We start from the raw sequence: 72,089 nt of genomic DNA, 5'->3' as shown, positions 1-72,089 counted from the left end.
TTTGCATATGCAAAGTTTTCATTTTACCATACTTTTGTAAAAATTCTTAACCCCATGGTAGTAGACATTCCATTTAATTTTGAATTCAAATTTTATTTAGAATTAAACTTTTTTTTATTATTAAAGCGCTCAAATTTCAAATACTATATAAAGTGTTTGACGATTCCATATTTAGGTTACATTTATTTAAATCTCACATTAGTTTTATAACTAAAGTTTAATAAACTCAATTTACTATATATTTGTTAGTATTTTTTACTATAAACAACATAAAATTTCCTTCGTGTGTGCAATTGTCAGCTGATCGCACGACGCTTTCTCCGGCGCTGGGCAATGGCCGCGCGTTGTCCATTCCGTACGCGACATCGCGCAGCCTAGCCTCACTGATTTATATTTAAGGACCGTTGCATGCGAAATTTATTGTCACCGTATACTGGGCCAGTTAAGTTTGGTAGCTACAGTACAAGAATACCAAGTACTAATATTATACTAGTGTCAACTGCATTCTTATCACCAAGATTGTTATTTTTTTTTCGGTGTTTACATTTGTAGTATTGATATCACGAAAATCTAGTTAATATTATGAAGATGAAAGATGTTTTTAATGTTTCTGATGAGTAAACTACTGAAGCTGTTTTCAAAAAATATACTTCCTTAATCATATAGTTTCCGTTAGAGTTTTTTTTAAGACCTATTGGTCATTTTCCTTAACCAATCTATAATAACATACTTACTTGGCGACAGAATATAAACTTGATATTGAACTAGAATTGACGTTGTCAATGTAGATGTGTGGACGGGCGCGTCACGTCAGCGATGAGAGAAAGCCGCCGCCGCCGCCGCGACGGAGCCTGACTTTTGCGAGCACAGCGTTCTCGGAATCCGCAGATGTACTCACACTGATTTACTATCGTTATAATGTGAAGTATTCAATATAATTATAATATACAAATTTAATGCTGCCTAAAACTTGTGAACGACAGGAATAATTGTGTTTTAACATGTATTTAATTGTTCCGCCCGTTTTATTTTTGCATAAAATTGTGGTGAACTCGTTGATGTCTAATACAAGTCGCGACAAATCAAGTCTTCCAACTAAGAAGCATTTAGATAGCAAGAAGTTACGTACATACATACATACATTCGTGTACATTTATTTCTTAAGATAGTAAGTTATGGTTAAAACTATCTATTTAACGTATTAAATAAAATTCGGCAATGTATTTGTTATAAGTAATAATTACATATCTTGGTTTGTACGCGCAGTTCCCACAGGAACACATGTTCCTTTTTTGTTCCATGTTCTACCTGACGTCCCGAATTCGAATTCAAATATTGACTGATTGAAGGGTTGCCGGGACATCTGTCGTAGCCTTTTATACTGAGGAGAAAGCCTCACGCGATGGGAAAGTCTCCCGAAGGCAGGACTTTTGGGGACCATGTGTGGTATTGTCTGCACACACATGTGATGTTGACGTAACGTAGTTTTCATAAAAGTAATATTTAAAACAAACCAATTAAAGAAATAATAAAGAGTCAATGTGATAGTATATTTTTGGAGCAATTTAAAGTATCATGGGCAAGAAAAAGCTCGTTATGCAATTTTGATTTTCTTTATAGCGTAGATTTAGTTAAGGTTTAGCCCAAGCCCACGGATAGATGTTTGTTTTGCTTCTATGTTTAAGAAGGAATGCTTAGTTGCATACTCTCGAGTGATCTTTTAGAATTCCTTTAAATAATAACACGTTGTGTAATAAATCGAAGCATAGTAAATCTCCCATGCCGTGGAAAAGTCAAGATCGTTTTTTTTTCTAAAATCATATTAACTTTATCCGAATCCAATGAAACCCATTAACCCACTAAGGGAAGCAAAGTGTCGAATAACTCCACTGGTTATCATATCCGTTTATATGAACAATATCCGGTCCTTTCCGGATTTTAGGGCGATGTAAATAAAGGGTTGTTTACCTTTAACATTGTTAAAGGAAAAAAAATAATGATGTGAGTCCAAACAGGCTGCTGTATTCATTTTTTATGTCTACCCACTTAATTTATGGCCTATATATTTCTTCTACTCTATCATGATATCTTTAAGCTAATATTTTAAATTATATTGATTATTATTTGAATTAAAATGTTTTGTGTATTTATAACAATTATTTTTCCATTTTAACAAAGTAACTTGTTTTCTTATTTTTTTTTAAAGATTCAAATAAACAAATAATTTGGTAGATTTTTTTCTTGGTGAATGAGATTGGTCATTATTTTTATTAATATTATTGGAGTTTTAAATTGTTTTTACGAGCGAGGATGCTTGAAAGAGTGGCTTTAAAAATATTCAAAGCCGGATTAACTATAAATAAAAACATCGGTGTTAATCTTTCTTCTTAAGGCTTAACATTCGGCTTGTAGAAATAGGACAGCGATATAGGGTAGAGGGAGACAGGACGAGGGCAACGTCCTGGTTTGTCAATAAACTTGACCCACATTTCATTGAGAGCGAGTGTGCCGGGAATCTTAGATAAGGCTGCGTACACACTGACCTTAAATGATGCTTTATTGGTCAAATAAATAACTAACAATATTATTAATAAATTCCAGCTTGATACCTTCACGCGTTTTTGAGAAAAAGGGTCTTGACAAACGGACGGACGGACAACAAAGTGATCCTATAAGGGTTCCGTTTTTTCCCATTAGGTACGGAACTCTAAAAAAATTTTCTGTCTACTTGGTAAAGACATTGTAATAGTTTCTAACTTGTTCTAGACTTGACACAAAATGTTTGTGACAGTTGATAAATTAAACATGTTCAAATACAAATAATTTGAACAGAAGTTAGTAAACTATTTTTACTATGCAAAATATTATGTTTCTTTTATAATTATATGTTTCTTGTAAAATGTCAAACAGATAAAAAGTCATCATTGTGGAAACATGTTTACTCAGAGGTCCTTGTCCGGGCGATGTCGAAGCGGCCACCTCATAGTATGAACGAACTCACATAAAGTTTTCGTATTAGAAACATTATTGTAATCATTCTTGTTTACAAATTAGCTAATCTATGTTAATAAAATTAATATTAGTGCTATGATTAAACGTGTTTCTAAAATATTGTTTGTTTAAACCCTTGTCGAATACACCTTAGGATTTTAATAATATAACGCTTAAAATGTCTAACATATATTCACCAAGCGGAAGGCAGAAGTGTAAGCTTTCCTTTGGTTGATCCAGCCTAGATCTTCGGCTGCCGACGCTCTTGTAGATAGCAATGAAAGGAACAATATATTATATCTAAAAAGCTTATAGCTGCCCTTGTTGTGCTATAAATGAAGTCGAGGATCAGACTTTTGAAATACGAGCTACTTTGGCGATATATACAAGCGATAAATAACTTTAACATATTTAAATGCAACGCTACAAGTTGACACCTGAAATATGCGACTATAATTCAGTTATACAAAGCATCTTACGTAATTAAAACGCCATCCTTTTATGCGATATAACTGTCTTCAACATTAATTGACAGCACATTAATCTATTCTAAAAGCAACCTTCACAGTTAACATTTACAGTAGCGTTTCGAACGCATGTAGCATTAAGATAAGCTTTTTTAGAATCGCTTATCACTACTTCGTGACTATAAAAAGAATATTTAATCTTATCATTAGTATAGTAAGTTGTACTTTCCAATCAAGGTTCATTACTACGGTACGCTATGATGTTGTTAATGAAAATACAACTTTGTGACGTATGTCTTGTAGTACAAATTTGAATGTATATGTAGTTAATAATTTACAACACTACAATGGAAATATGTTAATTTAAATGCAGCTCTATGCGCTATATGTTATAGTATAATTTGGCGTGTGTTTTGTGTGGATTTGTTTCTTTGTGTGTTGTACGCATGGCTGGACACGTGGTATACAGTTAGCGTACGGGCCAGGTGACGTCACTCGCAAGGCCGTTTGACGCCCGCTACGACGCGGCCGCGCCTACGGTCGCCCAGCTCGGACGTGTGCCGACTGATAATGTGCGGTGTATGCTTAGGATTAGTTTAACGATTGATTGACTGCTTAATTAGAACTCATTTAAAAGGGTAACTGATGATGTAACTTTTGTCTAACTCCTTAGTTAATGAACTTAACTTCATTTTTTACAATGGACTGTAACGAAAAAAATAATAATGGTAGAACTAAGCCTAAAATATATTCTCAACCAAATCTTTTTTAGTAGCACAGTTTAGCAAGTGGCTTAAAAAAAGAAACGGTGTGCAAGTCGAATCAACGCCGCGCTTTCGTCGTAATTGTTCTGACCACACGCCGCCCTCCCCGCGCCCCGCCGCCCCCGTCGTCGTCAGCCGTCTGTCTACGCTCTATTAAACATTGATTTTGAGAAAATAGTCGCAATTCTTATTAAAATGTAAAAACTACTCCATTGACCATTTTGTAACACACATTCGCTGCTAAAGTGTGCCGCAAAAATGTCACAATTGATCACGAAAACTGGTTCAATGTAATAGGAAATGTGTTTTAGAGCTAATGTAGTGTGAAATTAAGAAATTTTTTGATTGGAGTAAGAAAATAGATTGATTTTGATGGTGTAAGATAACTAGAGTTTATATGTGTGTGTGAGCTTGTATTTGTGAGTGCAATATGTATCTGTGTAGACATGAATGTTATTAATGTTATTTATAGTACGTAGAGAATTTGTTTACTTATGAAAGTAATTATATGCGCCTTTTCTTTTTCTTATAGTAGTTCACGAAACCATCACAGAAATGTCGATAACTAATTGAAACAAATCGATTCAATCGGAATGTCGTTTAAAAATTTGCGTCGTTCGTTTCTCTAATTTATACATTTTATTCCGGAGAAAGTTGTTGTAGATTGTCTGAATTATTTTATGCTACCTTAGTAAAGTAGAAGAAAGGAATTTATAATACGGTACAATGCCTTAATGTACAACCCTGAAATGTTTGCTATATTGCAACTTGTTAAAAATATACTTATAATCCCTCAAAAGCCTTCAGTGATGAGAGCTAAGCACAAACAAATCCGTTACTGGTTGCAACTGGTCGGCATGAATCAGTCGCAAACAGTTAGAGAGACTTTTCACTTTTTGAGACTCCCCCTCACCGCCCGCCCCACCGCGCCCCCGTGACCGCGAAACCTTCTTTCAAAGTCAAGAACAAACTCCAACAAACGTTTGGACAGGCTTATACATCACTTAACACAGATAACTAGTTACCCTCCGCGCTGCGTCACAAACACCGAAATTCATTACAATTTTATATTTATTTTATTACAAAAAGTAATATCAAACCGTGAAATGGCCTCTATACTCTATGGCTGCCAAGATTTATGACGTGTGAAATTAATTGGCTTTCAAAAAAGCTTTATAAAATTTTATCTCCGTATCAAAAATAAACGACGTTCTCACGTTTTTAGGCTAACTTTATCCGCATTCACCCAATTTACAATATCAAATATACTGTACAATGGAAACTCATCAAAACATCGCAAACTTACTAATATATGTGTAGAAAACTGAGGACAATACAAATACAACAACTTTTTTTATTAATACTAAGAATGAAAAGGGTGAACGTAACACAATATACGTAGTTCAAATGCATTTAAAATAACATTAAAGTCAATAAGAAATATTGCAAAAGCTCGTCGAACGATTGACAAATGAAATGAGTTGTAAGGTTTGTGTTGCGATACTAAAATTTAGCAACTACGAGTAATAACAAAGAATAGTAACGCCCGAGCACTGGACAGACATAATTATTTTATAATTTGTTAATATCAAAGCTACCTGTTTATCTATAAAAACTTTATTTGTTATAGAAATATATCTAGTACCCGATTGACGACATGGTTTTTCGCGCCTATGTAATTTTTTTTAAGTTTATGTGTTTGTAAGTTGGTAAGTTCCATTGCGAGCGTCACGTTTGGACAGATTTTGACGAGTCAATTGTCATTCGATTAATCTTCTTCCATGGAGTGTGTTAGAAAAAAAACACCGAATTAGTGAAAAATTTAATTGTATCTCCCACTTCATATTTTATTTGCTAAATCATTTTTCTATAGAATGTTTTTTATCCATTACAGAGTCTATTAGTTGGGTTTCATTACTTTTAATTATTAGACCACAGTGCGACTAATTTATTTATTTATCGTAACACTAATCATTATCGTTACATCTTCAACTTTTAAATAATATGAGATTAACTAAAATTCATGTTTTTCGTTATCATATCATCCTAAACATGATATCATCGTATAGCTAAAAATTTAGTCTGTTCTTGATTTACTTTCATCGTTGCGTCACGAGTCGCGTCGCATCCGCGTCGAACAGGATGCTGCCGTCGAAATGAGGTCGCGATCAAATTCCGTCCTCCTCCGCCACTCTACAGGGAAACCCTTCAAATATTAACTTCAGACATATTGGACTCCTTCTAGAAACTTATGTTCATTTTATTTTTATTACGTACGTCACTGCGATAATATTCATCATATTAAGCGCATCATAGTAAGATATTTTCTTTCTATAAAGTTTTAGAAAAAAGTGAACATCTCTAAAATGACATATTTATTTTATGTATGTCAATTAATACTGATTTTCAAAAATTATACTTTTAAAAACTAAAAATGTCGTAGTCATTTTAAAACTCAAAATATTTCAAAACTAAAATCTGATTTACATTTGGTTTCTCCAATTTACAGTATAATTTGGCAGTACCATTTACATTTATACAAATTGTTTAAAAAAAACCGGTTCTTAACTAAATTAAAACCAAAAATTAACCATCTTCTATTTTCCAACTTTAACTTTCTTATAATATCTTTCTAGTTCCTTAATTAATGAAGATCTCATTAATATTATAGTCGGCTTTACTCTTTGATGGACGATTAATCTCTATTGATTATAATCAATCTCTATTGATTTGTCGATACGTAATTTAGCACCGTTCGATACCGCGCCGTTAAATAAATTTATTATAAATGCGAACATATGAATACGGTAATTAAAATATTTAACAAAGGAGTGTCTGAAGTCATCTTTATGTTTAACGGATCTTTAATCGTTTCCTTCAGATCTTTATTTTTTTTTCAATAGATAAGAGAATTGATGTTCAATTCTTTTACGAAAATTTTGTATTTACTTGAATGTAACTGTAAACTACTTGATAAATGTAATGGAAATAAAATTATTAAGATTCTTTTATTAATATAGTAATGCTTTGTTACAAAGAATATTATAAACTTTGGTATAATTCTATAAACCCTCAGCTCAGCCATCACTTGAAAAAACTCAAACTTATTTGACTATGCGTCTATCAAGATTCTCTATATGGATAGTTCTTTATAAATAAATAAAAATAATAACGTCGCCCTGAAATCATCTCATGGGTAATATACGTGTAACAACATTAGCACGATCACTTAGCAACACGTATGCATAAGAATTCCAGTAAACACGATTCCAGTACGACGTCTTTGTAAAAAAGGAGAGATTTGACCGCCACATCTCTGGCCGCCGGCCGCTGCTCACCCGGCTGTCATGTTTATATTAGGTAATCGCTATCCTTAAATTATTAATATAATTATAACTATTACCTACTTAACTCTTTACTTGTTATTCATATTTTCTGGGATAAAACTTAACTTTATTTTGGTTACCTTGACATCGGTTGATAAATTAAGGCTTCAAATGAAACAAATTAAAGAAATATCTTTTAAATAGAACTGTTATTTTACGTGCGTGTTTTGGTCTAATAATGTACGTAAAATCTTCTAAGTACTTAGGTCCTGCGCGTAAAGAGATGGGTATAAGATATTATAATTGTCCGCGGCGATGCCTTGCCGGCCACTTGGGGTCCAAAAAGTCGATTGGGGTCAGCGGTCGGGTCCCGTTACCCCGGGAGTCAAACCTGTTCCGGCCAGCTATTTCGGCAGGACCCGCCTCATCGAAGATGGCGTCTACAATTATCTTGCTTCTTTAATATTTCATTTATGGTTAAAATTTTAAACACATGTGTTTTTTCATTTACTTGTCTGCGACTAACAGTTGAGAAATACTAAATTGCATTATAGGAAACATGTGGCTCTTCTAAATTATAAGAACTTATAGCTTTAAAATTAGCTTAAAAAGTTATCTATTCTTAAAAGTGCTCACTCAATTTGCATTACGTTCTTGTACGTCCAAAATTATAACCACACTACCATTCGTTCAGAATCATTATAAACTATGTATTTATATCTATTTATTAACTTTATGTTTGGTTTCAGGTAGAATACGTTGGCTAAACAACTTAGATGTAAGTAGTTTTAAGTGTTAAGCAAATTAAGTGTTTATCATTGAATTAAATTGATATTATATCAAACATTAGTATTAATTGTAAGAGAATTGGTAGATTTTGTAGTTAATTTGGTTTATATTAAGTATGAATTAATGACATGGAAAAAAGTTAAGTAAGAAGAGGAGGGTTTTCGGACTAAAATAATATCTTTATCCTTTAAAGTCGTATAACTTTCTTTGTGAAACAATGAATTACACTAAAATGTAATCACCATAGAATTAAACAGACAATATCTTTGATTATTTTAACAATTTCAATGATATGAAAGTAGTAACGGTAATAAAATAATGGAACATGATCAAAACTTTACATTTGTTCATATCGCATAATGAAATACGAAGCTATTGTGTACACCGTTACTTTGACTGAGCGTGACTGTACACAAATAAAATCTCAATAATAGCCAAATAAAATAATCAAAAGATTGACCCCCTTACTAATGTCGGATGTGTCTGTGAGCTCGGCTTAATCATCTAAATCACTTGAATAAATTAACAGTCTGTCGACTTATTAATTTATTGGTTATCGTTAATAAGAGTTAGCTTTTTTACACTTGGTTACCATTGTAATGGAAAAAAATATTTAGCACCACTGCCAAATTATGCCAACAAAGATAAATTTTAGTTTAAAGTTTAAACTAGCCAGTTCTACAAAAAGACAAACATTACGTAGACGCGCTGTAGACATACCTGATTCTACGGCAAAGTGTTACATTGCCCAAGTTTTATAAAATAACTGAAACAAAATACAATCAATCATGAGAAAACAAAACACTATCATCTTAACATTTGCATCACAAATATTTATGTTTAAAACAAAAGTGTATCGTGTTGTGCACGTGACGTCCACCACGGAACCCGCAAGTGCCTCTCATAAACCTACTTCTCGTGTCCGCGCAGCGATGGGGGGCGTCCTAAAGTAGACCAACTGAATGCCACTGACACTAAATTTTCCACTCATTATAATTCTTAAAAGCATTTTATACTTCGAGGTAGCTTTAAAGGATAACCTTTATGGAAGTGATAATTTAATTAATATTCGTCAACCAATTCAGATGAATAGCTGGATATTGTTTCTTGAGTGTGAAAGCAAGACATAATTGACTTCCCTTTTAGTTATCTAACATTATGACCATGTAAAATTGCACGGACATCAATACACTTACTTTTCTTTTCATAAATCTTTGCTACAAAAACTTTTATTCAACTTTAACCTTATGTGAACTAAAATTTCATTAGTTAGCATTTAATTTCGATGAAATTAGGCGCAGTCTACCTTTTTTATTCGTCTTAGGTCTTATTTAAAATATGACATATAAGTAAACAAACATTGAGATGTTTCTTATGATGTCAACATAAATGTTATTCTAGAAGTATTGTGTATACGTGCATCATCACACGAGCGTTGCAAACGTTTATGGAATTCCTTGAAGTCGTCGCGAGTTGAAAATGGTCTAATCTGTCGCAGAGATCCCGCGGACAATTTGACGTAACTAGTTGATACTTATAGTGAATTAAATTGCTTGCACTTACGTATTGTATTCTCAGGACAATTACATTGAGGGAAGTATTTTTTAGAATTCTATGTCGAATTATATCACGTACACACTTCTTATTTGTTTTTATTAAAAACTCATGTTATTGTGATCTCGAAAAAGCAAAGATACAGACATGGAGAATTGACAATTTGACGTTATAATTTTTTTTATGGTAACACTATAATATAAATTTCAATAAAATAAAAGCTTTTATAGAAGCCAGCATCTTTTTAATCGGAATAAATGTAAATAAAGTTTTTATCCAAATGCTTTCGGCATAATAATAATATTTATTCACAAAGCAATAGTCTCAATTACATTTATATCGGATCCGTTACACGTTCAAATTAGAGGTTCATAAAAACGTCTGTCAGTCGTCTTGTTGCTGTTCTAATGAATGACTCGGTAACGATACAAGTTGCAGATAACGCTAAATGCCCAAACGGTCATAATACCTGTTGTTTTTATATATACAATTTGTCTGTTTGTCTCAGCGGGAGATTTGGTTACTGAATAATATTTTTGATCCAACATGTTTACAGTTAGATGCATTTTATTGCTCTATATTTACGGTTGTATTTTATATTTTATAGCAAATAATTCTCAGGTTTTATAACATTTTATTTAGTTATGTAAATAAAAATATATATATATTATATATCAAATAATATTAAAATGATTCTCACTCTTGGAAAAAGTCGCAATAGATATTATAAAGAATAAAGATTGGCTTGTTTGAATTGAATAGGCTCCGAAACTAATGAACCGATTTAAAAAATTATTTTATTGTTGAGTAGCTACACTATCCCTGGATGATATTGCCTGTATTTATTACTAGATTCGAAGTTCGTGCAACTGCTAATATCAAATAAATTATAAAGCAATGAATATTACAATCCGAGCTCCTTAAAAGTTCTTATTCATTTCACTGACTAATACAAAAGTAATTAACCTCTTATAACAGTAAAATAGTTTGTTAACAAAAGAATGGTGTTAATTGTGCGTGACGTGGCATTCGCGAATTGTTAGCGTAGGGTCCATGAACTGGCATTTGCTGGCCCACAGACGACCACATCTGCATAACGGTGACCACTATAATGATCCACCTGATTCCTAGTAACTAGTAGCCGACATTTTGCTCTGAAACCGTTACATTATTCTTTTTATCACTGCTTAATTATTTTCAATTCACGCTTCTGTTTTCTATATATTTTTGTATCTTTCTCGTAATTATTGTAAAATAAATTAATTGTTAAGGATATGTTTTTGTTGGGACAAAATCTGTTTCAACAATAGTAAAAAGGTAAAAAAACGGTTTTATTAATAGTTTACTGTCATATTTTTATTCCGAAAAAAAATGCGGTTAATTTTTTTATTAATATAAAGAATAAAATGTCTCATATAACACATATCGAATTAAAGTTTTATGGAAATGTACCGCATGTATAATAACGCAACATATTCCAACAGAAAGCGGCGAAATAGATTTGCCGTTATATTTTATTTACATACCCGTATGAAGTTATTAAACAGAATGACTATGAAATTCAGTCCTTTCTCATTTTATGCTACTTTCTTATCGATTGTACCAATTTAATGAAAACGAGCGATCGTTTATCATTGAAAGTCCCCGTCACTGAGCTAATAAATATCCAAATATATTTGTCGTGACCTGAATGAACATGTCAAATATGATGTCTCTTAAATATTGAGGCAAACTGAATTGATTTATATTTTTAATTTTATTTTTAAATCACTAAAGTTATCAAATGATCGAGATTAATTTGCGTAGCTAAAGGTATTTATTAAAATTAAATATAATATAAAATACATACAGAGCGTCGGTGGCTCAGGGGTCAAGCACTTGACTTGGAATCTGCAGGTCCTGGGTTCGAATCCCGCCATATACCAATGTGTTTTTCGATTTCCGATTCACATATGTACATTTATCCGGCGTTCTTACGGTGAAGGTAAACATCGTGATGCAACCTGCACATATCTGAGAAGAAATTCAAAGATATGTGTGAAGTCAACCAACCCGCATTTGACCAGCGTGGTTGTCTATGGCCTAATCACCCTTAACTTAGGGCAGGCTCCGAGCCCCTCGGTAGGGACGTATAGTGAGCTGATGATGATGATGATGATAAAATACATTAGTAGGGGTTCATCAGTTAAATTCTGACACTTTATAAGAATATGTGTAAGCTAACTGTATGATAAAAAGGGTCGTGTGACTGTATTGTCTGAAATAGACAATCGTTACAATTTATTCCTAAATACATTAAAATAGAAATGTTTGTTATAACACCGCGTATGTCGATACTTATCGGCAGCCGCATCACCAACAGGCAGCACTTATAATTACGATTGTCGAGCGGATCTCAGCCGGCGTTTGCTGTCGGAGGCGAGCAGAGTTTAAACGTTTCATTTTAACATTTGTAGTTATCGATTGAAAATTATAGAACTAATCACGTGATATTTCGAAGATTATTGTCACTTGTTGATTATACACTTCCCTCTAGTTAATTAAACAGAACACACTTACGCGCCCTTCAGAATCTCAGCGCTCGTCGGACAGTGTAACACGCGTTTATGTCTTTTCTACCAAGATACATATTATATGAAGCAAGTGTAATAATATCGACAAGGAAAATTGTGATATATTTTACTTTAAAAGTAAATAAATGTAAAAGATAACTCACAGCAGAATATTTACAAAGACTGTAGATAGCAGTGCAGATTTCTTGTCTGATTATAATAAGTCCACAGTCAAATATGACGTTAAACTTTATATAAGGAAGGTTTATTGTGGTCCAAAAGTATTGTACATACATAGTATTCGTGTTAAGTTGGCAGCTGAAATTAACAAATTAATTTGTTTATCTTTTATTTTAAATGGCAATATAAAGCACGTTTATCACATATAGCATTTTAAACTTTTAATTGGCAGGAACATTAATGAAACTTTTTAAATGCAGTATTGAATTGATCGCTTAATCGAATAAAATAGATATTTCAACTCGATTATAAACGTATTTTAAATTACAACTTTCAGAGTTTGGCTTATCTATGAGCTTCTGCGATAGTATTTGAATACAAAAACTGCGCAAAAAGCGAGCAATAGAAAACCGTATTAGCGCCCACGTGCAATAATAAAAAGCTGTCAATTGCCCGGCAACTTCTGCAGGTGGTATCTAACAAAATACATTTTGTACCTTATTGTAATAGAAATAAGGTTGACTATTCAAGGGCTATATGATGTTTTCTATTTGTTAAGTAAAAGTTTTTGTTACATTTCTAACAAATTTGCTTGCTGATCTCTTTACATCGTTTTTAACGCTTTGCTGACAGAGAAACTTGTCAACCTGTCGTTGGGCTGTGTTAGGCTGTTATTACATATGTAACTCTTATTGCACCTATACAGGAATATAAACAAGGACAAATAGATATAATATTAATTTGGTTACCATCTCTTATTTCGTGACATATGATACATGATGAACCGTCATGAATGTCACCTTTCTTTGATTAAAGGTCAAAGAAAGGCCACATTCAACATTCAATAGAGTAAACTGATAATGGACCAGTTGATCACAATTCTCAGTATTTCTACGTATATTGGATAAAGTAATATATTTTCTTCATTGTAACAACTGTCTTCAAACATGCCCATATAAACTTTACATCCAATAGTCCCCTTATGTATTTTCCCCTAGAGTTGTCTAGCTTCTTTGTTTGGTACTGACTTTCTTCGATAGGTTTTTTTATTAATTAATTTATTCCATCGCACCGTCTAGCGCTTCGCAACACCTGCGAAATAACGCAAGCCTTTTTAATACGAAATGGAACGAAAACTAATAATAATGAACGAGCGGTGTTTGACCCGACTCACGTGTACAGAATGATCTTAATACTTAATACTGAATCTTATAAAATATTTAATACTGAACACACATATTTGACCTGACTCTCTTTGATAGTTTAACAACTGTTTGAGTAGGATTTTATTAACACCTACTATGCAGATTTTATTCAAATTCTAAAATATTATCTTTACTTAAGCGAGTAGCGGTATCAATTTTTATCACCTGTATATTTTGGTATGTCACCTAAACATGTTTGTTTAAGAAGAACCAGCTTCTAAATGGCCTTGTATAGAATTTATAGCTTGATCAATCAAATATGTATTTCTTTTAAAAACATTTTTTAAATAAATAACGGAGGATTGCTATAATTAAGTATGCATATTTTTTATTGTAGATTTGAGCTACCAAGCTTCCTATCCCTTCTCTATTTAATGAAGCTTCAAGAAACGAACATAAAGTTCCTCAGTAGTTGTGAATGTCCTTGAGAGTCTGTGATCTTTATAGTCAGGGTCTCTGTTCATTTGCCGCATTATAAAAAACAATCTAATTATGTAATAGAAAACATGATACTAAAAGTTTGAACACCCTGTAAATAGGTCGGCACTGTGTCACGCGGCGTCTAGCAGGAGAGGCGTGTGCGTCACACATAAAGCAAAAAGACAATCTACCACGTGCTTGTTATTGTTTCTTAATTGTAAGCTTTATTTAACTTTAACGTGTTATTAAAATTGATAGCAATTACCACCGCACTCACAGTAATTAAGTGATCACCTTAGTGTAGATTTAGCTTGCGAAAGCACACTGGTGACCTTTATATTATAATGTCCAATTATGTTATAATCGAATATATTTACATAAGGAATATTAAAACTAAAAATAATTCTAAACACACACATGTGTACTTTGATAAAATTTATTTCAGTTTGTGAATAAAATGACTTAATACAGATGCTAAATTATTCAATTAACTCACGTCGATCGTAAATATCTATATAGAAATAAATTGTCCGCAAGCGCGGCGCGTGCGGTTTCAGCTGAGTATTCGCGTTCGCCGCGAGGCCTCCCTTATTCAATGTCGTATGTTACCAGGTGATAATGAAAACCACTATTTATGTTATAAAATGAACAAAAAATTTCTTTAAATACTTTGTTAAAGTTAAAAAATATTTTATCTGGATCAGAAATATTTATCGAATTTATCACGACATACGTAAAGAGTTGAATTATTGCAACATTTAATTTTATTTGCAATTCAATTGTTAAAGTAAGTTGTTCCAAATGTTCATTCAACCCATTGACAATAAAGATAATCTATTGATTAAAAGCATTAGTTCAGTCAGGAATAGTGTAATCTCTGATTCCGGATACGTTAAGTAGAAGAGGAGATACATAACAAAAGCGCATCGCCACACGCGTTGTTCATTGGTATTCTGTTTGGGGCGGCCAAGGACGCGCAGTCCCGGCGCTGCCCCGGCCTACGACCCCGGACCACTAACTGTACACTCCCGGGCTATCCCGGGGTAAAAAAAACATCGGCCGATGACCGGGAAACGGACTCTATTACCTTTTTTTGGGCGAAGGATGTTTATGATGTCTTTTATTTTTAAGAATGCGCGCTTTGTATGTTTTTTTTAGGTTAGATTTTTTTTGAAAATAGAACGCCGTTATTTTTTAAACACTAATTACCAGCGCAGCGCAGTATTAATGAGATTAATTACAGTAACAGTAATATATCATTAAGAATTATAAAACCGTCGGTGCATTGAGCGTATGATAGACGTGTATACTGTTTTAGATAAAAAAAGCAAGAAAACTAAACTGCGCATTATATTTTATACGGTAACAAGCACAATTTGTTTTTGATCTTAGAGTTACATTAAAAAGTATTTAATAAAAACGTTAGATTTTGTTTCTTGATAATGACAAGTCCTTTTAATGTGTTTATTTTAAAATTACTCTTTATAAATATAGCGATGTAAAGTTTTAATTCCAATCCAGCGTCATCATACAATTATCCGAGTGCTCGCGCGCTCAATGTTTGTGTTTTAAGTTCACACCGCACAGAATAACTTCATTAAGAACTTTGAGACTATGTTTACTTACCAAATGGAAAATGTCGACTATGAAAAATATCCAGTATGATAAAGGACTTTAAAAGTTTATACATAGTATGGCAACTAAATACATATTGTTTTACATTCGAGCTTGAAGGTGAAAATAAAGTAACACAAGCTTAAACTATTAGTAGCCTTAACACAGCTATATGTTAAAGATTTGAACAAGAGAATACATGAAATCAGTGTCTTATTCTTTAATGTAACTTTTATTATATCAACGTGTCCATTGCGCGATGATATAGCAGATGCTATAGCACTTGACCTGTCAGGCCAGCGACGGTCCATCATTGGCGAAGTTGTAACAAATACTGATTGGTATAACGGTAAAATGTATCAATTAATAGGGCTGCTATAGTTCATTGTACCACTGTTGGCTTTATATATCAATGTAAACACTCTGCTAATTTACAATGAAATTATAACTCAATAAATCTATACATCAATCCATACATAGATGTAAAAATATCTGTATATACTTCTCACAGTAACATTCCAAAGCATAGCAACGTCGAACAATAAGGATCTAATAGTTAACGTCTAAAAGGCACGATTCCATTTCCACGAGCTGCGCGGGCGCACTCTAACTACACTCCCAAAAAAAACCCGTTGCCGGAGTAACGGTACCGGCTCACTGCCTTGACAAACGGACGGACGGACGCTTTATATTAGGCAATTAGGATCAAGGCTCGCCGACAACCTGGAGGTTTATTGCTATCCTATCGCTTTATGCAAAACACTTTTTGAAAATTACGATTGCCAATGAACCGTTTTTGGGTCGGTTTAGGTAGACCACCGCACTCTGCCTCATGTACTCACTCTAACAACTAGTCTGCGGTGATCGTGCTTACATATTTGTGTTTGTTTTAAAGTATCTTAGATAAAATCTAGGCGATAAATCGTAATCGTAGAAAACACAAGTGTTAATTTCGTATACAGTGAAAAGTGAAAAAGGTGACACATTCGTGAAAGTATTGTTGTTGGAAAAACTGTAAAGGAAACATTGTTAGCTGAATGAAATGTAAGTTTTAATACTGAAGTCATTTACCAATTAACCAGTAAATGCAAATAGGTATTTTATCACCGATGTGACACAACTAAGGCTGTAACTGGTTCCATTATCAACTTTATACTAGTGAACGATGTTGTATAAGATGCAATCATGTTTGTGCGTTTGTTGTTTGATCAATTTCATTCAAAGGTTTATCTTTTACGAATCTACGATCCACGCCGAGTCCGCTTGCAATGGCCGGCGCGGCAAGCTCCAACCGCGGCGACCCATTGACCGACATGCCCGAAGCATCGGCCAAAGCGGATTCACGAGAAAAAAAATCGTATCACAAAATTAATTTTTAGGCCAGCCCACACTCGGCGCCCGCATTGAAAAATTTGTCGCCCGGAGAGAGGGACAGAGCATGCGGCCGCGGTGAGAGTGAAAGAGGGAGCCGCCGGCGAAAGAGGGCCGGCTAACGGTACCCGCGCGGAAGTGTGTCAGTAGCGTAAGCCGAGCTCGGGCGCCGGTAAGTCGTAAGCGACGGCGCGCGCCGGCGGAATTACAACCTTGACCTAGAGCCTTAAGGTGTAAATTCGGTTGACCGTTACCGGATTTTCGTTTTCCACGGTGGTGATTCACTACAATAGCGATGTCCGCCTCTGCCGCTGCGGTGCTCTGTGCGCGGCGGATAACCTACCTCAAGGCTGGGCAGTGTTTTGCTATCGAAGCCTAATCACTTACATCAACACTTTCCGAAAACGCGCGAGAGTACTGTATGCATGCCGGTCTAGTCCAAATGTGCATTGCCGAGATAATGCTACAAACTCTGTTCAAACGTTCATGATCTTAAATTTTATTGTTTAACAATTTTAGTAAAATTAAAAAGATAATTACAATAATGAGATTGTGCCACTCTATATTGCGTAGTTCTTTCGTTAATTCCTTACGTTAACTTACCGTAGTATTCTAACCATAATCCCGAACGTCCAGATTTATTGGACTTTAAAGTAATCTTATCTTTGGTATAAATTCTGATTATATTTATATTGGTATAAATGGATCAACTAAAAAAATTAAAACTATTAAAGATTTTTAAAGCTTGTAAGTAAAAAATCTTAAGTTGATTGTAATGCATGATGAGATGCGCCGTGCACGTTACGATGCGCGCGCGCATGTCAAGTCGAGAGCCACTTAGCTGACTTAGATCTCGTATCTCGACGTGGTTTTAAGTTACAAACTTAACGGATTTCTTGGCACAAATTTTTGATAAGTAAACTAAGCAATTCCGCGTTTCGTGTGACGAGTGTGGTGCTAGAGGCCTAATTTTAGTCCCCTTTCCTTTCCCACCCTTTTCTTATAAGGAGAGGATAAATAGGGTATTTGATACAGCAGGGATGGCATAGGAATGGGCAAATATTTTCTTTCCGTTCGTTCTCTTATCCGTTGATTAAAGGTAGGCATGTCCATGGGCAGCAATAGCTTCGCTATTTCGGTGAATTCAGATGACCGCCGATTTGTTTGGTTTCCAATGTAAAAAAATGCTCTATAAAGTTGTTTTTCGTTAAACCGAGGCGTAGTTCTATGTTTAAAATAAATAGTAACAGTGTACGTATAGACAGGTGCGGCGGTATACAAACGCGCAGTCAACCCCTAACAACCCCCCGCCGATTCATTGCGACGATAAATAGACACTATTAATTGAAATAATTTAATTCGCTACAGGTGTTGTAGAAAGTGGGGAATAACATAGTAATACATCGATTGTTCCTTGTACGGTTGATCTTTGGAATTTTCTCAAGTCATTGACCTATGTTTGAGACTAAAAAAAATTAAAGGTTTAAACTGAACTAATTTACTATTGTGTAAGTAGTATCGGCGACCAAATAACTAATATTAAAAACTATTGTTTTCATTCCACTATCCCCTACTATCTTACATGGCCATTATAGAAAAACAAAACTAATTTTTACTTTAAATCTTTAAGCATTGCAATTATCCGCGTTTTAATGCTGTGCAGCCAATATTGCACAATTTACGATTCCAATAAAATCAATCAACGCAGAGCACCAAAAAAAATATCTATTATTTTTTTTTAATTACAAATTAACAAGCGTAATAATTTACCTAAATGTCTAATATTAAGTTGTCAATAATTAAATGTTTTTTTCTTTATTATTATTTGAAAGCGCTCGCTCTAAGTCACGTTCGACGGCAATACGTTGTAATATTTTTTCACGGCGCTTGCGCGATCGGTTTCGGGTCAACGACCTGCGCAATACTTATTTATCGAACATTTTGCGAAAAATCACCACCAAGGCCGCGCTCTTGGTAGCCGAGACAATTTTATACCTTAATAGTGACCATTTTTTCACCAAATAGATCTTGCAATCGCTTGCGTGCCGACACCATATTGACTAACGGCGTGCGTGTTGTCATTTCTATGAAATATTTTGTCTACGTTTGACGAATTGAAAATTTACAAATAATCAATGTCCATTACACAAATGCAATACACGACCGCATTGATTTGCCACTGAGCGCGTTAACTTTATAGATTTCAGCAAGTGTGTCGTTACAACGTGTCATGTGAAAAAGCAATTGCCACTTTGTAATAAATAATGTTAGGAGTAAAATTAACTTTCTTCACATCTGCTTAAAGTTCTAAATACTGATCGCAGATAAAGCCTAGAGAAAAAAAGGAGTAAACCCAGTTGGAAACTTATAAAAACATTTCGACTAGTTATGACATATGTTTAGCGAACATTGTAGTAAGTACAGATATATGCTTCTGAAAAATTAAGTGTGCAACAGCGCAACTAATACACTGCAAAATGGTAAGGAAATCAGTGGGACATTGTTTTCCTCGTATATAAATATCTATTACGAAATTAATATAGATACTGCTGCAGATGTTCAACATTTATAAAAGAATACTAAAACTATAGCATATGATATGATTATTGAATATAACAGTTTGATTTTGCAAGAAAAGAAAAAAATAGTGCAGGCATCGTATCGAAGTGGCAGCTCCGAACGGATCCGAGCGGCGCGCTATCGGCGCGACACCGATGTCCGGCGGCGCGTGGCGGCCGGCGCCCGCGCGCTGCACTACAAATTATTGTTTCAATTCCACAGCCACTGTCTTGATTTCGTACTCCATCTAAATTACAACACAACCGTTTCATGGACGCGGTGACAATTCTGTCTCGGCGGGCAGTCCATTATTAACTAACACCCTGAAAAAATTGTGCACAGAAAACTGATAAATTGCTCGCAAACAATAAAGAAATAAATTACTTAACCTGAAAAAAGTAAACCGTTTTATTCTAATATTGATAAGATACGAAACGGGTTTTGGGTATCATTTAGGTCAGAGAACAGGTTACTTTGTCGTGGCGTTCTCGTACGCGCACATGACCGGTGGTAGAATCGTAAAATGCGTGTAAAGTACACAATAAAATACGTTGTTCATTGGTTACATTAAGTAAGATTGCTTGCACATTTCTTACGAAGGTGTTCGTAGTGGTGAGTTAGAATTTTCCCTTGCATCGGAACTAATATTGTTGTGCTTTGTTTGCAGATAGTGCGGCAGGGTGGCGGCGTCCAAGTATGGCGCCGGCGGGGTGTCCGTGGGCGCGGGGCTGAGCGTGCGGCGCGAAGTGCGCGGCATGAAGTGCTCGCAAGGCGGCGCGGCCGGCGACGAGCTGCTGCTCGGCGCCTGCTGGCTGGAGCCCAAGCTAGACGCGCCCTCCCCGCCGCCCGCCTGCCACGACCTGCTCGACTCGCTACTGGCCCCACCGCCGCTCGCCGAGCTCAAGCCGCTGCCGCCCTTTACCGGTTACACCGGCCACCTCTCCATCAACGGCATCTCCGGCCACCACTATCACGCCATTGCGCAGCGCCTGCCCGAGGAGAACAACAATTACCCCACGCAGAGTGGTTACGGCGCCGACCACGACGTCGTCTCATCCTCCACCTGCGCCGCCGACGCCGAGCCGCCCGATCTCGAGGACGTCAAACCTTACGCCCTAGACGCACCCGATTCCAAGCCCTTCGCCGCGGAATCCTCGGCGCCCGGCGCACCCGACAGTTGCGCGCAGTCGTGCTCTCCACCCGCCAAGCTGTTCGACGAGGGTCACAAGCAGGACATGTACGACATCAGCTCCATAGAGGACATCGCCGCCATAATTGGTTCCGCTATCGCCGACACCACAGTGCCCTCGCAGCCCGAGGACCCCGAGCGCAACGACTCCCGCGACAGTTGGATGGACATCGATGCCTGGATAGCCGGCGCTTGCGGCCAGCACGGGGACAAAATCGTCCCTCAAAACCTTGACGAATTTGGTCTGCCCAACTCTCCACCCCCGTCGCAAACCAGCCATCACTCCGGGCTTGATTTCCCCTGTAAACCGAGTCACGACTTTACAAAGAGTCAAGAATTTTTACAAAAGAACCTCGGACAGGCAGGTTCCACTCTACAGACGTTATTGACGCACGGATACATGCCGCTTCTTCAAAATCGGCTACAAAACGGTCCGCCGGTGAAACAGGAGGCACCGAGCTCTACGAGCTATGGTATGGATGTGATATCGACGTCCTCACCGCCCGGGAACGCTGTGTCGACGACGGACGGTGTCGGCGGCCTTCTAAACGGTCGGTACGCTCCTCACTACGCCCTCGGCCTCAAGTCTGACGGCCTATGCAGTCCGGACCGACTTCTGGGCTACCCTCACGCGCATACGACTACCGTAACGCCGTCGAACAAAAGTAAAAGGAGCAGAGCCAAGGCGAAACAGTCAAACAACTCGGGGAACATTCACGGAAGTTCGTTAGGGTTTCCGTCAGCGACGGCGGCAGAGTTGAGTGGTTTGCTGGGCAAGGAGAAGCCGGTGCATCGTTGCGGAATATGCAATAGGGGCTTCCTCAACAAGTCCAACATCAAGGTGCATCTCCGCACGCACACCGGCGAGAAGCCATTCCGCTGCGACGTGTGCGCGAAGGCGTTCCGTCAGAAGGCGCATCTCATCAAGCACCAGCAGATTCACAAGCGGATCGGCCGCGACTAGTGTGCCCTCTGCCGTCAGCGCCGGCTGCAGGCTCAAACAGAAGCATTTCAATAGGTCTTAGTTGTGTGCGTGAATGTGGTGAGTGGACGTAGCCGCGTGTGCGTGTACCCTCGCGGAATCTCAGTCTAGAATAGTTTGGTACATGGCAACTCTTGAGTTAACTTTGGATTTAAGTATGAGCGAGTCCACGTATTATTCATATCCCTGTAGTATAACACTCCTCCTAAGGCAAGTGCAATGTTAACTAGTTTTAAGATATCTTCAGATTTATTATTTTGTAGATAACATTGTTTATAATTTGTTACATACTGAAGGTTGTTTCATAAGTTTCTCATATTTTCTATTCATTCCAGTTAGTTTAAGTCTCTGTAGGATAATGATAAATGAACTTTAGCAAAACATTTCAATCACTCTATAAATAAAACTCCTTGCATAAGATATTCTGCACACGCTAATTAAAAGTGCTCGATATGTGGTTACGCTTTTATAAATTCCGTTGTTCTATATATATTAACAATTAATTTAATGTTGTGAATATTTACTCCAATTACCTTTTATAGTCAAATTTAATTAAAATAATAGTTTATAATAATTAATAGTAATAAATTAAGTTTGTAAAATGTGAAATAAAGACAAAGCAAACGAGGCTAAATACAAAATAACGATATTATATCGTATAATTTTACTCATGTAATTTAAGTTTAATGTATTTCTATCATTTTTAATTACTTCACTTATTTACAATTAAAAAAACAAAATAAATAAATATATCGCAAATCACATGTAAAATACCACGAGCTCCATAATAAGAATTTTTAATCTACACTAGTAAAGATATCAGTTCATCAAATAAATTAGTTTTTATCTTATTTATGCGCATTATCCCAGTTAAGAATAACAATTTTCTTTATCACGTGAAGGCATAATTAGTAAATAAATAATAAAATAGTTTGCACATGTAGGCAGCGTGCGTTGCTCGGAGTAAGCAGAGTCCTTCGTACACGCGAGCGCCGGAACTTCTCGTCCGGGAAACGGACAAAAAATCCAAAAGATTCCAATGTTCTAATAACAGCGATCCGTTCTTACGCAATACGTAATATTCGCCGATTTATTCCGTCCTTATCGGCTTGAAAAAAACAACATAAAAACGAATCAGCCGCGCATATAACGATGCATTTTGTTCCGCCAAACCTAATTATTTATTAAACATAAATCTATATTATACTTATTTTTCATTATTAGTAAAAAAAACGCGTTAGCTTCTATTTTGATCAGTACTTCATTTATTAAGAAAACAATATTAGTAGTATCTGTATTATATTGAAATTATTTCTCGTCGTCTCATTTATAAAATTTTATGAATTTATATTTGGAATTGAATTACTGTTATGTTTGAAAAAAAATGATGTACATACATTCCGAAGCACGACAAAACAAAATTTTAATTGGATAAACACCATCCATCGAACCCGTCTTTGAGCACAAAAACGTAAACACAAATTATTTTGAAAGTAAGTTATGTATAATATGACATTCCATTCTGTTTTCTTCTTCATTTTTTTAAGTCTATGATAATAAGAGTAAGCGTTTTTGCGCTGATCTGCAAATGAAGTAACTTTTAAGTGTTAGGTACTTTAGGAGCTTACACACTGTGGGATAAACGCGCGACTGTGAAACGCTCAGTGGAAAAAAAACTTAAATATTAATTTAATTTATAATTATTTATGTCCTAAAACCAGTGTATTTTAGAAATTTCGAGAATCATTTTATTTGCTTATAATAGATACAGTATGTTGTAATTTTTTTAAGTATATACAGTGTGTTTCACTCGCGGCGTTTCCTACGACATTTGCAGACCTTAAAGAAAGTACCTTTTAATAGTTTTAAGACGTCTAGATAATAAGTATTTATTGATAACTGTAATTTTGTAATTATTATAAACAGTCCCGCTGTTTCTCTGTCAGTGGATTTAGGGATATTATATGTGAATAAAATTCTCTGAAATTGACGCGCAATAAAATGGGGTAAATAAAATGTGAGAATCAAAATCTCTTCAAGGTACTTCTGTGTTATCGACACAGTAACTTATGTAGCGGTAATTAATTATTTGATAAGGACAAAAATGTTATATTTTTCAAGAGGTTTTTCCAATTTTAAGTAAATTTTGTAAATTAATGTAAAAATAAATGGAGATTTTTTTTGTTAATGTAGTTTTTGTTTCTTTTTCTATCATTATATGACACATACACCTTTACAGAACATATATTTTTCATAGAATCTTAATCCTAATCGATAAAAATTGCATTGTTCCTACACTGACAGTGTTTTGTTTCTTAGAAGAGACTTTATTACAACTTATGATGGTTCAAGCGTTATACATACATGTAATTAAAACAGCCAGAATAATAAACCAAGAAGTAAGTGTACATGGAACTTATAATTCAATATAGTTTCTAAAAATAAACGTGACATGTGGGTCACTTTAGACATCGTCGCAAACAAAGGTGCGATCTGATGTGAAAGAGTCTGTGCGAGCGAGGTTCGCACACAGCACACAGCGCCCCCGGCTGCTGGCGAAGAAAGTCGGATGTGAAAATCGTCATAATGCACACAACGACGACAAATTGCCTTTTTGCAAGTACCGCGGAGGGCGCGAGAGAAAACCCGCGCACACCGCGCCTGCCTCGGCCAATGGCGACACGCACGCACACACGCGCAGCGACCAGTAGCGTCAGCAAATTAAATATTTAAAAATAACTTTGTAAGTATAAAAATAAATGCTAAATACATTCCTTACAAAGTATTTAGCGATTGTTTTCTTTATAAACACATGGAAAATAGACATACATTATTGGTAATATTTTAATGACATTTAAAATGTGCCACATTTCTTCACTAAATATATATCATACTGCAAAAAAATTGAAAAAACTATGTGCTTTAAAAATTTAAAGAATAAATGATCAGTTAAATTACTTTAGAGTAAGCATTAGCAAAAACAGTATAATTATGAAGTTGCGCATCTAAGCTATAACATCCGCTTCTATCCATGGACCTTCAGACTTAAGTAATATGTTAATCTGTCAATCAATCAAAGTCCAAACGTTGACCGACCTTACACCGCATCCTCACAATTGTCTGAGTAATTAAACGTAATCATACGTAAATATCGAAATATGTATTACTGAATTATGATTAAATTATAATAAATATACGCTAACCTACTTTACAACTTAACATGTGTTAAGTAAACAAATTATGAATTGTAATATAAGTTCATGAGACGTTAAGCTTTTAAGTTATAAAATCAATACACTCTCTTTCAATGTAAGGATTCTCGATCACCTTTGTCAAAGAAATTGTTTTTTTTTGTATAAATTTAAATATATATTATTCTATTCTTATTGTAACAACAACATTATATTAGATGATGCAAAGGTTGCTTAAAGACTAAATAAATCACAATTTATACACGATTAATAATTGTTTTGCGCACGGTACTGCATCGCAGAGCGTAGAGATTCTTTCACCAACCCACTTACATAGAGCGGCTTGATTTCACTCCGCCATTGCCATTGCCACGCGCCAGAACAAAACACGCGTATAATGCTGAGGAAAAATCATTGTTACGAGTAAGTATTACTACATTGATACTGTAAGTAGTAAAAATTTTGATAGACTTTGACGTACCATACTGTACCGTACCTGAATATACCATAACTTTAATCCCAGTTTAATCATGTTCTTCTGTCTTTAGTTCTCAAACTTGCACATCAAAATTTCCACACTATCAAATGCGGTCGACAGAAGTAATATGTAAATCTAAAACCCGAATCCAAAAGCATGGGCCGTTCACGTCCTAGAGACTTAAATTTATACAAGCTGTATACATTTCGATAGTCGAATAATTGTCTGTATTAGCTTTTAACTCATTCTTGATATCGACAGTATACAAAATACTACAGGTGATATTAAAATAATAACCTAAATAAATTCAACAGAAAAAGTTGAACAAGTTTATCGCGAAACTCAATGACCGCGCACTGCAACCTTTAGGGCGGCCGCGTGAAATGTCGTCGCCCCGCACGCCCTTCATACTTGAACTTGTCGACCGACCCTTGTGTGGCGCAAGCAATGAACTTACTGAGATTTTCTTTAAATTAAACATATTTCGTTACTACGGTACTTACCAAGAGGTGGTTTGGATTAACATAACAAACTTAATATAGTAATTTGTGTGTATTTGTACACGCATTAGTTTGATAAAAGAAACTTAGAGATAACTGCAATGTCTTCAAATTTAATACAACATCTTCAGTAATTTCATAAGGCAGACGTAATAGAACATTTTACAATTAAATCACATCGGAATAAAAACCAAATATTATAAATCTATCACGCTGACCTGTTATCACTTAGACCACACTTTGTTCTTGACAATTTTAGGTTGGCAAGATTAATAATGCATGTACTGTAAGATACCGCAGGCGATGAAGACTACTGATCAATATAAATGATGGAGAGAAAATGTCCTTTAATTTCCCTGAAGCAGAGATTTTAATAGTAGCTTACTAACGAGGGTAACCAAACTTTTATGTCGACCGAATTACAAGGCAACAAAGGTTCCCGATACATTAAATAAGCCCGATAATCTAAATGAGTGTAAAACGTACAGCGTAAGTTTATTTCGTATACAGTTCGATTTTATTTAAATTATGTTGTTTAATATTTCAATTGCAAATTTAAAAAATCCAGAGCATATTTTCAAACAACATAAAACTTTCACCCCAACAAGTTGATGCAAAACAAGTGCGAAACAATGACACATCCGAAACTGGGTGCACTAACCCATAACCTTGACCATGCGAGGCGACGGCGACGGCGACCTTACGGAAGTTCCGTGAGCGGGAACTTGGCAGAGAGATGCGGCGTGCGGACACAGCAACGAGCGGAAGAGGGAGCGGGCTACAACACTTACATATTTTAAAAAGAAAGTTATAATACGTATATCGGAATATATAAATATTTAAATAAAAATTATTAGTCTAAAAATAATAAAGCTAAATATTAAGTAAGTATCATTTAGTTATAAGTAACATCATTCTAAGCCAACACAAAGTTAGAATTCAAGTACAGAGAGAAGTACTTTTATTCACATAAACAAAATTCATTCATGGAATTATTTAAAACTCCGTACGCAAGAGTTAATTCTTCGCTAATTTTTTTATTATTAATTCCGCTACCTCTGGTCACTATGTGAGTATACATTTTCGCGCTGCGCTAGAGCGAGGCGCGGCGGCGTTTGGAAAGTGTGTCAGTGTGTCAGAGCGCCCGCCGCCCCGCGCCGCTCCCGCCCCGTAGCCGCGTCGTACTCGCCCCGCAGCCGCGCCACACTACATCCGCAAACAAGCTGGCCTACGAACTGACTACAGTGAAAATACTCCTTTACGCATATACTTATCATAGCGTAAGCCAATAACTACTAACTAAAGAACTATTGTACACTGCATATAGTGTTTTACGATTATCTTACTAATATTATAAATGTGAATGCTCAGATGGATGTTTGTTAGAAGGTATCTTCAAAAGGGCTTAACTGATCTTGCTGAAATGTGGCATAGATGTAGAACATAGTCTGGAAGAAGATATACAATACTTAAAAATTTATTTTTTTATTCCGCGTGAACGGAGTCACGGGTAACAGCTAGTAATATGTATAAAAACCACGTATATATCTATATAATTTATATAAAAATATTATTTCTTCCTGCTTTGAGCACAATAGTTAACAATAAATCTTATTTAAAGTGAAAGTACTGTATGATGTCAAGTAAACATATTAATAACCACACTACTCTTATTTCGAGACGCGCGAAATCCAAAACCGTTATCAAAAAAAACGAAACAGTTGAAAAAAACTCCACTGTCATCCGTGTCACCTACATGACAATTGGAGCAACGAAATCTTTCGGTTTCTTGTGAGATAAAATGCCAACAGTCAAACGAAAGCCTGAAGAAAGCACTGAGAAAATAGCTGCAAAGATAAAAATTTTACCCGTTGTTGCGCCGCGCTGGTAAATTCAATCGTAGTCTAATGGTGCCTTAAACCTTCTTTTAAGCTTCAGCAGAAATATTAGGTTACTAGCTGTAGCCCGTGACTCCGTCCGAAATTAAAAAAAAAACCTTAATTTTAGCCTATAACTTCCAAACTATATTCTATATGTATGCCAAATTTCATCGATATCCTTTAAATTGTTCTGGAGATACATCTATCCAAACATTTGCACTTACAATATTAGTAAGAAGTCAGATTACCGACCTTATAATATTACAATCTTTATCAATAGTGTTTGTCCAATCTATATTTGACATAAAACATAAAAGATTAAGCAATAAAACAACACATTATATATATCTACCAACCTTTGCAACTAGTCTTGTTTAGCAAGTCCTTAATTTTGCAAAATTAGTTAAGCTATATAATGAGCTAACATAACGTATTATTTAGCTGTAAATGCTTGCTATTCTGCATATAATACGATAGCTGAAACGTTAGGTGTCGCTTCAGTGCGCCAGTGGCCGCAAGCTCGAGGGGACTGTAAGTGGGGGGAGCTGGAACCCGACCCCCTCACGGTTAGAAAAGTAAAAGTCATGGCGTCGGCAGAGTAACTGTACCCGCATTCGCTCTCTGCGCGTCACTGGCACAGTTACGGGCGGCTATTTCGCGCGGAACAAGTTACTTCGCGAGCTGACACACTTTGCTTCGCGGAATTTCGTATTCGCTTAGACTTAACGTCGCATGAGACTTCTGAGTAAATTATATTTTTGGAATGTACTAATTAATTTATTTTGGTGATTTTACATCATAATGTCAGAGCTGATCTTAATGATTGTCAATAGAACCTAAAATAATGATGCTCTTAAAATGTTTCCATCAATAATCTGATAATGTCTAAGTCTGTACATAACTAAATATTTCCTATTATTCTTGATCGTATCGCCCGCGACTCTGTCAGCGCGGTATTAAAAAAACACATAATTAGTAGCCTAAGTATTCTTCCAGACTATGTTCTATTTGTATGCCATCTCTCTCCATTTCATCGAGATCCGTTAAGTCGTTTTGGAGATACCATCATACAAACATCTACCGATTCATCTAAACATTCGCGTTTGTAATATTATTACAATTTAATAAAGTATCAGTTCATAACAAAATCACAAATTTCATCACACTTGAACTTGAGACAAGAATTCAGTGCACCATCAAAAGGTAATTCACGGCGTTCAAGATTGCTTTACTATGCATTGCATCGCACCGATATACAGTCAGCGAGTTTATCATTCATTAGTTTGCGTCGTAAAAACACCGTAAAACAGCGCCGAGTACCTCGTGACTAGTGGCCAACCATCGCAGGTTACACTGCGCGGAGATTGGAAAGACAACAAACATACCATCTTACAAGATTATTAAACTAAGGAACATTCATAAATAACCACAATTATGGAATTTTTAAACTGCGTTTGAATTCTGGACTGGTTGGTGTTAAGAATTATGATCGAAAAACAAAACAATTATAGCCCAATTTTACAATAACTTAAATTAACATAATTTATTTTAAAAAAATCATATGAAACAAATGTGTTGGTTTATTTGTTTAATAACAAATTATTCGACTAACCTCTGTATTAGTAGGAAACTGTATTAGGCAGGGCAGTACGACTTTTATCCTGTGAGTTACTTGAAGGTGTTAATTATTAAGACCTAGTATGAAAAATACTGCCAACATTCAAACATTTGTCCATGTTGGCAATAAGGATCTCCTAAACTGATGATGATGTTCTCATGACGCAGAGTAACCGTTAACTTCGTCCCGCGCATCACTAACATGGTGCTTCGACAACAGAGTTACCGCTAAACGATACCTTTGTTACGAATGTAGGAGGCAATTTTGGTGTCTATAACTTAATAGGAGCTTTAAAAGGTTTTTTGACCGACGCTTTACGTACGATTGATATAAATTCAACATTTTTATGTCTTGAATATGGCAACATTGAACATATTATTGACATTCAACGTAAGTTTACCAGGTGGGATTCTGTTCATAAAAATAACTTTTATGGATACCTGTTTTATGGCTGAGACTAAAAGTCTAATAGGAAATTCCTAAATTACGTGATATGAAAACATTCTAGCTTGACATTAATTAGTACCTCCGTACAAATAAACTCTAACCACGTAGCATTTAAGCTGGAGTTTGCTCTTTATCCACATGACACGCCCGCGTCGTTGTGCGCACTTTTTATTTACTGATCAAACATCGGCCGAATATCAACAAGCTTCAGCTTTCCTCACGCACACAAACAACTGCATGTTCACACACACGCACACATATATAACTCACGTGCTAGTCTAGACTAGCCTAGACTTTGTATTTCAGCCGTCAATTGTTACTTGTTGAGTCAAAAGAACGTTGTATTTGGGCGGGCGAATACGTGCAGTTTATCATTGAGGAATGAAAAACTTATCGTATTCTAATGATTGCCACCGACTTATTCAGCGCAGAATTAAAAAAGTAACTTGTAATATGGCCGCGTTTATCAGGTACCTTCCCGTCAAAATAGGTCCAACCGTGCCGAAGATTAACCGACAAAACGCGGTCTTATGATTAAACCAAAAATGTAGTCGTATTTCAAAGTTTATGGAATATAAATTATGTCAGTTTGAAATACATTCTAACTTAACAATTAATTTATACGTTGAAATAATATATATCTTGGAGAAAACAAATCATTAACAACTCATGACGTAGCAATTACTTTACCTCAACAATGTTAGTTTGCGGAGCTTTGACGGGTGTTTGATGATCTCGTTGCTATGGCAACATCCGTGATAGTTATCATACATTACGATGGCCTCTTATCTTCATAGATAGAGGTCAAAAGACGGACAATATTCAAATTGAAGTATAATACATATATTATCTATATATTTTACAACAGAGTAAGCTAGCGATAGTAATAAAGTTTTCATAGCGAGTTTTCGAGAAAGTTCAGGACATCTTACTTATGTTATTAATGGGGATGTTTGTATGGATGTTTATCAGAAGGTATCTCCAAAACGGCTGCATGGACTCGATGAAATTTGGCAAAAATTTTGAACATAGTCACTACTAATTATTTTTCTTTTAATTCCACGCGGACGGAGTCGCGGGCACAGCTAGTTTTACATAAATCTACAAATTGCACAAACACATTCGACACATAGAACTTCTGTTCCTTTTCTTACTGACGGAATAAATATTCGTTTCTTGAGATCGATCCGAAATTTATTTTAAATATTTACTTACGAGTGGCTCTCCATATAATATGTTTTACAATTGTTAAAATGATCTTCAGATCGGTAAAATAAATTGCGACCATGGATTGAGTTCGAGTATTCATATCGGTCCTCTCTCCTCTATTCGAAGAGATTTAATCAACCAAACCCTAGTTCTAATTCCACCGTCTCTTATCAACTCGGATGAAGATTATAAATCGGAAAGGTATTGTTTTAATCCTCATGCATTGTTTTATTGAAAAACAAATGATTGATAACAACGATATAGACTTGGAACAATACAGAACAGATGAAGGCAGATATATAATTTCTCAAAGCCGTGACAGATGTGGGAAATATGCTATTTATACTTTACTGAGAAATTATAACGAGAAGGTCACAAAGATATCGTAGAAATTTTTCGTTTTTAATTTTAGTAGGTGTGATGGTATACGATCACTGTAATTAACACGATTCTATGTTGTTCTACGAAATATAACATAAGAGAAATATATTTGAATAAGTGGTTAAAGTGATCACCCTTAACTTAGGGTAGGCTCCGAACCCCTCGGTGGGGACGTATAGTGAGCTGATGATGATGATGATGATGAAGTGATTAAAGTCCCTTAATCCTTTGTTTTGCTAATGTCATATTTAGATATACATTTTATTTACACAAATTTCTTTTCCATACTTATTATGCCTTTGTGATATAAAGCTGTGTTAAAATCCTTTTATTAAATTTAAATTATTATTAGGCCTAATAATCTTCTATACAACGCACTTGTACCATGTTATAAATTACATATATAAATTTATAATGTATTTGCTTCTCTAGTATATTACCATGTTGTAAAGGCTTCGCGTTCGGAAAATGCAGGCTGTATCGCTGGGTGGGGATCGTGCGGCGGTGTGCGTCGTGCTAAGCCGAGACGTCGTCAGTGGGTCAAGAAACAAGGTCGGCCATTTCTCTCGGCACGTGGCCGCTACCACGGCGATAGGGGGGACTGCGGGGGTTGCAGGGGAAAGGAAGGCGTGGGCGTGAGCTTAGTTCGAGCTCGTCGTCTTGAGCTAACTCTACTGTCTTTTATTTAATGAATAAACTGTATTAATTATATAAAGATGTCTTTAAATGGAAGTAAACTACATTATGAGCTTTGTTTGACGAAGTAACCATACTTTGAGACTTCGGATTAAGCTCAGTGACAACAGCGGTTAAGTATTTTTCAATAGTTCAAGTACAATGCAACGAGTTAGCTACTGTTTGAACTGCACAATTTGGAAGCAGATAAAGCTTTTGCAACGATTCAATAAGATAACACGCAACCTGAACTTTATTATTAAATTAGGATCTTGATTATTACACATTGCTTTAGTTTTGAATTAGGTATGCTCAGAGTTAAATGCAAATAAGAATAACTGTTTGGAACTGGATGCGCTATTTTTGTATACAATAAATGGAAGTTGCTGCAACTAGTTTTTAATAAACTAACATAATTATTGTTACAAGGGCCAAGCGTACAACACCCACAGGTTTGTCCCCGATGTTGCAAAACGTGACAAGTTCAATTGACTGTAGACCAGTGACTCTCAAAGTGGTCTAGATACCCATGAAAGACGCGACGAGGGTTTAAAAAGGTTGGAAATAAAGAAATATTGGTTGACAACTTAAAAAAAGAATCTAGCAGGAAACATAGCATGGAGACCATCATAGTGTTTTGGAAACTTTGAGGAGAAACAGTTTGAGAACCTCTGGAGTAGATGTAAACTTATAATAGTTGGCAGTTGAATTGTATGGTAAAATGTTCGCTACTTCTGCACTGCCACATGTAGGTGGACGTCATTATTCTGACGACCCCGAAATTAACGTCACTATATTCGGCACGAGAGGAACCGTTACTTCAAATTGTATATTGTATCTGCCAATCTGTCTGTACATCTGTCATGAACTATTAAATATTAAGCTTATTTACAATACTCATTTAAATTGCATTGTACTAATACTTGTGTAATTTTTCACAAGATGACACAAGAAATATATACTAATACTAGCTGTGACCGCGACTCCGTCCTCGCGGTATTAAAAAAAAACCGAATTAGTAGCCTATGTGTTCGTCCAGGGTATGTTCTACATCTTTGTCTAATTACAGTGAGATGCATACAGCCCAACATTCGTATTTATAATATTAGTAAGATAATAAAGCGCAAACACACATTTCTTTATAACGCAAGATCGTAGCAATCACAGAATATTTTTGAACAATTATTTTTGTAATAAAAAGCCCTATACTTACAGCATGCTTTAGGCTATATATTTTCACGACATTAAACTTAGGGGGGTGAGAAAATTGAAAAAGTGTTATGCGAGAAAGGGATAAAAATTGCAAGCCAATAACAGCAAAGATGGATGGTTGCCATGGTAACGGTTATTCTCAGCCAATGGCGAAGACGATTCTTTGTCATTTGAGCATTAAAATTTTTACACTTTCAAATTCTACGCACTGTAAACAATAAAAAAAGTTTTTCTGTGTATAATAAATAATGTTTACAACAATTAAAAATTGACACGACTACGCATCGGTAGCAACAGTACTAGACCAGGGATCGCATTCCTTCTGTTCCATTAGAACTGCTGTTTAAGGCAAATTTTGAATACCTCCTCTGTTTCTACTACTTATCATTTTAAAAGTCTGTTAAAGCGACGAATAGTCAGTTAACATGAATATTTTTAATTTATGACAGTAATTATAAACATTTAATTTACACGATACACTGCATTCTTGATCGCCAACTCGAAGATTCACTTTCGAATATTTTATCAATTTAAGCTTCGATTCAACCTCAATTTTCCACCGTAAGTTCATTAAGCGAACGTGACCGACAATAATTGTATGAATCTCCAAATGAATTAATGTCCCAGACGACTTACTTATCTCATTACAAGCTTCTGCATAATCTGCCCCCCCCCCCCCCTGTCCGCCCCCCGCCCCGGCAGCCTACTTCCGCGGCACACATACCGCCCCGACCGGCTCGGGACCTAGATATTTTCGGCAGAACTATCACACGCGACTTTGAACTTTAACATCGAAAAGAATCGATACAACACATCGATAGAAAGTGCAATTAATCGAATCACAATAAGAACGATTTTCGATCGTATTCGAATTTCGATTCTTGAATTGAAAACTGTGTGCGGCGCTTTTGATGAACTATTCGAATTCGGACCGCTTTAGCTTCGTTTTATCAATGTTCACTAAAAATTCAATCTTATGTTGTTGGAATAGAGTTGAAAATGAATATTGATGAAAAGTAGGTCCGCCAGTATGTCACATAGGTCTTTGAATATTGAGGCGCCGAAATCGTGATTCTTTTTAATGTTCCACAAAGTTTAGCAGCGCGAACAAGCGTTAGTGCCGGCACTGATACTGGCTACTTTTACTATCTTTAGCTGCAGTATTTATTTATCCTCTGTATATCAATTCGATGACTGAATTACTTCAATTTTTATTAACAAAGACTACAAAAAGAAAATTAATATTTTATTTTTAATTCCCAAGTATTTTTTTTTATAACAGAAGGGGACAAACGAGCAGCGGGAACACCGAGGTGTTCAACGACGCCCGTGGACATCAGCAATACCAGAGGAACCGCAGATGCGTTGCCGGCCTTGAGGTGGTGATAAGCTCGCTTCTTGAAGGACCCTAAGTCGTATTGGTTTAATTGACAGCGATTAGTAGTTTACAAAGTAATAAAAAAACAAACATCAAAATGAATCAAATTTTTTTATTGATTTCCACAAAACAAGATTTTAAAACAATACTTATGTCTCCGGCGGAAACAAAACGAATCAAAATATAAGTAAATAATCATCTTAATAAAATATATAGTCAATACAAAAAAAAACTTATAAAAATCAGGTAAACTCTATATAAAATTGGTTGCAATATCAACCGAGCCAATTTCTATCTGGCCAAAAAACTATCATGTTAATAATTAGAAAAAAAAATGGAAAAAATATGTCATACTTATAAACTAAGATTTTCCTTAACAAAATATGTTAATTTTAATCAAATATGATTTATAGTTTATAAAAGTGATTTAATAATGTTATAACATTAATAAAAACCTTTTCATAAACACATAAATCAATTTAATTAAAGAATTGATTTTTCCATACAATAAAATATTAATTAACAAACACACAAAATCATGTAGAATATTCAAATTCTAATATTTTTGTGTTAAACATATCCAATAAAAATATTTCAGTGATTAAAGATTTTTTTTAAATTTGGTAAATATATAACGGTTATGTTATTAGTAACATGACGTTTTCTTAATGAACTTTAATACATGACAAAATTTAATACGTAAAACACGATGAAATTAATTAATTCAAATATCATGTTAGTCTCATAGTCAAAAATTAAAAGTATAGTGTTAAACAATGATTTCAAAAATTCTCGTATGAAGTTATCCATGTTATATTGACACAGGTGTAACGTATTTTATGTCGTCCATAGGAAAAACTAATTATATAAACGAAAAAAATTGTCAAATTGATCATGAAAAAAACTACAAAAACATCAAATTAATTGTTACTTCTTAAACAATAAGGCTCTTTTACTTTATAATTCCTATGCATATGCTTTAAACTATTTTATGTCCACTTGTAAGAATTGAAAAAATACGCCATCTAGCGTACTAATACAAAAATACTATAAGAGTAATTAAAGAAAGAAACAAAAGTACAAAATAGTAAAGTAGTAAAATAAAGCTAACGCCTTTAATTATCAATTGGGTATGATATAATTAGTAATTTACTGCGTTAACTTTTTCTCTAACTCTGCCCAGACGGGGTCGAGCGTATCCTCACCGCTGTAGACCCTGTCGCCGTGAGTGACGGCAGGCGACATAGATGGCGCTGCTTGTCCCAGCCGCGCCGGTCCTCGCTCGCGCTGCCAGCGTCGCCGCTCGGACGACATGCGCACGCTGCGCATTATTGCCGCCGATCGTTCACGCTCTGAAAAGTTATAAAATAATTAACATATAATGAAATGCCGGAATATCTCTGATGAAAAACTATAACATTAGCATGAGAGACGAGAATAAAGCAATATATGTAGATGAATAATATGATAATTGTATAGCAACGGTACAGCAGTTGACGTGATGTGAACGTATCGAGTGGTGAGCAAGAGGCGTGTAGCGTGCATTGTGCAGCATGCAGCGTGTTACCGAGCTGCGAGGCGAGCGGGCAGTAGTTATTGGTGTGGGCGGAGTCGCCGGTGGCGCCGCAGCGGGCGCACACGTGCTCTCGCAGCACGGGGCAGGTGACGCGGCCGCCGCGCCGCAGCGAGTGCGACTGGTAGTACGACACGCGTTCGCCGTTCGCGCGGCAGAAAGCACACCCGCGGTTCTACACCACACAAGACAAAATGTAATCTATTCCAATCGTAGCAAGCAAACTAGCCATCTTATCTAGTATATAGATATTGTTGCACATATTTACCTCGTCGATTTGCGGCGGGCGGTCGAAGGAGCGCAGCACTTGCAGTAGGGCGCGCACGACGACGCGCGGCAAGGAGCTCAGCACGCGGTACTGCTCAGCCGTTATATTCTCCGGTGTGGCAGCGCTGGCGCCCACGTCTGCAAAAAAAGGACTTATTATGTACCATCTTACTATGAAACTATCGTGTGCATATTGTGTTATTACTGTAAACAACATGTAGTAAATAGAACTGCATTGCTAATAGAGTATTATGACTTACGCTCAGCGGAAGCATAGCCGTGGTCGAGTGCGGGCAACACGGGCGTCGGGTGCGACATCTGGTGGGCGGTGTGGTGCGCCGCACGTGTCGTCTTGCTGAGATACGCGCTAGGTTGCAGCACCATCGATGCTACAAACAGAATTTGTAATCTGTCGCTAGGTCATAAAACCACGAAGATGTGCTATATCTAATAATATTTACCAGCTCGTCTGTTGGAGCCGTCCGAGTCTGGATCGTAGGGGGAGTCGACGCCGTTCAGACGAAATTCTTCCATCACTCTATCTATGTGAGTCCTGGCTGGGTGACTCACTGGAACCATCGAAGATTTTAGTTTTTAAATGTTTGCAATACAATAAAGGATCAGTGCGTTTGTTTGACGTGTGTTACCTTCTAACTATATATTTTTATTTGTGGTTAATAAAGCGTTGCCCGAGATCTTACCATCTGCGTAGCTGACAGATCTGCCTCGGGCCGTCTGGTCCAGCGCCGATAATTGACTCTGAGGAGTCGGCAGCGATTGACTGCCGCCCCACGAGTACTACAAACAAACCAACATAGTATTATACGAGTCAAATTCTAGCTAGCTCGTGGTTAGCTGCGCGAGGTTTTCAGTGTAGGTGGATGTGGTGGAGTCTGGTCCCTACAGACAGAGTAAAGTGGGGCAGCGGATGCCTGCGAGCGCTAGCCTCTACGAGTCTGAACCCAATGCCTGACCTGTTATAAAATACATCTCCATGTTACGGAAAAATAATAATATTATTGATAATAAATTAGTGATTTGACTATTGAAGGTTTTTTTTTAATAATTAAAACATGTATGTAGTGTTACACTGCATAGAATAACGCCTGATATAAAGTATTACTTAGTCATGTTCCACGAACCAAAGCTTTGTATTACTTAGAACTGCGCTGGTAAACAAACCAAACAGTAATTAATTTTATAACATAGGTACATCTGTCTCTATTCAATAGCGTAGGTATATAATCGCTTGACGCGTGCTTTCGAGTTAATTTGGATTTAGGCATAAACATTATAAACAAACGACAAAAATACCGACAACAAATAAAAATAAAATGTCTACTTGTTGAAAATGAGCGGTGTAACTTGTATTTATGTTTTTTTTGTCTCTACCGCCTTTTGGCAAATGTTTGTTTTTTTCTCTATCGGCCAGTTATGTGTATACCCTACCGTTAATCATTATAAAACCTCTATAACGTTAAAGTCATATCACAACATGATTTATGTTAATGTTTCAACAGTGTGAACACGGATAGCTCTATATGTTTAAATTTTAGACTACCCTCATAAAACAAATGCTCGTATTTTTCAACAAATCTGTTTCATGTTGATAACAGTTTATTTACAATATCGATATTACATTTAACTGTATAACATTCTTCATTCGATCACAATTAAAGCACAAACCACTTGTAGAGCTTTTTACTTAAATTATGATTGTAATAAAAATACTTATATAAACAATTGGTGATACAATAACATATAAGATAAGACGAAATTCGATATCACTTGCGACAATGGCGGCCGATTCTAGTTACTATGAATCTATAGAAAGTACATGGCCGCCATTTTTTTTCCCTTTGCGCAAATGTATCGTATTCATCTTAGCGATGAACTGACGTTTACAAATATTTTATAATTGTTAATATCTGTATGTTTATTTGATATGATGAAAGCGATACTTGTGCACTAATGGGCATATAAACTACGGCATCAATAACAAAATATCTGTAAGATTTGGCCAGTATTTCAAGTTTTATAATGTTTCGTTCTTAACAGGGACTTAGTTGTTATTTTTATAATTTAACAAGGTAAAAAGTTGCACTGCACTATAACTTCTATTATTAAAAAGCAAAATAGAAACTGATTTTGTTAGTTTAGTCGCTTCTAAGTTAACTCCATTGTTAAGTGTTGATATGTTATTATAAACAAGAGCTAAGATACTAAGCATTGGCTAAGCATCTTTAAAGAAATAAGCACTCTATTTAAACAAAACATCGAGAATTCTAAGACAAAGTTTTACGAAGTACCGACGAAGCATAATTAATGTTTATTAAATTTTTTAAGTTTAAATTAAGTTAATTAAAGTTAAAAAAAACTTACCGAATCTAAAGACGTCCCGCTGCCACTGCTATAGTCACTGAGGTAGTGCATTTTAATTTTTTTTTAATTAAAAGAATTAAATAAAGAGCTTTAAATTTAGATCCGTAGGAGGCACCCGTTGCCCACCGCAGCCGAGCGGGAATGAAGGGAACGAAACAAATGAATGCAATATAGACACGAAATGAACAATTTTGTTGACACTACGTTTATTATTGGAATTCATTGTTTTTTTTATTACCTCTACAAAGTACCTACGCAATACAAGTTATATGCTTGAAAGTGTTGCCAACTTGTTAAAATCTTACATTAAATAGGCATATTGTTTTGTTGATTAGTGAAGTTTAGTTTTTTTATTGCAGATAAATTAATCAAAAAATACTTTAACTAAAAATTATTCCTAGTAGTTTTTAAAACAATTTCTTTGAAAAACATACATAACTTATTTTATTAGTATGTTGTACGCAAACGTTGTATGAATTATGCTAAAATATATATATGTTTTGAAGTGAGAATTTGATCACAAAAACCCACGGAATGTAACAAAATTATATTAGGTACGTCTCAAATTACTGTATATTGTTTTTGTTTACGAATTTTATTATGCGCCGTTATCAATCTTAAGACGTTGGACAAACCGTTAAAATTAACATAAACTATTTATTATTACAAAATTACTAGTCGGTGAAATTTAAATGTTTTGTTTATATTAGGATTACAGTCGTCTATATACTATAAGTTAACATTGACTAAAAAACACGCTAAATGTGCTTTACTTTTTACCGTGCAAGTAAATTTTTAGACGACATATTTTACAATGTGCAAGTGATGTTATTGTATTAAAAGTAAACTAGATGGCGTTGATGCTAGGTTTGCTTTATAGATAAAACATTTTTATTGCATAGAAATTGACGCAACGTTTGTATTAAAAGTAAACTAGATGGCGCTGATACCAAGTTTGCTTTATAAATAAAACAATTCTATTGCGTAGAAATTGACGCAACGTAGTTTAGTAACAGGTGCAAATATCTTACTAATATTATGAATGCGAATATTCAGATGGATGCATGTGTGAAGGTATCTCGATTTTTGCTGTATGGATCTTGTTGAAATTTGGTGTAGATGTAGAACATATAGGCTTAGTAAGTTTTTGTTAATTCCGCGCGGCCAGTCGCGGGCGACCCACAGTAACTTCTTTCCCCGACCGTACATTTATAAGAAATGTAAACAGAATTGGTGTATGTTATCGTGTGCATGATGTATTTGCTTTACATATAATCAAAGCCAATTTTTAAACATTTTGGTCTGTCAGCTTAAGTTCCGGATAACCTCCAGAACGGCTGGTCTGTTTTTGACGGGACTTTCACCGGAAGGTAGTTGATATTTGCGGGCATATTTTCGACGAAGTTGCGGACGACCGCTGGTATTGTAATAAAACAAAACAAAAATATAGAAACATGGTTTATTACAGCCTCGATTGCACATAAGATATAGGATCTCTGTCAATACTGATTGTTCCTTACAATGCAACTGCAGCCGGAGATTCCGTACTAACTTTTATGAGAAAAATCACAAACAACATACGAAACATGTTTGATATTCAAACATGTAGCGATACACACTAGTTATATGTCAGACTGCAGGTGATGTAGAATTAATATAATGAGAATAATGGTTGCCAGGACCGCGATGGAATGTTTTTATTGTCATTACTATACGAATATTTACCCTTGTGATATAGGATTATGATATCGGCAAATGGTTAACCAAGGCAGTCTAAGATATAACGAGTGTGTGAGGTGTGGAGATGTGGAGGTGCAGAGGTTCAGTTGGCGTCGACGAAGTACTCCTGCGCCGCCTTGGTGTCGGGCTTGATGGTCTTGGCGCCGGGCTGCCAGTTGGCAGGGCACACCTCGCCGTACTTGTCCGTGTACTGGAACGCCTGCACCAGCCGCAGCGTCTCGTCTACAGATCTGCGACAAACGGGTGGAACAACTTATTTATGTGGAATGTACGTGTAATCTGTTTGTCGTCTGTTATGATTACTGTTCCAGAGTTAAACGTTTTATTATCCAAAATTAATTATTTTATATTAAAAATGTTTGTCAAATTAAAATAATTACTTAAATTTCTATTTTTGATTAGATTCCTGGATAATATCGACAACATAATTCTATTTTTAAGACTCATTTATCCTACAAAATATAGCTCATTTTGATGTAGTAATTTTTATCGCAGTAAATAATTCAATGTAAATCCATACAAATCACTACATGTAATGATACATACAATGAATGACTAAGGTGCAACACACAGGTATGACACAGATATCAATATGCGTGATAAGTGATAACAGAATGCGTGACACAGACATCGTCTGCCCGATATCCGATATCTACACATCTAGTGATAAGAAACATCCGTCATTTACTATATTTACTTTTATCGTTGCATTTTTGAGTTTTTATATTAATGGAACAATTTTCAAACATAGAATTTCTTTCCTTACATGATGTATTTTCAAAATGCACTACAACCAAAAACCAAGGTATAAATCGTTTCTTGGACCGGAGGCATCGCAATTGAGGTGATGATGAGTGTCGCTCACCTGCCGACGGGCAGATCGTTGACGGTGATCTGGCGCAGGTTCTGCTTGTCGTCGATGATGAAGAGTCCGCGGAAGGGCACGCCAGTCTCCTCGTTGAGGACGCCGTAGTCACGCGCGATGCTGTGAGACTTGTCGCTCAGGATGGGGATGTTCATGGGGCCCAGACCACCTGCACATACACAACAACATAACTATCATTGTTCAAACATATAAAAGCACACGCAAAATCATATCATCACCTTGAATTAGCGATAGTCATCATAAAGCCATTTTTCCTACAGATGGTCAACACAGCAATTATTACTGTTCAGTACATCAGTATCAAGAAGTTAAAAATATTGGCTGATTTTATGAGAATACATAATTTGTGGGTGAGTTACAGCGATATACGTCTCTTCAAATATGTCCGCGGCTCGAGGTGACGTCCACCTGGAGGCGAGATCTCACTGTTGCGTTGTGTTATCGAAGCGTGAACGCTATCCTGCGTGTCCAACGCAGCGATTCTTGTATCGATCGGACATATGACTACCAGGTGAGGTGATGTTGTTACCTTGCTTGCGCGAGGTGTTGATCCAGGCGAGATGCGTGAAGTGGGAGTCTGTGGAGGCGGCCACCACCTCGCAGTTGATCTTGCGGAAGTCGTCCGCGCGCTCAGAGAACGCGATTATCTCCGTCGGGCACACGAACGTACTGTTAATATAAACAATGCATTGTAACAAATACAAAGTACAGGGCAATTAATGAAACATTTACACAATCGTTTTCAGCTATTGGGGGCTAAACTTCACGCGAGTTGCTGCGCAGCGCGCCGATCATATTGAGCGGCCAAGATATTTGAAAAGAACTATAACGATGTATAAATTTTGTATGGTTTTTTTTACAAGTAACTTTTTTACAATTAAAAGTAAAATAAAATGTTACAAAGTTAAGTGATTTTTTTTATTTTGTAAGGTATATATAATATATATTATAGAAGAGTAATTATAGTCATTACGTGGCCATACGAAGGTCAGATTAAATTCCCTATTACTGTTAATATAAAAATGTAGATATAACATATAATATTCCTAGCCCCTGACATTGACCGTAACTAGCACGTGCAGAGAGGGGGCAAGTGCGGTCACACAACCAGTTCTGTAATAGGAGCTCGACACATTCACACGCCTCAGCTCACCACAATCATAATTATACATATTTATAAACGGAATAATTTCACGACAGACCAGATATTAAAGAATTTCATTCAGTACTTTTAATGTATGAAATTTCTGATACTATGTAAATGTTTTTTAAAATGAAGGGGATTACAACTAGTCGTCTAACCTCACACACCACATAACAACATTCAGTCCTAAGAACCGTTAATTTATGGTTCGGAAACTTTAACCAGTTTAGCTGTGATCTGCTCTTTTTGATTTTTGTAACCGAGGTCATATAAAGCGGTTCCTAGAATATATTTGTGTAAAAACTCACAAGTCCAATGGGTAGAAGAATAGTACGACATATTTGCCCTTGTAGTCAGACAGCGAAATGTCCTTGAACTCGCCGTTCACGACCGCCGTGGTTTTAAACTGGGGCGCGGGTTTGGTCAGCTGCAGCGGCATTTTGTTGAAGCTGCAACATACAAAAATGACGATTAAATCCACTTAATAAGAGTTAAATTAGTTAATCACAACTCCTAACATCCAACGTAAACTATAATACAATTATTAAATACTTTCAACAGTTTTTAATCTGAATACTTTCTACGGTAATCTAACACTACTTAAAGATTAATTAAAAATAAGGGTTCCGTTTTTTTCGTAGGAGGTACGGAACCCTGAAAAACACCAAAACACTTGAAGACACCTAAACTTAGTCATCAATAAAATTATATTCCAATGCAGTCTAGTTACCCGCAGTTAGCGTATTTTCCAAAAGAAATAGCGCTAGTACAGTCGCTAACATAACGGTGATTTCTTGTAACAAAAATGATTGTACAGTTATTCTCTACACGACTGTACTGGACAAGACAAATATCTCAAAACTTTGACTGTAGATTCTGATGCTGGCTAGATTTACTCTTTTTTATTGAACCAATGAAATATATTGCTTGCAATGTATTCATTTCAAACCCGACACTTTGAGTTAATCGAGAATTAAAAAGTCCAAACGAAAAGAAAATGCAAAATAATTTCTCGAAATTTTATAATTATTAAATTAAATATTTAAAGCTGCTAGACGTACCAATTATTTTTACCCACGACAACGTATACACAATTAGAAAAGTATCTGATTAGCAACCACAATGCTCTACGTTCTCAGCTCGTTTGCAGAAAGACCGTATTATACTAAAAGTTATTGTTATAAAATTGTCGTATCTAGAATGTTCCATTGATTAACGAAAAAGGTTAAGTTTTGATAAACTGACCAACTCGATACCCCATACAGATAAGAGTATCAAATGTATAAATAAATATCCATTCAGCGTGATTGAGCCACAAAATTGGACAAACTTGCAATCTAATGTAGTGGAACAGCTGCACTATATATTAAAAATGCAAGTAACAAAATGTTTACACTATAAAAAGACGAAACCATAGATTAACTTATTTAAATACGAAAATAATGAATTAATGAAACAATATTAAGTTACTTCAATATCAATAACGTGACGTACATATTACTATGATATGATATAAACCCTTGTTGCGTTGTGACTTGCCCATGGCTTCCCATTAGGCGTATGTATACAACCGTCTCATTCGCGAGCGCACAGCTATCTCGCTCACTCGGTAACCAGTGGAAACGCGAATAAGGACGAGGCGACGCGATCGTGAACCGATTGGAAGTTTGGAGTCAAGTGATAATGGCTAAGAAATAATGCAGTTTTAATTGATCGTATTTAATTTAAATTGAAGAATTTTGGACTTCAATGTTATTACAGTTTTTAAAATATTATCTTTAATGTGTAAAATATATTGTAATTAGTTTTTAGCCGACGTCAAAAAGAAGGAGGTTATCAATCCGTCTGTATTTTTTTATCATATCCTACAACTGGTTTTACTGTACACTATTAATTGTTTAGCAATTTATTTGTTCCTAACTACCGTATCTACTAGTTGGAATCGACAGCTAACTACACACGAACCTAATGGTCTGTCCGTTTGCGTATGTATGAGCAACATGTACAGCCATGGTAAGGTCAGCGGTGGCCCGCCACAGCGAGGCCAGCAGGCCAGTGCGGTGGTACAGCTCGGTCGTTAGAACCCCGCTTGCGAGCATGTTCGTTAAAGCCGCTTCAAGGTTACTGACCCTATGAATAACGCCTGGTTTACATTATGCCAGTTAACATAACTGGCGCCGGTGAGCCCTCAGGCCATGCCAGGCCAGCGCTACTGTCCTACTAGACTAGCATAATGCCATATTTACATTATCCCAGTCCAACAATCGAACACATTCTCGATTGTACGCAGTACATTCCTGTGTATTTACATTTTTCAATTGTTATACTGCGCCGAGTTTGATCGCTGGAATGGAACAATGTAAATAAATGGCATTTCACCGTACATTGTATGAAAGAATGCGCTTCCGATACGTGGAATACGAAATAACTTTTCAAAGCACCTTACGGCAAAAAGGTACGGAGGTGGTCGTAGATATGAATCCCGCAATTCGACTACAGTAAATCATATCCTAGCAAAGCCTAGTATAGTTGGAATGGTTTAACGTATTTGATTTCATATGATTACCAGATCACATTATTCCAGTGCAGTAACCCAGCGCTAGATAGGATTTACGACAGTATTTACATGATTTCCGTCCACTAAAACTGTCGAATGATCATGATTACAGTGACGATTGAGCATATTAAAGAAAAAGATTGCCATTACTTTCGCAACAGCTGAAAGCAGAAGATCCCACTGATTATAGAGTTGCAATGAGAATGACAGAAGAAAATTATGAAGACGGAGATAGTTTCAGGCCTCAGTTATATGTTTCGATTACCAAAGTAAACTTTTTAAAAATTACACCAGAAGTCTGCAAAGAAATTATATATAAGGGCATTGAAAGATAATATTAAAGTAAGACATGCATTCTTTATTATATTATTTTTATCTATTTATTATATTTCAAGCGTCATCGGAGTCCATGTCTAAATGTGATTCTGGCATATTCAGTGGTATATTCACATGGCATATGTTACTCGGTCCTGGTGTTGAATCATCACTGACTTGTGTGTCAACAATATACTCCGGATTATACGTATTTCTATATTTCCAATAAGATTTTTTATTTGTATATTTCAAATCGCGCAGTCGACATTTCGTAATCACTCTCTGAATTTCATCTTGACCTAGGATAGCCTGTTTTAAAGACAGTTCTCTAAGTTGCTTCGCAACGTGTTTCCCGAACACATCGAATTCATCTTCCTCAGTTTTTATTTTGGTTTTTGGTACATCATATTGCATCTCTTCCACATTACTGACTATCGTAGATAGCTTTGAAATTCTACTTCTCTTTCTTCGAGGTTCAGCAGGAGAGGCGACAACATTGGAGTCTCCATGAGTAGTGTCTTCAGATTGCTCCAAGTGTTCAAATACACTATTGTCAATAAAATATTCCTGGAAATGAATTATTTTCTTATATACAGGAGCTAATCACATAACAAGGATTGAAACAAATTGAGGAAGAGTTTCGAAAAAGTGGAAAACTAGACGAAAAACAGAAAAATTACGAGTTTTTATTTTGCGGATAAAAGGAAATGGCAAATGCATGTTGATAATTTGTGTTATTTGTAGGCCAAAATTAATGGTGATAAATAAAAAATAATTTGTCCTAAAATACATACCAATGGTTTTCGCTTCACCACTACATCTTTTATGAATGAATGAAATTCGGGGAACCATTTCATTTTTGGTTCATAAACATGACTTGCATTGGAATCTAGTGACTTCTTAATTTTATCTAATTCAAGATAATAGGTGGAACGAATGCTTTTTATTTTACTTTTTACATCATCCACTGTCAAAGACTGAAGTTGCATACCCTCACATATTCTTTCCAAAGCTGATTGGCGCATAGCTCTATCTTTATAATCCTCTGACGATATGTCCCATAAGCACGAATTTTCTTTGTACAACATAATAAACTGTAAGGTTTGGTCTTCAGTTAATTTTCTCATTGTATAATTCTTTCTTCGCAATCCTGGTAAATAATTCTCAAAGTAATCAACACTTGTTTACGGCACAATTCTTCAGCCAGCACTGGAATGGCATTCGATTACCTGACTACATGATTTCGCAGTGCTCGTACTGGATTCAAATCTTAAACGCCAATCCGTTTACGTTACGTTTCCCATTTGTAATCCAGCGCTGGATTGGATCTTGACTGGAATAGTGTAAACTGGTTATTACGTTAATCGATTTAAGTCAATCATCAACTATATCGATGCAACAGACGTGGAAAGATATAGATATGTAATCAACAGACGTCGAGACGTTCCGAGGCCATCCTTGCTACCTCTGCATACGTCACAAAACCGATGTAATCAATTTATGTACGATAAGATTAATTACAGCAATTAATACATTGGACGATCTTTCCAATTTGTAGTTCCTAGTATGTTACATCGCAAGTCGTTAACAACAAATACGCAGTCAAAATAAAATAATAACAGCTCTTTAAGTCTATAAAGAACTGCATTTGATCTTTCACGATACGAGGCTGATGTAAATTCAAAAATGCTTCAAAAACAAGATTCCACTTGTTCGCTTCTCTTTGACAGTTTACTTTTTGTATCATCACATAAAATAAGTGACTGGCTATTGTGAGTATAATATCCGAACGACGAGTCAACAGATAAATAAAATGTCCAGAAGTTTTTAATTAATCCACTAAGATTCAGTTACAGTAACAGTTCAAAGGTCACGCCATTCTGCATGTTACAAACCTTCAAAGGCGTTCAAGTAATCAAGGATAAACCATTCCATTCTTAGAATAATATGCAATTACTTTATACTAGGTTTATAGGTTTTTACAAGTAAAATAGCATTGCAGAGTGGTGTTTTACTATGTTCAAAGAATTTATTACCTAATGAATAATATAAACAAAGAAGTAATGAGATTGAATGTAGATGGCTACAAGGTAGAGGAAGACCAAAGAAAGTATGGATGGATTTTGTGAAAGAGGATAAGGGGTAGATTCAGGTATGACAGCTGATAGAGATGTATGGAGTACTGTGCCAACCCTCAGTAGGGATAAGGGCATGTTGATAATGACGATGATGAATATAAACTCATTTGTATATAACTGGACATAAAAACTGGAAATGAACTATGTAAATGTTGTATGATGTGTTATGAAGCAAGAACTCTAAAGATTTAATAATATAGAAAAGAATTTATCCCTTTTTAAATATAGAAAACCATATGTAAATAAAATAACATTGTATACATGTAACAAATAATTACCATTCTTACAAGTCATTAATTACTGCAATTGTTAATGCAAAATGGATCACAATAAAAGACAATACTAAGCAAATATACACTTAATAACATTACAATGAAGAGTATATGGAAAATAATTGAAACCATTGTAGATAATCTCAAGAACCAAATCCACCAACATATTGTAAATGTCTTACAAATGAATAAATTGATAGATTATATAGTTGAGTATAGTATTGCATAAGCATAAAACATATTACTTATGACTTAGAAGTGCTAATTATTGTATATGAACAATTGTGTGAAATACGTCATTTCATCATAAGTATTATCTAGGTTTCTACATCGTTACTTATAAGGTATTAACTAGACTGCATTGTTTAAAAGTTATATGAAACTGATAAATATATCAACATAGAACATAAATGTTTTAAAGTATAAAGTAATAAACAGACAAACAGCCACCTGAAATCACCAAAATAGAGAAGTGCTTACTGTCCATAGACATCCGCATTTGTATACGTATTTGCTCACTTAAATTGACAGAGACAAGGAGCACGGAAAGTGGATTTCCCTTTCCTATGCTTCTCCTCCTCCGCTAAATCTACTTACCACTCCGGAAAGAAAAGAGGACTAAAATTTGGCATGAAGAATGAAATTACTTTCACTTCATGCCTTTCTTTATAATCTAAATGCAATTTACCCAACTTTAAACTACACAAGTCTACTTTAAGTCTAAATTATTCAATGTACTGACAAGTAGGTGTGAAATAACCTCATTGAGAAAGGTCTCATCATAGGCAAGAGGTGCTGGGGCTTATCGAGGTCCAAGCTGGTGACCTCATCCCCGCGGCAGAAACATTTGTGCTCCATTGACATTGTCGGGCACTTCAAATTTATTCAGCTGGGAAATTATTTACTAATTAATAATTAAACTGGCTTTAAGTAAACATTAATGTTATGTAAACAGTAATGTTCCACAATTGTCTATGAAAAAACTAACTTTTAAATTGCTTATTGCAATCTTTTAACAAAAAAATGATGGGTTAGCTATTGTTTTTAAACTATAGTAATGATAAATATTTTATTATTTATTATTGGACATAATCAGTAAAAAAATTAACAATATCATTTCAATGACATAACATCTAATGAAAATAATAAAAATGTTTTTATAACTCCGCATGTAATATAAGAAATTTAGAATAACATTCACCCAACATGTTATTATTTCTTGTCTAATGTTTATAGCATTGATATTAAGAAACAACTGAATGTGATCAGAGATATCTTAATCTTTACTTAAAGGTATTAAATCATTTGTAAGTGCTACAATAAAATGTAATAAGGTTTAACTGAATGATAAATCTTATTCAGTTAAACTGATTAAATTTTAATATACCTTTTCTCCATAGTACCATTGTTCAGTAAGAATGTAATTATCCATTTCTAATATAAGTTTAATAACTATAACAATACCTGATCTTCACACTACATGCATAAAAATATTGAGAGAAATCTTACTACAAATGTAGGACAAACAATCAACAAGCAAATAAAAATGGTCATACCAATTGTAATATGATGCAATAGATAGCAAGGACAAGTCTTTTTACAAGCATTGCATTGATTTATGTCTTACAAAAGGTTTTAAATATCTACTCCAAGGTAAAATCAAAACATTCAACCTTCAATATAATCATAGAAAGTAACAACAATTTTGGGTTAACTTGAAAGCGTCCATTTGGCATATTTATAGCCAATACTTTAATCCATCACCAATAATCCCCCGTCAATGCTTAACCATACACCACACATACCTGTCTACTTGTACTTTTTTCGCTAAATTTCCCTTGATTTCGTCATCAGTTTCACTTCGTACCCTTTTCCTATGTAACCCATCTTCCATTTCAACCTAACAACGGACTACATTGTCAAACCTAACAATAAATTCTCCATAGCCATGTAAATTATAAAGTGATATGTATAACTTAACGCTATAACCTTCAAGATTAATTGAAAACTTAAATGAAGGTCAGACTTACCAATTTAATCTAAAAATTAATTTGAATTATTATAAAAACTTGTTATACTAATTAAATGAATAAATCTTTTACAGTGTATTCAAATGGTAAATTCGGTTAAATGTTATAACGTTTAACGTAACGTTTCACGTCGACGTTATGAAAAAAGACGTGTGAACATTCGTTCAAACTAATCTATGAGGAAGGAAATTAATTGCGCGACACTTCCGAGAATACCCTCTTGCGCAACATTACATTCAATGGAAAAATACAGTGAAAAATTTGGTTTGGAAACGTATTTCTCATAAACCGTTTTTTTTATTTGAATGTAATACTTATGTCAGATGCGCTTGGCCAATTTCTAGATGAATCTTCCCGAACAAAAGAACATCGCGTCCTAATGTAAAAAAATTGTTTCGCAATGATCCCTACAATACCTATGAAATACACAAGATATGAAAATATACTAATTAAATATATTAATGAAAATTAATACTTACAATAAATTAAAATGTGAAACAGGAAGTCAACCGAACAACACTCACTCTCCCTTAAGCAGCTCGCGTGAAGTGAAAATGACACAATGACAGCCGGCCGGCAAAAAATTTAATTCAAAGTTCATAGAGTATGTACAAACAAACTACGTTGCACTATCAAAGAATAAAAATATGAAACTGGGAGAATTAAGGTTCTGAGAAGGTTGAGCAAAGTTGGAACGAGATCCTTTTACTTGTATTTTCTGATTAAGTCTCATTTCCAACTGCTGTTCTTTTTTCATTACAATTTAATAAAAAAATATCCTTCCTTCACTGACGAGACGAAATGGACGTCATGTAGTTTTCCCCGTTGGTTGACAGATGGCGGCATTTTACATTGTAAGTTCTTCTGACCAAATGTTATTTATAAACGACTTTTTCGTTGTTTAAAATATTGTTCATAAAGTCATACTTTATGTTTGTTCCTAACGTAAATAAATATTGAATTAAATTTGAGTATAACTTTTTAAGGCATCGATAATTCCGTTGTATAACAAAGACGAGTAGTCTTACGACTAAAGAGTAGCCTCTGTGTAATATATTAATCTACTTTCCTGGTTGTCGTGATTCCAATTAATGTTGATTGTTTCTGGGTTGGTAGAATGTCGTTATTCACAAAAACTATGAAGAAGAAATTTTTCGAATATTTTCAGATGTCTTATTTAAAATGTAAAAAAATATCAATGTTAATATTATAATATGATTATCTCAAAGAGTATAGTAAGTTGAATTGGAAGACGAAAGCTGTTGTGCCGAGTGACACACAGAAAGTTATTTCTAGAATGATGTCGATTGGTTTTACCTCATTCAATTAGTCAAAATTTGATCGAGACGACAGGAGCAGTTGCGCGTAAGGGTTAGGGTTCGTATCTCGCTTGCGCTCAAACAATGGTATTTTTACTGTGTTTAACGGCCACGTTGCCTTGACGAATAATCCAATGGAGCCTCGGGGCGTAATAATGTCCTCCTGTCCCCTACCATTTGTTTTCATTCAGGAATACATATATTGCAATAAATCTAACATTCTTTCGAAATATGTCAGGTTTACTATGATTCCTGATATTAAAAATTAAACTAATTTGTTTTAATTTCTCAAGATGGCCGAACTGTCGTTTTTATATTTTGTTTTTTCATCTATTTTTAAAAAAGGTCGCGTATATTTGAAAAAAAATAGACACTAAAACAGTAATTTAGGAGTTTTAACCTATTCAAAATATCGGAAAAATAGTTTTGTTTCGTCAATTACGCAGTTGATTATCGTAGTAAGGGCGAATGTCAGTGGGAGGGTAGCCCTAAATCTGCGTCTAATGCGCTCGTTTGACCGCTAACTGATTTGGACCGGAACACTTTATTACTGTTAAATTTATTTTATTACCATTTTCCAGGTTTTTGCAAAAACAGAGCCCCTTACCCGTGAAAGCTTTGTTCACTGTCTTCAGACGGAATGGTTTTGTGCGAGTTCTTTGACCGCAAATCGACGTCATAATAGTTGGAACTTTTATCCATCAAACATAAGTTGAAACTATTGAAATTTAACTGTTGTAGGTAGGAGTAATATTAAAAGAATGGACATACCACATAATACTTTCTAGAAATTTTATAATGACATTTCGTTTATCTTAATTTGTTTATTAAAAAATAAAAAATGTCATGAGTTTTTACTAAGGAATCCAAGAAAATACGTTACGAGTTTGTTATAAAGTGAAAATTGTTAGAATGTCTTGCTGCTCGCTGGCAGAATGTCGTGTCGCAGTCCGGAGCCGAATAACCCAGCAGAAACAAAGCTTTGAGTGCGCTTCCCTCATATGAAGCGGGAATTTATTCGATATCCACTTATCCGAATTCTTTCTACAATCAACGCACGCTCAACAAATAACGCCTGTAATTTTATTTATTCCAATTTACTGGTTGACATTGTTTTCGCTGCCGCATTATTTGTGTTAGGCGCGATACTTCATTGTGTTATATATACATCAAATTATTAGTATATTAACCAAAAATATTATGTAAATGTAAAATCATAGAATAGACCTTCATAGAAGTGACAAGATAGACATGACCTTTTGAAATCTTTTGTTTTTTCGTTTTTGGGCGCCTGCGAAAATTAATCGGCAATAGATTATAAATGTGATTTTTCTTAGGTTGGTTTACCATTTCATACGAATATAAACGGATAATCGGTAGATACTTATATAAAAGTATAGACTATTTACTTAGTCCAATACTGAATGTACTAGGCGTTACATTACATTAGCAGTCGAACTACGGAGTGACGGCTGATTCAATAAAGTTTGTGATGGCATTAGGCGCGCCATTAGGGCGAAACATTTCACGAACCCTTTCCACTACAAAGTCCGCCGACGTTCGCCGACACTCGTCGATTGATTGGATTTCTCAATGCTAAACTCGACGTGTATTTAATTGCAAAGTGTCAGGGATAGCAGAGGGAGTCTAAGTGTATTTTAACATGGGATTCCAAGGCCAATACAGTCGAAAAAGTCTACAGTCAACTAACTCTTTATGAAAAAGGTAAAACATTTTTTGTGTAGGTTACACAACAATATAAATAGTATATTCTTAAGTTTCCACTAAAATGTGTATTTGATTGTAACAATTATTTTTAAAAGATTGAGGTACTGACTCATTTTGTTATAGTATTCCTTACTTGAATATATCGTTAGTATGAAGGTATAATTAATGTCTAACAAGCGTTACGCGATGCAAGCTGCAGCCCTTAATTACAGCTCGCACTACAAGCGTCTAATGAGGTCGTTAATGTAATGTTAACGCCTATCGACCAACTGCCAGCTAATTGCTACCACAAAACCACTAACTAAAAACTTCCGAATAATCAAAAATCACCACTTTAATCACGAAAGACACCTAATAATCTTTTTATCGAATAACAAATAGATTCCTTGTTATCAAATAACGTAGCGGTTTTACTAAAAATACAAGATTAAGAGAATTTTTAAAATTTACCACCGTCGTCCATTGTACAAAGAAGTAAGATGAAAACGTCACAAGCCGGTTTTGCAGCGCAGCTTTTACAAAAGGTATTACAATAAATAGCACTGAAGCGCTTGTTTAGTGCTGAAGTGCGCTTTACTTTTATGGACGTATTTTTCTCGTGTAGTGTTTGTTATGTAACTAAACCTAAATTATTGAAGCGAATATCTACTGCAGCGTAGTTATAATATGACATATATTTCATTAGTTAAAATACATATAACCATATTATGATATCGAGGTTGATAGCGGCAATACGATACAATAAACGTTTAAAAGGTTTAACCATTAAATATTGTATTGCGCCTGTTAATAAAAAATAGCAACCATTTTTTATTATCAGGCGCTTAAAGCTCCAATACTATAGCAATTCTATATGTGGGAATCTCATTAGGAGTATATTTTTGATAAACAGTTTTATTTTCTGATGTATGTTAAATGCTGATACTGTTCGCAGACTTACTTGCCATGACAATGCTGAATAACTAATTAAGATATGTCCGAAACAAACAAAGCAATTGCCACCGATAAAGTGCCGGTTAAAAGTTGTACTGAGGACGTGCAATGAACAATGTAGCATCAGATACGGCGCTCAATTACCCCCTCTATTGTTAGCGTAAACAACCTCATGCCTTTTGTTCTGGCAAATTAGTTTTATTTGTGTTAGCTTCGAGTTGGGGTTGCGAGGAAAAGTGAATTATAATTTATGACATTTCAGTTTTATTGTTGCTGATAAATTGTTTTACAAATTGATCTAAAATGTACTAGGATATGATAAGTAAAATAATAACTTCCCATATTTTCTCTTCTGACAACTTGCCGTGTATGTTTTCAAACAATCTAATTTTATTTGCTTAAAGTCGTAACAGCATAATTTTATTTAAATGCTAGAAATTATAATAGAATGGTGAATTGGTAACAGAATCATTTATTTATATCCTACAACCAGCAACTTGACTTTTTTTTACACGATTTATTGAAAAAGTAAGAGGCCAATGTATGTTTGTACATAGTTTCGTACTGTGTCGACGTCTAATTGAGACCGCTGCCTGCGATCAGTTTGATATATATAAATAGCTACAGACTGTTAATAAAAATGTTTAACAAAATATTTGAATTGACCATGATTAAAAGAAAAGTTTAAGGAAAATTCTATATAAGACAAAACAATCTATATTACCTACCTTTGCTTAATAAATACACTACTAACCAGGTATTTTTCTACATGGCAGTTAAGAGAAATAAATATGTTAACTCGTCAGTGATGGATAGCTAAAATATTTCTAATGGAGTTCATAATTGATGTGGCGTGTGCCAGATTGATGTAAGTGTGGCAACATTTACATATTAATGTGTCCGGATTATTTTACATGAAGAGTCGTTGTGATTGTGATTTATGACATAGGGAGTGTTCAGTGGCGCCATCTAGTTATTTGCGCGAATGTCTACAAGTATGTAACCTCAAAACCGTATTTGGTTATAATAAGTATATTAAAAGTGCATTAAAGTTATGCTGTTTTGTTTGAATTTCTATTAAATACACACGATGCAAAGTTTTATAATTAAAATAAACATTTACCCAACAGATTTAATATTGTCAGAGACAGGTTTAAATATTTATTGTTTGGTCAGCAGTTGTGAACAGCGATCCAATTAGCTGGTGTGTTACATTCCGAGCCATTAGCAAGGAGACTTGGAAACTCTTTCAGAGACAATGATCGCCTTCCACAACACGATTAATTGTACTTTTTAACACGGATTTTTACTAAATACCTATATATTTCATTCGTTATTTGATGCAAGGGAAATAATGCACGTAAAAATTTTGTGCAAGATTTGAACAATAAGGAGATTTTTAATTTAAAAAATGGCATAATTTGGTGTTAGGTAATCAAGACAATGTGGTTAGGCTTCTGGTACGATACCAACATTGACTTTTGAGAATTGAATCCTTAGAAATCTGCAAGTATCTTCTTCTATCAACAAAATATTTTTTTATATATTTTGTTTTTAAAGAGTTAAAATTAAGAACTTCAAAATCATAGACTTAACAGAGAAAACACATAATAATCATAAAATCCAATAAATATATAAATATATATTATATATATTCAAGCAGATAAAAAATTAAAGTTTGAAGGAGACAGTTTCTAAACCTGTCTCCTAATGCCCGTCGAAAGAAGTTCAATTTGTTGGCGTCACGTACGCCTTGCTTTGTCCTTCATTAAAAAAAAACAACAGAAGGGTTGTGGTTTAGAAAATCCAAAGTACGTGGATAATTCTTTTCTAATTTTACAATATTTTCTTCTTTATGTCTCAGATCGCTATTTCAATACGATTCAGATAATTTGATGAAGCTTGTCCTTTTCAAGAAAAAAAAAAGATAAATAAAGACCACAAAAAAACGCGAAAACTATGAAATAGTTTCCCATACTCAATAACACAAACTATTGCTTTGTTTTGGAGAATCATGTCTCCTAGATCATCAGAATCAAAGCTAGTTTGAAAATTGTTTTAAATTAGTTTTCACTTCTTTGGTTATCAATTCTTTGTACAAAAAGTGATTGTATAGAAAGTGAGGACTATTATGAGAGCAAATGCGACGCACGTGGAATGGGTACATGCTTTTGAAATACAACTAATTAGGGTATCAATACAATCACTTCACGCATTTGGGTTAATTGCCTTTGTGACGTAAACAATTCAACAAGAAACAATGCTGCCATACAGTATAGAAGTAACTTGAACCAGACCTACTTGAACCAGATCTGTGTTTGTTAAAAGGAATACATAATTTTTTCATTAGTTACTGTGTTATTGAAACAGTTACAATGGAAATAAAGGTTCTTACGTAATTTTATAGTGATCTGATTTCATGTGTCACACATTTTACTTCTCACTTTGAATGTGGCTATGATTTCACGTAAGGCGATGTATATTCCTGACAGGATTATGGGAAAGCGCGCGATTTGACCAAAGAATATGTGTAGTGCTAGAGTTGGTCGTTAGATGGCGTTAACTTATTTAACATTCACAAAACATCAAGCAGCATAAGGTTTTTCATTATATATTTTACTTCTTACTATCTTATATTAGAAATGCGAATATTTGGATGGATGGATGGTTAGATGTTTGTTGGAAGGTATCTCCAGGACGACTGCACGGATCACACTAAAATATGGCATAGATTTAGAACATAGTCTGTTAAAACACAAAGGGTACCAATTAATATTTTTTTAATTTCATGCGGACGGAGTCGTGGGCGACAGCTATTCTATTTATAAGACAGTAGAAAAATCACTGAAAATATTATTGTTAAATTTGAAATAGTTGGCCTGTTTCGTCAATTACATTTTAAGTAATTAGAATCTAAATGAATAATACATTAAAAAATTAATTACCAACAAATCAACGAAGGCAAGTTTTCCGTTTAAATTATTCTCTATTCTAATTAGGGATCCTTTGTCGGGATTTAGCGCTTTCAGCTATAATTATCGTGCCGTTTGGGGAGCACGGCAGGTTTAGTTATAAATTTTATATTTCGACCCAGTTTTAAAATACTCAAAACTAAAAGAAGTTAAAACAAATTACAACACAATTACATTTACATTTTTTACGATGCTTATATTTTAAATTAGATACTAAAGAGGCGGAATAATTTGACAGTATTTTTTATTAATACACTAATTGATACAGGCTAAATTCACGAGTATTTCGGTGTACTGGCTCATAAGATAGATCTGGTTTGACACGATGGCGAAATCAGACGAATTACTCACCTTGATAAAGGACACAACGGGTCTCAAACTAGTCAGTAGGTACACAGGTCTACAAATACTCTAACGGTGATTTTAATACATGTGAATAAGTTTTAAAGTTGCAAAATACAGAAGTGTTGGTGTTTAAGCTGTTATTACTAACTTTATCAAACTGTTGCACTGTTAGAGTGCATCAAACGACCGCCATCGTCGTTCTCTTGTTGTTTTGTGCGGTATAAGTTTTCTCATTTCGGTCGCTTCTCTGTCGGATACCGCAGCTTCTTATGGATCATTAAGTACTTCCGAAATAAACTCCTAAAGTGTTATTTTAATACAACCTTTGTTACTAGTTTTTGCTTTTATTTGGACTTTCATATTGAAAATTTAACATTTTTTGTTTTATGTTGCGTAGCTTTAAACGTAAAACCGGCTGTGACATTAATTTTCTTTTATTCTTTCAACAGAAGGGTCGAGTAAAGACAACGACTTGTACAAAATGTTTTCTTGAACCGGAAGCGATCCCCTGGGATAAGCCTAGACGGGGTCGGATGTAAAAGTCCAGCTCCATTTGCATTTCGTTTATATTTCTATGACTATTATCTTTATACTTAAACAAATATTTTTATATGCAAGAATTTACAACCAAATTTTTATTTAACAAACAAAAATTTAATTTATTTAAATACATCAATAATCTTGTTATATTATTAGTAGTTTCTTACAAAAGTCTAGGCTAGCATAAACTCTAAAATAAAAAGCATTTTATGGAACAACCATAAATTCCCCTTACATTTTACCATACCGGTCATACAACTTCATTATAAATATGTCCCTGTATGGCATTACTATGAGCTTGCTGCTACTAGATATTGTCGAATTCGTTCGTATTATTCTAACGCAACCCTGAAAATGTTCTGTATCGATGAGGATATGTTGAATACAGTTAAAGCATTTCCACCCTTTGTGTAACGTAGCGGTGCAGAGCAATCATCTGGCGCGCGTCATGACTGGTCATGACGCAAAATAGTATAACATATGATTGCGTTGTTAATACTAACGGGCGGGCTTCAACAGTGGTAGAGCCCGTTTTAACATCTTCGCACGAATCGACCCGGCTCGCCCGGTGAAATACCACGACCACACAGAAGACAGGCGTGAAGTGGAAGCAATTCCGCGTTTTGTCTGATGAGTGTGCGTCCCGGAGGCCTAATTAAGTCCTCTTTCCCTTTCCATCCTTTTCTTTATAAGGAAAGGATGGGAAGTGGAAGTGGACTTTACGGATGAGAGGATGCATGGAAAGGGAAGATATTTTCTTTCTGTGCATCCTCTCCTCCGTCGATTAAAGGTACGCAACGCATATGCAATTGTGTATGTCTATTTATGTTCTATTTCAGCGAGTTCAGGTGGCCGCTCGCTCGTTTGCCACCTTTTGATATAAAAAAAACTAACTTTTTTGTTCTACTATTTTTGTTTAGATCATGCAAATTATTTTATCTTATTAACGTGTATCGTATTGATTACTAATGTAACATGTTTATTTTGTTATTTCTTTCATATGATAAAATATTGGTTGACAATATTATGCAGAATGAAGACTGGAAATGTATATTCAGTATTACATTATTCGAGATTATTCGGATTTTATTCGAGAACCTTAATTAGTACACTGGGTACAGAAGGCTTACTTACAGTCATAGGTCTTTGCTAAATAAAAAACCTCCCGCCGTATTCAGCCGTGAGCAGTTAATTCCGTTTTAATCTCCATTGTTTAAAAATTTCTTTTGTTTGATTTTTTTTTGTTTTGATCGTGAAAGCTTGACTTAGAATGCAATGGACGTTAAGACTGCTTTTGTTGCTATTTAATTACGTCATTATGGTCTGATTAGTTCCACTTATGAAGGCTTAAGATGGAAATTACAACTTTTAACGGATAAATATTTTTATGTTGATTTCGACCCTTTCTCCTCGATTACGAATCTAGGGCTTCATTTTCCTTCTTCATATCATATACCTACAAATTATGGAGATTTTTGGCCAAAATATATACTATTATATTACTAGCTGTCGCCAGCGACTCCGTCCGCGGGGGATTAAAAATAGATGTTGGCCGATTCTCAGACCTACTCGATATGCTCACAAAATTTCATGAGAATCGGTCAAGCCGTTTCGGAGTAGTATGGGAACGAAAATTGTGACACGACAATTTTATATATAAGATTATTATATAGTATACTTATTTTTAAATAACTCTAGCGTCTTTCCCTAATATTTCTTTAATTGTACCTTTTTCTTATAATTGTTCCTGTAGTAGTCGTAAAGTATTTTTGGCTGTACACATTTTTTCATTTATAAAAGTTTTTGCTGTTCTACCCGACTTAATTATGACATTCACATAATGAAAGTAAACTCCCTCAATATTATCTTTGTCTTATGATGCTAGAATTAATTGTAATTAGTTGTAAGTGCCTTCCACTTTACTGGAGCTGGGGCGCGCTTCTCTTGCATATTAATTGTGGAACACTACTTAATTAAACGCTAGCGGAAAATTAGGCCTCAATAAAGTCGCCTAATTACTACTTATTTAGGAGAATAGAATTCACAGTTTGCATAATTCTATTAACTTAATAATTGACATTGAAGATACTTCTATTAAAATACTAGCCGTCGCCCGGAATTAAACACAACTTAATTAATAGTCTACGAGTTCTCTCAGACTATGTTCTACATGTGTGCCAAATTTCATCGAGATCCGTTAAGCCGTTCTGGAGATACCTTATAAAACAAACATCATCATCCATCTAAATATTCGCATTTGTAATATTGGTAAGATATACTACAATATAAAATAGGATGTTGAAACATCCTGTGTATGTTAAAATCACAACTTTGTAGCAGGATTTTTAAATATAACTTACGTAGACTTATTTATGATGTATGTATACATATTTAACATGTTTCTAAGCATGTTTGTATATTAAATGTGTTTATCAAGTGATAATCCATGTTTATCATTTTCCGGGTACTCAATGTGATTTTCATACCAAGTTTGTCATTTAATTATTATATTATTCAGTAAATTTTCAATGCAATATCGAGGTTTAACATTAAATAAATTAACTGAGCTAGGGACTTGGAAAATTTGCATATTAATAAGCTGCTTTAAATTGAGTTTAGGCGGAAAATTGGCGGCGGCCGATTATTAAGTTAATTATCATTTGTGATGCGTCACGTGGCGGTCTCACTACTATGCAAAATCCACTAGAAATAATCTCCCACTTCTATTTCTCTAAAAAAAAATAAGCCCGTAAATAAATAGTACCAAATATGACTTTGACGTAACTTTCCAGTGGTCAAAAGTTGTAGAAATAATTTAACTTTTATTTAAAAACCAACAATAAAACTCGACTGACAGAGGCTAATGTATGAAAAAGCGCCATCTTTTGGTTACTTTCAACATTAAGTTTCCTTTATTTAACCTGAATAAAAAGTTATTTCTATGTAATAAATTATTATTTACGAATATTCTCGAAAATATAGATAAAATGATTGAGCAATCTAAAAAAAAGTTGTGAAGAGTAAGGTTCGAACTCGTTATTCACTAAGTTAGAATTTCCCTTTGATACTTCGAGGAAGAGGACGAATCGAATCACACATCACTGGTCCTCGTCCTCGTTTCAATCGTTTAGGCTCTAGACTGTCACAATGGAATTTACATACATACAAACCCGCATAACCTTAACCTCTTCTCAGTCGGGTTTAAAAAAATACGGTCTTTATCATCTTACAGATTCTTCTATCTAATTTAAGTACATAATTAATATAAAACAGTAATGTAGTCGCTTCACGAAAAGTTCCAATACAATCGCAATAATTGTTTGAATTTTGTCTCAACACAATGTTAAAGTCAAAGTTACACAAATCGAGCACAAGTTGTACAGTCAGCTGCTCGGCCGTTATGAAATAAGTTCGTATACGTGCACAAACTTCGTAAACATCTAACGGGTTCCGTTATTTGGCCACTGTACATTGTTCGGGTCGAATTTAACACGTTAATATGTAACTACTAGCTGCCACCCTAAATAAAAAAGACTAGCTTTTCTATCTCTGTTTGAATTTCATTCAACCGTTCAACGAGTTAAACCGTTATGGAGTTATTAAACCAAATTTTCGCATTGATAATATTGTAATGAGTGTAATTTTAGTTTCTATAATATAGTCATTGAGGTGATTTATTTTGTATGAAGGATATCATATTCATGCCTTTTATTATGCTATTTTTACGAATTCTTTTTTAAGTACGTGATAAAAATGTTCTATAACATGTCGTTGCTTAAAGCTACGTTTATAATAGTATTAATTATGTAAGTGCCCATCTTTGGTTATACAACGTTGTAAGTTACATCGTGTTTTGACGAGGGTCTGCTGTGGGCTATGGGTAGTGGGTAGTGGGTACGAACATGCGGTTAACTGGTTCAGCAATTACTGTCCTGTGATAACAACTGACAGCGGACTGTTAGCTCCTATTTTCGACATCGAACTATAAGGTAATACCTTGTGCAGAGACATCCATGTTATACGTGAAATAACATAGTGATATGTTCGTAAATAATTCTAAAAATATTTTAAATTTTTATTTTTTCCATAGGTAAGTAAAATTGCCTTCACTTTTCCTTCCCATTCTTTATTTATAAGAGATAGGTGGAAAGTAAATGCGGATGTAAATTAGGCCTTAGGCACCTACACTCATCAGACGAGACGCTAAATTGCTTCTACTTGACGCCTGTCTTCTATGTGGTCGTGGTATTTCACTCGGCGACCCGGCCAATCGTGCAACAAATTTTGTTGCTGTCGTCTACCACTGTTTATATTTTTTATACCTTGAAGAGATACAATGACTGATCTTACAACTAGTTAATTTCCAAACTCCACGTCGTGCCTTATCACCGACAGGAAAATTCGCGGTATTTATTAATAATGAAAATCAAGATTTTTGTAATAAGGTCACGTTGCGATTTCGTTAGCCTAAAATAAAATTCATGACTTTGTCGATGGTACACCGCGCCGCCCGTCTCATCCCCGCCTGCCCTACTCCGGCTGCCCGTCCCCGTCTGCCCTACCGCGCTCATTGTACTTGCTAATCTTCTCGCGGCCTTCGCCTTATCTTATGAATAGTTCTCCTACCTTTACTTGTTGACAATGAACTTTGCGGTTCATTCAAAATAATTTCATACTTAAAACAATTTTTTCTTTATTGTGTACTAGCTAAAAATTTTTACAAATTAAAAATGATAACTATTTACTTTATGCAGGTTTTTTAAAAACGCGTAATATGGCCATTTACAAGTCTTGTATATTTTAGAAAAGTACTTATTAAAGTAAGGCAATAAGTGTAAATGCAACATTTATTTTCTTCTCTTACTTCTAGACTTTTAAAGTCGGTAAGCTTTTTTCTTCTAAGCTTCTTGGCGATGTTAAGCTTTTTGTGTAATATAGCTATATTATACTTATGTTCTTAAGTTGATAGAATTTTTTACTGAAAAAAGATTTTTTTAATTAAACTTCAACGCCCCTAGCGTTTCGACAGGGAATGGTCTATGTAATGGAATAGCGCCGAGATGTACACGCTCAAATTACATTTCATTTTTATCACTTTTGTTTAGGAAATTTTATGTTGAAAATAAAGTAAACAAGTCGAACCTATATTGTTTCCTTGTTTAAGTACAAAATCAAGATCTTTGTCTCTCGATATTTTTTTGTTATTGAAAAACTCCTGCTACTCTATTGAATTTTAGATGAGCATAACTGACATCGTTATTTAGAAATTAAATAATAACAACGTCCTAATTTTCTCACCAACAAACTAGACGTTGTAGGTAAAATAACTTAAAAAAGTTTTAGCTAAAATTTTTTTTAGAATATCGTATCAATAAAACACTTCGTCAACGTATAAAAACTGTCAGACGCTGTTATTTTTCAAAAAGTAACTCGGAAAACATTTAAAAAAATCTCAGCTGCAACTAAGATTAGAAATAAAGATATAATTTCTTTTACATTAATCACATCACGCGGCTGGCTCGCGTCGACGACGCGTTGCGGCACAGCGGTGGAAGGGTAAGTAATCAATGCGATCCACTTTGCTGCTTTGGAGTTCTTTTTTATAGAATAAAAGAGGAGAACTTGTGGACTTTTAATGAAACATATAGATCACATCTTTGCAGTAAAAACCCTGCAATATTTTATCAGAGCTTGAAGATACCTAATCTGCCACTCTTATTATTAAAATTTATAAAACATAGTACATCACCGAATGCGGAATGCTATGCGGACCGCTTCTTAAATTATTACTGTTATAAAATCATTACAAAAGTAGATCGAGTGGGGTTTATCTCACAGATTGTCTCAGAAATTTTTTTGTGAACTTAATTAATGGTTGTACAAAAAACGTTATAAATTCCACTCATAAAGGTCAGCTCAATGTTGTCGTACTTTTGTTTACTCCAATTACCTCGTTAACGAATTTAAATTTCCAATCTAACTTATGACGTATTATGAATGACAATTCGCTCGACGTTCGGAATGTCCCGTATTCCCGAACAAAGTCAATTAGCTATGTCCATTAATATGCAGATGTAAAGTCCGTAGTACATCGTTTACTTAATGATCGAGTACGTCTCATAAACATGCGCCTAAAGATTATTGAAATATTCAAATAACAGATCATAGTATCCATTGTGAGTTAGTAAGAAATAGCTGTAGGTTTCTGTATGTAAATTCGCACGAAAAATCTATGTCATTTAAATGTTGTTTTTTTTTACTAAAATTTTAAACGTTAAAAAAAGTCAACAGGTAGAATGGAAACACGTTTAGTGGTACATAGGCGTGTCACGTTGCGTGGAACACGGCGTGCTCCGCGTCATGTCACTTCGCACGGAACACGCAGCGTGCTCCGCAGTCGAATGTCACGCTGTTGTGCAACGAGATTAATTAAAAACATGTGCACAATGTTACAGCTTCTGAAACTTTAACAACTGCCTCCACCGCGAATGTCGCAGCTTGTAAAAATGTTTTTGTTGATAAGCCGCGAACAAATGTATATTTTTTAATTAGCAGTTTTATCGCGTGTTATTTTTGTTTGGTATGTTCTTAATGTTTTTTGCGTTTATTTATTCTACAATTAAAATGGGTTTCAACGTACATAAGTAACGCTTTTATTATCAAAACAAGAGTAATATATACCAACAATGTTACTGTCGTTTACAAAATATTCATGTTTATAGTTTACTAGCTGTCGCCCGTGACTCCGTCCACGTGGAATTTAAAAAAAATAATAATAAATAGCCTACGAGTTCTTCCAGACTATGTTCTACATGTATGTAAAATTTCATGCGAAAGTTTAGATGTCGTTACGTATCCTAATAAGATTATTACGAAAATACGAATTTTTCAACGACATAGTCTCGAAAATTCGTTTATTTCTATAACATAGATATTTTTATCTGTCACAAGTGAAGCCGCGTAAATCTCTATGATTCAATTCTCTCATATTGGCATAAGTTCTGATAAGCGTGTAGCACACCTGACGCCGTTCTACGAAACAAATGTTTGCACAAAAATATTTGGCGAAAGTCGGCCCGCTTCTATTAATATGAATTGTAAACAACCTTAAGCCAAATTGGCCCAAGCTAGGGCGCAGCTGGGTAATTCTTCTTGTAAATAAAAAGTTACACAAGTTTTGTGTTATACTAGATGTTGACCGCGAGTTCGTTCGCGCCAAAACAAACAGTTTTAACAAACGAAACTAGATGGCGCCACCTTATCCTTTAAACAACTTTAATCCTATAAAATTATCTCAGTGTGTAATTTTACGTTTATGTTTATTTTTCATAGATAGTAAATTATTTGAACAAATATTTAAATTTTACTACAAACTAATAAATCCCTTTGGAAAGGGGAAGTATAAAGTCCCTTTACAAAAGTGTCAAGCTCTTTGACTATTTGAATAGTCGAATAAAATCAAACGGAATCCTTCTGTATTATTTTACAACACGACAAAATGACCTTGTTATACAAATATTTTCTATTTGTCGAATCCCTCGCACCGTCTTATCCCTAAGGATTGGATCGGGTTCGAAGCCTCCAATAACCTCTTTCGTTACTTGACCCGAAAGAAATACTTAACATAAGAACGGTGTTATATACATCAATTTATATAATGTACAAACAAAATGATTTGAGTATGTTATTATTATATTTCGTACAATCTTACTGAAATTTGGCACATATGTAAAACATAGCCTGTAATAATTAAGATATTTTTTTCCTGCGCGGACGTAATCGATAGTCGCTATCGATAGCTAGTTAAAAATAAATCTGCAGTTTAATTTATACAGAAACAAAAAGTTTGAAAGGAAATGCGTTACTACCAATAAGCAGTAAAAGTAAATTAAAACACGTGATTGTCGTGACAAGAAACTATAAAGTGAAGGGAAACACTTTCCTAGTGAACATTGAAATTGCTTTTGTTGATTACAAAGTTATCTTAATAGAACTATTTGATGGGCGAGTTTGCGAGAATGAAGAAATAAAACACATGAAAAATCCTTTCGTAACAATTAGGTGTTACCAGCTGTCGCCCGCGACTCCGTCTGTGCGGGATAAGAAAAAATAATAATTAGTTGCCTATGTGTTTTTCCGGACTATTTTCTACATACATGTTAAATTTCAGAGATCCCTTGAGCCGTTCTTGAGATACCTCCAAACAAACATCCATCCGTACATCTAAACATTTGCATTTATAATATTAGTAAGATTTATCATGTTTTAAGGATTCAAATTTGTCGCGATAATTTTTTCTTTTTAAATATTTGTTAATAATATCTTAGTTGATTAAGTACTTACTTTAAGTAGCCAAATAAATCAAAATTAAAATTAGTTGTATTTTGTTTATCCTCGCATGCATCGATCACAACGTGTTAACACATTTGATAACACAAACGGTTGTCACGGCCACTTATCGAAATGCTTACTCCTCCCTACTCTCTTGTTAATCCACGAAGATTGATCTGTTTACTTTTGCCCTAAATATATGTCAACAGGACTAATGAAAACATTCCTACTGAAGATATGTTGCTGCAATCAAGATACAACTAACAATTAGTACACCAAAGGTCTTTATATTACGGTGAATCTTTACTGACTCCTCACTTGTATGCGACATTATTGCCACCTCTTTCATTCTCCTTGAAAAAAAAACAGAGATAGCAACAGTCCAAGATTACACAAGTTATTGCCTGTTCCGTATTATACTAGCTGTAGACAGCGATACCGTCCGTGCAGAATTAAGTACATCATTAGTAACCTATGTGTTCTGTCAAATACCTCTATGCCAAATATCAGCGAGATTCATGCAGCCGTTGTGAAGATACCTTGGTACAAACATCCATTCAAACATTCGCATTTATAATATTAATGTACTACAATTGTTTGTTGTGAAATGAACATTGAATAACATAATTTTACAATTATATATAAGTAATAAGCAACTAGATACCGCTAAGACATTCGTGGGATTTTGTAATTTACGAGCTTATAAAGTTTCAGTTTAATAAGAGAAAATGTATCTGTTTACAAGTGTAAAGTCGCGTATTTTAATTAGATATTTCCAAATAACGTAAACACCAAAATACTGAAGCAAAATGTTTTCTCGATTTATGTTCGCTATCAAAGAGAGTGAGTTTTAATTAATTGTCGTATTTGTTTACACTGGAGACAGCTGAGTATGTTAAATATCTAAAATATTTATTTCATTTTAAACTAGCTGACGCCCGCGACTCCGTTCGAGCGGAATTAAAGAAAAACTTAATTAGTAGCATTATGCATTCTTACACACTATGTTCTACATTTATGCCAAACTTCAGCGAGATCTATGCAGCTGTTCTACAGATACCTTCAAACAACAACCATTTATCCATCCATCCAAACATTCGCATTTACAATTATAATATAGTAAGAAGTAACATGAAATTTTCATATCTTTAGTCACTAACACTCTTTGAAGATTAGACTTAAATACAGATACGAACCGTGAAATATACGTTAGTATAATAAAACGGTAGACAAAGGGAGGTTCTAACAAGCGTCAGGGCGTCCTCATCAGGCCTTTGGATGAAACAAAAATCTATTTTTGTTCGTGCAAATCGCTTTTGCCGCTTCACGGCGGCATCAATCATGCCCCGAGGCCGCTACCCACTGGCCATTGCGATAGAACCAGCGTTCAATCATCGATCTAATTAAAAAGTCTAACGGCCTAACTATTGTTCTCATCGATAGAGAACCAGCCAACATTATGTTAGTAAGAGCATTGAATGAAGTTTAACGTATTCAACCTCTTTGGTTTACGAGAAACTAGCATAGCAACAAGAAATCCCATACTGGCCATTAAGAACCGATTTTGAGAAAAATAAAAAAATATATGAAAAATCATAAAAACTTAAAAGTTTAATATGATATTTAAATACCCTAAGTTTAATTATAAAAGTTATTAAAACACAAACATGTAAGTCTTGCAGATAGGGCAGGGTACGTTAGTGCGCCCTCTATCGAATTATATGTAGGCTCCTAAAAGATAATTAATTTAATATTTACTCTGTCCCAATTTGGTAATTTTCCACTAGCGTTCAATTTTCTCATTAACATGCATACCAGCGAAGTGTACGCTTTAGATGTTATAAATTTAACAGCATCTCTTAATATTAGTTTACTGTGTTTTTTTAATATAAAAATAACAATGACCTCGCATAATTTTCTGCAGTTTTCTCTTGCCAATGCAAAGCTATAATATCATTGAGTAATTAGGAGATGTCTTAAAAAGTATGGCATTGTATCTACAAATAATAACCTATGTAAATGTAACTAACAAGAAGTAATAAAGGCTTTTGTAAACTGTTAACATTTTTCAATATCAAATTTGCCACAAAATAAATAAAATCGAAGTAAACTGTATTAATTTAAGTGTAGAAAATTCTCTTTAGTTTTAAAGTACGTGCCGTGTCAAAGTATTCAAGTAGAACTTAAGTTTGCGGCGAGAACATGTCTAGAAAGACAACTAACTTTGTATTTATTGCTGGAAATTTTTAACAAGAAGCAGAATTGCATAATAAAGTTAGCTTACGAGAGGCAAAGGAAAATACTTCATGAACTTCTAAGAAAAATATAATGAGAATTTATAATAATTAATTACTTTCATAAGAAATAAAGATAAAATAGAAATATCACGATATTTTTAACAATGGAATATTGTGTATTTCGTACATTGTAAGTCTATAACCCAAATAAAAAGAAATGTACACAAAAATATTGGGGTAACCAAAATAATTGTATGTCCCCACAATACTATCAGATTCATTGTTTGCTATTAAGATAAAAGAGTTTATTTTTCTCGTGCTCCTTTCATCGCTCGTAAGAAAATGAATCGTCTGATGTTTGGACGATAACGAGCTCTTTTCTTAAATGGCCAACTATCTTCAACATTAAATAAAGCTTTGGTAAATAGTTTTGCACGACTTAAACTTCGATTATCTTATTTTTCCATCTCGTTTATAAATTAAATATTTATCCACTACTTAAATATATTTTTCGTGAGCATTTTGATGTGTAAATAAAGAGCAGAGAAGGGGACTGGACTTTGAAGGAGGAGGAGACTCATAGGAAGGGGAAATATTCTCTTCTTGTGCGCCCCCTTTTCCGTCGATTAAAGATAGGCAACGCATCTCCAATTGCGGATGTTTATGGGCAACAGTCGTTTCGCTATTTCAGCGAATCTAAGTGGGTGCGTGTTCCTTTGCCATCTTATCACAAATAATATTGAACTTTAAATAATGGAAATGAACATAAAGTAATTACGTACACGTTTCATTACATATATTACGATATAAATGCAGCGTGAAATTTGTTGTGCAGCGCGCCGCCCGCCGCCCGCCACCGCGCCGCCGCGCAATTCCTGACTCTTTATTTACGCTTTATTAAAATGACACGCCAATTACGTTTTGTCACGTCCTTATATTTTTTAATTGAGGCTGTGAAACAATGGCCTGTATATGTCTGATATTATTTGTTAAATTTGTTTTCAATAATATCACATTTTTGTAGAAGAAAGTAAGACGATTATATGTTTTTAAGAAAATAGTTTCAGTTTATTATTGCAACCTATAATGGTAAAAAAAATATTTAATTAAACTGTTATAGGTTATCCATGAAAAAGTAGAACATATATGAAGAGGAGATAGAAATGAAAAATTTCTAGATTTAGACACAGATCTGTAAACAGGAGTTACTGTATTTATACCATTGTTTACACGTCTCCAATTAATCTATAACTTGAAATTTTAAATTCTACACACGTTGTACTTTAATATAGTTTCCAGTACAAACGAAATGAAAAATTCAATATATATTAAAAAAAAACTTGTCTACAGATTAGTTTTGTAAGAGAAATAATGAATTCAAAAAGTTCCAATAAAAACGTTGTCGACAAGTCGTGTCCGCTCCAGCACACAAAGAGCACTCGGCGTCTCAGTGCCCGGCAACTTTTCCAATATCTCGGCCGACGGCTGTCGGGTGTCGACGGCCGATACAAGCACACTACTAATGCTATACTTCAATAAATGTTTTCACGACGAATAAAGACAACAAATGAATAAAAAAATAATATTGATTCAAAAAATATTATATACGAGTGCAAGAGAGCAAATGGCTTATTGAATATATAAAATTTCTTTCTCACAATAATCACGAACAACAATCGTTAAAGACATAGTTTCTAGAACTATCAGTTTGTAGCAATTTTATTTAAAAGCTAAAGGAAGTGATCAAATCAGTCTTGACCTACGAGATACAGTTTTTACAGTTTTCAATCTTTCGACTTTTATTTATTATTCAAAAGAAAGACAATGGACAGACAGACAAAGAACCGCTCGTAGTAATAATATTAAGATAATAAATTACATTTCACGTCTTGTTGCATTTTAGCGACACAAAGGAATGTAATTTATGTTTTAATCTTTTTATATTGTATCGAATAAATTTCGTACATGTCTAGACGAGACTAATCTATGAAACTAATAAAGCTTTTGAAGATGACAATAAGGGACGTTAATATAAAGCAACAGATACTATCTCTCTATAAGCAAACTTAATTGTCAATAAGTTCTGAAATAAATATAATAAATATTTTTGATAAGTATCTTAATTATTATTTACTGTAATAATCTTAATCTTACTAATATTATAAATGCGAAAGTTTAGATGGATGGATGTTTGTTAGAAGGTATCTTCGGAACTGCTCTACAGATGACATTTGACACAGATATAGAACATAGCCTTGAAGGACACATAAGCCATAGACATTTTTAATCCATGTAGTCGCGGTCGCGGGCGACAGCTACTATACCATAAATTACTTTCAAAGATAAGTTATTCAAAATTATCATTCTCCATTCTTATAGATGTTTGATTATCATTGATGCCGATTGAATTTAGGTTATCTTTCTGTCATCATAATACGTTCGAGATGAAGTATTATTTATTTTACTTTGAAGCTAATGAAAATCTCATCAACATTTTCGTCCCTTGTAATTGTTAAAAAAAAATCGACAGAGCCATTTCATTAAATAAATTACTCGCCGAGACTTACGAGACTCCATTATATCTGAGATGTGCCGAGGTTTTTGTGTAAACAAACATTACGAACAATTTGCATATAATGATGACAGACAATCTTCGACCTTAGAATATCTAATTAAAACACATATAATATATTTAATTAAATTAAAATACGAAACTTTTAATGCTTTAATGCTTAATGTAGACTGCTACAAAGGTGACCTAAGAACAGAGTATATTACTGAATTCATTATACATCGTTTTTTTTAAGAGAAGAGGGCATATAAGCAGCAGGAATAATGATGTGTTCATTGGCATCCATGAACATCAGCAACAAAAAAGGAACCTCATATGCGTTGCCGGCCTCAGAGATGGTGAAACGCTCGCATCTTGAAGGACCCTAAGTAATAATATTTTGGAAATACTGCACAGAACAGGCCATTCCACAACGCGGCTGTGCGAGACAGGAAACTTCGCGAAAACCGCACAGTTGTGGATGGTCAGCCATCGAGATGGTGTGTATAGAACCTGGTGGTCTGTGTCCTCCGATGGCTGATAGTGATATTTGAAAGAGTAGTTAGTAAAAATTCTTTACTCTATAGCGAAAAAGCAAGAAAATTATAATGCATAAATTAAATAATTTGCACATTTGGTTGTATAAATTTGTAGATTACGGGAGTTATTTGATTTATTATCTTAATGTTAGGGAATTAGATTTACGCAGCTATGTATTATTGAAGAGAACTCACCGAAAGAGCTTTAAGGAGCACTTTGACAAGTTTGTAGAGCGGTGGAGCTAAGAAATGTTTGCGGTACTCTGTAACGATTTTCTCGCTTAAGTGTAAAACGTTTTTGTTTTAAGTAGATAAAAGATTTTCCTTAAAAATATTATTTATAGTACTTACTTAAATA

At 34.7% G+C, this 72,089-nt stretch overlaps 3 protein-coding genes across 8 annotated transcripts; 1 reads left to right on the top strand and 2 right to left on the bottom strand.

Moving 5' to 3' along the window:
• Nucleotides 1–20,547: 20,547 nt before the first annotated feature.
• On the top strand, nucleotides 20,548–24,104 carry ich (zinc finger protein ichor). The gene has a single exon (XM_013325636.1). It carries the CDS (start codon nucleotides 20,548–20,550, stop codon nucleotides 21,943–21,945), a length of 1,398 nt encoding a protein of 465 aa, XP_013181090.1. The 3' UTR covers nucleotides 21,946–24,104.
• Nucleotides 24,105–36,000: 11,896 nt separating this feature from the next.
• Nanoso (zinc finger protein NANOS-O) lies at nucleotides 36,001–39,390 on the bottom strand. The gene is made up of 7 exons (XM_013325652.1): nucleotides 39,155–39,390; nucleotides 37,474–37,570; nucleotides 37,234–37,341; nucleotides 37,033–37,161; nucleotides 36,774–36,910; nucleotides 36,500–36,680; nucleotides 36,001–36,284 (listed from the first exon to the last, which is right to left on the bottom strand). Exons 1-7 carry the CDS (start codon nucleotides 39,203–39,205, stop codon nucleotides 36,082–36,084), a joined length of 906 nt encoding a protein of 301 aa, XP_013181106.1. The 5' UTR covers nucleotides 39,206–39,390; the 3' UTR covers nucleotides 36,001–36,081.
• A 1,207-nt stretch (nucleotides 39,391–40,597) lies between these two features.
• On the bottom strand, nucleotides 40,598–50,864 carry Jafrac1 (thiol peroxiredoxin). Of its 6 annotated transcripts, none has more exons than XM_013325861.1 (6): nucleotides 50,716–50,797; nucleotides 48,967–49,095; nucleotides 43,233–43,373; nucleotides 42,310–42,449; nucleotides 41,760–41,928; nucleotides 40,598–41,124 (listed from the first exon to the last, which is right to left on the bottom strand). In XM_013325861.1, the coding sequence occupies exons 2-6, from the start codon at nucleotides 49,068–49,070 to the stop codon at nucleotides 40,977–40,979; spliced, it is 702 nt and encodes a 233-aa protein (XP_013181315.1). In that variant the 5' UTR covers nucleotides 49,071–49,095; nucleotides 50,716–50,797; the 3' UTR covers nucleotides 40,598–40,976. The 6 variants fall into 6 exon arrangements, with proteins under 6 accessions (XP_013181315.1, XP_013181316.1, XP_013181318.1 ...); XM_013325862.1 differs by lacking the exon at nucleotides 48,967–49,095 and adding an exon at nucleotides 50,012–50,106 and having other exon boundaries at nucleotides 50,716–50,781; XM_013325864.1 differs by lacking the exon at nucleotides 48,967–49,095 and having other exon boundaries at nucleotides 50,716–50,820.
• Between the last annotated feature and the right edge of the window lie 21,225 nt (nucleotides 50,865–72,089).

Source organism: Papilio xuthus, unplaced genomic scaffold (genome assembly GCF_000836235.2).
Source record: "Papilio xuthus unplaced genomic scaffold, Pxut_1.1 DF824655.1, whole genome shotgun sequence".
Classification (NCBI taxonomy): domain Eukaryota; kingdom Metazoa; phylum Arthropoda; class Insecta; order Lepidoptera; family Papilionidae; genus Papilio; species Papilio xuthus.
This window is presented reverse-complemented; position numbering and strand designations above follow the sequence as displayed.

Coding starts and splice junctions, on each gene's coding strand:
- ich (XM_013325636.1), top strand. CDS start 20,548: ATGAAGTGCTCGCAAGGCGGCGCGGCCGGCGACGAGCTGCTGCTCGGC.
- Nanoso (XM_013325652.1), bottom strand. CDS start 39,205: ATGCACTACCTCAGTGACTATAGCAGTGGCAGCGGGACGTCTTTAGAT. Junction 37,342..37,473: donor ATCTGTCAGCTACGCAGATG/GTAAGATCTCGG, acceptor CGATGGTTCCAG/TGAGTCACCCAGCCAGGACT. Junction 36,681..36,773: donor GCCCGCCGCAAATCGACGAG/GTAAATATGTGC, acceptor TGTGTGGTGTAG/AACCGCGGGTGTGCTTTCTG.
- Jafrac1 (XM_013325860.1), bottom strand. CDS start 46,923: ATGAGAAAATTAACTGAAGACCAAACCTTACAGTTTATTATGTTGTAC. Junction 46,364..46,590: donor TGGTGAAGCGAAAACCATTG/GTATGTATTTTA, acceptor ATTCATTTCCAG/GAATATTTTATTGACAATAG.